Genomic DNA, 71,702 nt, shown 5'->3' with positions numbered 1-71,702 from the left:
TCTGTGACTTCAGAAACTGTTCAGCTTACTAACAGCCATCTAACAATTATGCCTTCAAATCCCATGACAGAAACTTGAACAAAGCCCCCAAAGTCCTCAGGTAGGTGAAACATCTAACTTTATCTCGACCTAGGAGAACTGCCACCTGCATTTATAGCCGTGTACACACACTTAGAGTAAAAGCAGGGAAAAAAAGGCAAGAAAAGTTTAGCCGGAGTAGAAAAATACAACCCATATTTTGTGAGCTCTGAGTTTCTATTGAAACATGAGCCAGTTTGATTCTGGGAAAATTCAACTTCCTGGTTTCAAGACAGGCTTACAAAAGAGCTTTCAAGTTTTACATGTATCAAATGCTTCTGCACTCACCCAACAGGATTTTTTAAAAATGTAATGAATATAAGTGCACCAGAGACATACAGACCAGTAATGCCTTAAAAAAACCAATTAGACTTATAAGGAGAAATAAATATATATGAAAAAATCTCCAAATAAGTTTGCTTTGAAGTCTTTTTCTCAATCCTCCAAAAAAATCTAGGAATTTTCCCCCTTGCTACCATGTGCCTAAATTACTTTTAGGCCTACCAAGTTCCTTATTTACTCCTTCACTATAAAAACTCACATGGTTCAAATATACCTTATTGTATTCTTTAGACAAAAGTCCCACCTAGGTTAACTTCAAGGAACTGTCAAAGATTCTCCACCTGAAAAATAGCTTTCTCACTTGATCTTGGGTATCTGTAAAATTTTAATGGGTGCAAAGCTTTTATTTCTCAAATAGAAATAGGACTTAGTGTGCAAAAATTCTTTGGAGTGGTAGTTCATTGATCCAAGTTCCCTTGAAGGTATAGATGTTTGATCCTTAGAGCAGTCTTTCTAAACCTGAAAGAGCATGAGACATTCCTGCAGAATCTATGGAACAGACACCAGGGAGTCAAGTCTGACCGACTGGAAAAATCATTTCTGGAGATGAGACTTAGGGAGTCTTTCTTTCTGACCTACTCCCCTGTCATTCTGATGCACAGCTGGGGTTGGACACCACTGCCTTCGTGGACTGAAGGTCTAATGAAGATGCCTTACCTTTGTGTGTCCACAGTTTATGGGTTCTGTTCACACAGATGTCTTTTTTAGTCCCAAATAACCTTGCAAGAGCAGGACAGCAATCACTTCCCAAAAGTACAGGTTGGGAAGCCAAGGACTGAAAATGTTAAGGGTTGCATCCAAAGACACCCAGATGCCCAGTGCAAGGAAAAGAGGGGGAAGGAAGGGCTGGGTCTGCCTTTGGATTGTTTTGAAATTTTGTTTAAAGGCAAAATCCTATATATTCATAAATGTCATGAGTGGCATCTGTGAAATCAGGGACTTAAATATGAAATGCAGTTTTTAAAAAAGCTGGCTTTTGCTTACACACGTAGTTGGGAGCCTTCCAGAGGGGTGTCGCGCTGGATATTAAGGGTGTGTTTCTTTTATTTTTCTTGGTGAGAGAAGCTGCCATCTACGTGTCAGCAGAGGAAGGGCTGGTCACTTATCTTGGACTCACCGAAAGACAGGTGCAGGTGGGGTTGCCCTGGATTACTGAGGAAGGGTAGAGTTGGGCTGTTTTTGTTTTGAGGGTAAAGAAGAATTTAGCCCACCCTAGGGGATGTAGAGTGGTGCTGGACTGCACCCTAACCTCAGGCTCTCGGGACCAGCTTGGGCCCCGGGTAGGGGAAGGGAGTGCAACCCGCTTGGGGTGGAACCGAGGGGGCACTTGCCGAGAGCTGTGATGTGGGAACTCCCCTGGGGGGAACTTGGAGTCTAGGAATGGGGTTGTTGACCTGCGAAGCTTTAGCCCCTGGGGCTGTGTGGGGACTGGTATCAGGCGTCCCTGCAGAGGGGAGAAGGGCCCCTGGCTTGAGCACTAGCATTTGGTGAAGGTGGGAAACCAGAAGAGTATCTTGCCCCTTTGGCATGAGGAAACTTCTGGGGTTCTCGGGCAAATCAAATGAGGGAGAGAGGCCCAAGAGGAAGATACCTGACTTCCTTTCAATGAGGCAAGTGAGTCTGTGAAAAGAAAAAAGAGGTGGCTGCATTTCAATGTTGACTTTATAGACAGTTCACATCCACCTGGGCAGGAACTATAGAGTAACATTGCTAGTTAAAACATATTTGATGGCTCACTGACTGACCGAGGAGGACATTTGCTCCCTAAGAAAAAGCACGGCTGTGCAAACAATCTGAAAACATTCGGTGGACTTGGATGGCAAGTCAAGTCAGTTCAGTCAAAATAGCATTCATTCATATAACACACCACTATCAAGAGTCTCCTGTATGCCAGGAGCTGTTCTAGGTGCTGACGAGGCACCAGGAGATGAGAGGTAGGCTCCCTGCCCTCCTGGAGCTTCCTGTCTAGGGGAGAGACAGAAGTCCAACAAATAGAACAGAGCTGAGTAAGAGAATGAGAGAGGGAGGGAAGGGGGGGAAGCTGTTTTGCACAGGACAATCAGGGAAGGTGACCTTGAGGAGGTGACTTCTGCAGGGACCTAAAAGAAGTCAGAGAGTGAGCTATGGAGAGACGGGCGTAGAGAGTTTCAGGCAGGGGGCCTGGTTTAGATCGTGTGGGACAGTGATGGGGCACAGTGAGGCAGGAGACAGAGGTCGTAGGAAGACTGGGAGATGACACCAGTTTACATAGACCTTCAGAGCCTGTAGAAGAGCTTCAGATTTAGTTCTACGAGTAAAGTGAAGCCATTGGAGGGATTTGAGGGGAGTGGTATTATCCAGTTAATATTTTAAAAGGGTGACTCAAATTGCCAAGTTGAGAGCTCACCTGAGAGGCAATCCTGGAATCAGGGAGAAGCGTTAGGAGGCTACTGTAGTGGTCCACGCTAGAGATGGAGGTGGCCCGAACTATCATGTGTTGAATGTGAGCCCAATTCATTCTTTCGTTGACATACAGACAAAAAATTTCCCTGGGGCTCCTACAACTAACAATCTCTGTTAACACCAAAACACTGACTATAAGAATTTACAGGGCTTCCCTGGTGGCGCAGTGGTTGAGAGTCTGCCTGCCAATGCAGGGGACACGGGTTCGAGCCCTGGTCTGGGAAGATCCCACATGCCGTGGAGCAACTGGGCCCGTGAGCCACAAGTACTGAGCCTGTGCGTCGGAGCCTGTGCTCCGCAACAAGAGAGGCCGCGACAGTGAGAGGCCTGCGCACCGCAATGAAGAGTGGCCCCCGCTCGCCGCAACTAGAGAGAGCCCTCGCACAGAAATGAAGACCCAACACAGCCAAAAAAACCCCAAAAAAACAAAACAAAAAAAAAACCAGACCACATTAAATTCCCCCCTGGAAATTTAAAAAAAAAAAAAAGAATTTACAAATAATAATTAATTTTTAATTATTTAAAATGAATTGGCAAATATTAATTTTCGAATAATAATGGTTAAGTGGAGATGTTCCTGAGGCTTTAGTCTGTGTCGGGCATCCTTCTAAGTGCAGTTGATTCTTGTTATTCACGGTAGTTCTATAAAGTTGCTGTGAGCACTGAATTAGCAAATACAGAGCCGTTGATCCTGGAGAAACACAGGGTTAGGTCCCTGCAAGTCTTTGGTCACAGCTCTTTTGTCAACTGATCAATATATAACCTTGTTTACTGTGTGTTTCTTTCTAAAGCACATAATTGTGTCTGAGCAAATCTTATTTAATGCATATATTTTCTCCAGCACGTCTGTAGCCTTCTTGCAAGTAAGGACACTAGACAGCACGTCAGCACTGCGCTGGGGGGGGCCATTTTAAACAGTGAAGTCAGCAAAAAAGTGCAAAAACCTTGGCATTGAATAGACTGTGAAAAAAACGCTTGTTTACAGCATGAGAGCTGAAATAAGAAGGCAGAGTGCAGCCTTACTCAACTTCAGATGGATGTGTATTAGATCATTGTAAGTGTACACCTTAAACTTACACAATGTGATATGTCAGTGATATCTCAGTAAAGCAGGGAAAAGAAGTGGAGCACACAATCTTACGTCATGGCTGTCATGACATGGGAACCTACGCGTTGGGCGACTCTTCTTTTTTTGGTTTTTTTTGCCGCTCAGCACATGTCTGCAGATGCCCACAAAAACCCCTGGAGTATTGATTTTGGGGTTACCAATATTTACAATGTAAATGGGGTTACAAATGCATACCAATAAAAAGATTTTTATCAAATCTTTGAATCTTCAAAGAATGCAGGTTGACTATGCTTTATACCCATTGACTCATAACATCCCTGCTAGGGGGAAAGAGGAGTCCAAGGCACAGAGGGGTGAAGTGACTTGCCCCAGTTACTCAGCAGCTCGTACAAAAGAAGCCAGATTACACTCAGGTGCCCTGTGCTCCCCAAAACTCCACCTGCTCTTTTGACATGTTAAGAGCGCCAGGCACCACGGAGGCCTCCCCATCACTTGTTCTTCAAATTCTCCTGCCAAGAATCTCTCTGGCATTGGCATCTTTCCAGAACATCTTTTTATTGTTTTTAGGGCTGCAGTGCAGGGTCTGGGGAAGGCACCGGGGCCTCTCATCACTGCTTACGGTGGGACAATTGTTAACAAGCTGAAGAACAGGACCTCAGATTCTAGGGCTACCAGTGGAAATAAATAAACAACAATAAAAGGAAAGCCAATTGAAAAGGGAACAAAATTTAGCAGCAGTATTTGGAAGGTTGGCAGTGGCGGGGCTGGGATTTGGGCAGTAGCCGTCATGGTCAACCTGCGTGATGGCTGTGACCCAAAGCCAGCCGTCTGCACAGAGACGGAGGCAGGCTCCCAAGACAGAGTTCGAGGTAAAAGTGGAGCCCAATCTCACTTATATGAGGAATCTAAAAAAGCGAACTCAGAGGAACAGAGAGTAGGTTGGTGGTTGCCAGGGGCTGGGGGTGAGGGAAATGGGGAGGTGTTGGTCAAAGGGTACTTTCAGTTATAAGATGAAAATGTTCTTCAGAGCTAATGTACAGCGTGGTGATTATAATTAACAATACCGTATTGTTATACTTCAAAGTTGCTAAAAGAGTAGATCTTAAATGTTCCCACCATACCAGAAAACAGTAGTTATATGAGAGAATAGCAGGGTTAAGTAACCTCACTGTCATAATCATTTCACAATATGGATGTGTATTAGATCATTGTAAGTGTACACCTTAAAGTTACACAATGTTATATGTCAATGATATCTCAATAAAGCAGGGAAAAGAAGTGGAGCACACAATCTTATGTCATGACTGTCAGGGATTATTATCATGACTGTTATCTTTTTTTTTTTTTTTGGCTGTGCTTGTAGCTTGCGGGATCTAAGTTCTCTGACCAGGGCTCGAACCAGTGCTGCCTGCAGTGGAAGCACGGAGTCCTAACCACTGGACTGCCAGGGAAGTCCCATGACTGTTATTTTTCTACAAGGTCCAAAACTGATCAAGCTGTCCTCATGGGAAATATTTCAGAAAAAAAGCCATATTACAGAGTCAGTTTTTCACAACTCTTAATTTAATTCAGTTCAATTCCATGTTATTTCACTCTGTGGCATCCCCTGTTTCTACTGCAGGACAGTGACCACCTCCCAGGGTTGTTGAGAGTGTTAAATGATTTAAAAAATAATACCTATGTGTTGAGAGCTTTCTTTATAGTGGCAAAATGCAAAACATTCTATTTACAAGAGGGAGCTGGACAGAACAACCTTTAAGGTCCTTTCAATATTTAATATTCTAAGAGAGGGTGAGATCTTTACTGAGCACTTGTTGTGGATATGACATGTGCTTATCCAGCAGAGCACACCTGCCTAGAAAGTGGCAGGTGAAAGTTTAAGTGCTATCCCCAGGGACAGGGGATCTCTCCCCTTCCAGTGCCCTTTTGTCTCAGCGTTGGGATCTACTCATTGCCTTTCTTCTGTTTGACTCCATCGACAAGGAGTCTGCTCCCTGCCATTCCTGAGAAAAAAACTTTAAATGAACAAGAACTTTGATCTTATTTCTGGCAACCACACCAGCAATAGACTTATGGAAGGATTTGAAACCTAATTTAGACTGCAGTAAAGAAAGTATAAAGAGGATAAATTATTGGGCCACGTAAATTTCTAATCTATGCAATTATGCCTTATTTTCAAGATGGGTTATTATAATATATAAGAAATAGTTACGTATAATTTGTTTACGTTAGGTTACTCTACCTGAAATATTTACATTTGGGGTTTTGCCTCAATAATATTGTGCTAATTAGTAAGTAAATATAATAAAATAAAGCCAAATATCTTTATTGTTTTTTCCCCAACATGCATAGTCATCAGTCTGCTTTTAAGATTTTTGTTCCTTGTTGCCAGGCATATAGGGCTCTTTATTTTCTTTCTTTCCTCCCTCCCTCCTTCCCTCCTCCCCTCCTTCCTTCCCTCCCTCCATCTCTCCGTCTTCCTTCCTTCCTTCCTTTTTCCTTTCTTTCAATCAATAAGTCATTTTCTTGGTTCATTTGAGATGAAGAAGTAAACCTTATCAATAACTGACGCTTGACTTCCCTCTTTGCTTTTAATGTAAGCATTTGTTTCTAATGTATTCTGGATTAAGACACCAGAAAATAGGTTAGATTGAATTTAGAATAAAGTCGTGGGCTCTGAATGAGAGTTCTGTTGCTCATCCTTGAGGAAAACACTCACGCTAAATTAAGAGGCCAACTCAGTTATATTGTTTTTGGCTCTGGGAGACCTTCTTTGCTCAATTCCTGCTTCCAAGCTTTGTTCTGCTCTGATTAGTGACTTCCAAATACGTGAGATGTTAGGTCATAGATTATAGAGCTTGAGTGCTGAAGGAACCCCAAGATCATTTCATCCAAGATGATGCCCATCAAATGAAAGGGATCTCCCAAGGTCACTGAACTCGTAACTCACCCATTAAACATATGCATCCCCAGGGAGAATGTGCCAACAGGGCTGAGGCTCTCACCCAGGCAGACCCTCCTTTTCAGCCTTTATCTCCTTCAAGTCCAATCAGATTAAACCCGACTAAATTAAAAAGGAAAATCCAGATGTTAGTAGTATTTTGGAGTGTGAAAATCATGAGCTAGATGATTTTTTTAAACTGTGTTAAATAAACAAATTTCAAGCATTTGACTCCAAGTTTCTAAGAAATGTATTTCAATATATGAGCAGCAAAAATATTTTTACAAAGCATGACCTTGGCATATTTGGGCTTAGAGGGTGTAGTTAAGGATCTTCAGAGTAAACAAATGTATAATCAAAGTTATTGATGAAACATGGCATGGTACACCAGCACGAAGCAGCATGAATGTGAAAAACTCTACAGTTTAGTAAGCTTTTTCCACTCTGCAGAATTACACAGCAGGGAAGGAACCTTGTTTTCTTTACGTTTATTTTTACAACACTAGCTGAGGCTGTGTCACAAGAAATGTCTTCGGAAAAAGTTTGTGTGGTGGTGGATGAATGGATAAATGATGGGTGGGTGGATAGAAGGATGATGGATGGATAGATTCGGTGATGGATAGGAGGATGGATGGGTAGATTTTCTCAGTTCTGTGAGTAAAATAGAGATAGCTTTTCTAGATGACAGTTTTCATGACTACATCACATAGAGATGATAACCCAATTTGAGATGTGGTACATGCTTTCTTTGTGGACCTGTAGTTACAGATAGAAGGAAAAAAACAAAGGATTGGAAAGTCTAACAATGGCCATCTTGTGCTTCTCCTGGCTGCTTAGAACTTACCTAGCTCCTGGCAGGTGACAGGTATTTTCTGGGTATTTAGGAACAAGACATACTCCAGTGCATCCTTTCTCTTTAGCTTCACCTATCATTTTCTTTCTTTTTTTTTTTTTTTTGCGGTACGCGGGCCTCTCACCATTGTGGTCTCTCCTGTTGCAGAGCACAGGCTCCGGACGCGCAGGCTCAGCGGCCACAGCTCACGGGCCCAGCCGCTCCACGGCATGTGGGATCCTCCCGGACCGGGGCACAAACCTGTGTCCCCAGCATCGGCAGGCGGACTCTCAAACACTGCGCCACCAGGGAAGCCCCATTTTCATTTTTTAAAAATTGAAGTATAGATGATTTGCAATGTTGTGTCAGTTTCTGGTGTACAGCAGAGTTGATTCAGTTATATATATATATATACGTATATGTATACATATATATTCTTTTTCATATTCTTTTCCATTATGGTTTGTTACAGAATATTGAATATAGTTCCCTGTGCTATACAGTAGGACCTTGTTGTTCATCTATATCTATTTTATATACAGTAGCTTGTATCTGCTAATCCCAAACTCCTAATTTATCCCTCCCCCCCTTTCCCCCTTGGTAGCCATAAGTTTGTTTTCTATGTCTGTGAGTCTGTTTCTGTTTTGCAAATAAGTTCATTTGTACCATATTTTAGATTCCACATATAAGTGATATCATATAGTATTTGTCTCTTTCTGACTTACTCCACTTAGTATGATAATCTCTAGGTCCATCCATGTTGCTGCAAATGGCATTATTTCCTTCTTTTTTATGGCTGTGTATCTTTCTTGTTCTGATAAATTTTTTCCGTTTCTGGTAAGGAATAGAAGTTTAGAAAATTGAATTTCCTAAATTCAGTCAATGTATCAGTGGATGCCCAGGGCCATGAAAGCTGGCTTCCTGTCAAGTGCCAAGGGATTAATAGTTTAGAAAATTGTCCTGTGTTCTGGAAGAGTGAGGTGGATTCCAATATCTGGGCAGTACAAAACAATAGGACCAGTCATTACCTGAAGGCAAATTAATAATATTAGTTGACTATTGTGCAGAAATTTCATGGCTTACGAAACACTTTACATATTATCCCTTTCAATGCTCAGAAGAATCCAGTGCAGTAAGTGTATCACCAATGGCCAGTAAGCAGCAGAATCATGATTTGAAGCTAGATTTCTAGACACGAATCTTATAACCTCTCCATCATTTCAAAAAGCTTCTCATCAGGACTCAGTAAAATGTAGGAGACGCTTTAAGGGGTGGAAGCCCACCCCAACACAGCATAGACCCCCTCATCCACTGCTCCAAGTTCCTGGTGGAGTCAACATATTGGATTAAGGCATTTTCTATGGCAGATCTTGTAATTAGGGGGCTGGAGGGAGGCTGGATTTCCTCTAACACAACGATTGACATTATGGGCTGGTTAATTCTTTGTTGTGGCGACTGTCCTGCGTGTTGGAGGAGGTTTAGTAGCAGCCCTCACCTCTACCCACTGGACGCCAGTAGCACCCTCCCATCATGACAACAAGAAAATGTGTCCCAGACGTTATCAAATATCCCACGACAAAATTGCCCCTAGCCAAAATCCAGTGTTCAAGATTAAGCTCTGTTCCGTCAGGTCAGCATCCATCACTATAGATTACAGGGTTCAGGAGGACTGGAGAGAAGAGATCACAAACTCAGGGTTTAAAAGACTTAAAAGAAACCCAAGTTTCTAAAACTTGTAGGGAGCAAATACAGGAGATTGGACATTTTTGGAAAAACACCAACATGCTAAGAAAAAACTTTACAGATAGAGGTGAAAGGTTTAAAATTGACTCTCAGTCTTAATTTCTGGTATTGTTTCCATCTCCGCCAGGATTGTTACTGATGCTTGCTGGTGTCAGAAGGAAAGGAAACAGAATAAGAAGCTCAAACTACAGTCTCCAGGACCCAGAAACCAGCTTGGCAGGAGGGTTCCATACCCTTCCTCCCCTGCCCTTCTCCCTGGGCTGAACGTGTTCTATCAACACTCCTTCCAGATTATGGGCTACCTTTCCAGAAAGGCTTTCAGCAGGTGGTTTGTCATAAAAATTTGGGGACTCGTCCCTCTGCCCCTCCTTCTCCTCCTTCACCTCTCCCTCCTCCTCTTTTTCTTGCTTTTTAAAATCCCTTCTAATATCCAAAAAGCATTTGTTCAAAATCTAGTTTGTTTTGAGAACAGTGCAAAATCACATGGAAAGAAAACACGAAACTCTCACTAGCTAGATGAGTTCGTGGTGGAGTGACCATATAATTCACTGTCCAAACTAGGACACTTTCAAGAGCGGCAGGGGATGCTCTTGTGATCATGCTGCCGAGACAGAAGGCATAACCTGGACCATCCCATGCTAAGTGGGACAAAGTGTCACCCTAGTTCTCCATGGCTCTTCCAGCCCTGTAATACACCATTCTGTCAATATGTGACCGCTCTGTCCTCTGGGACAAGTACAACAGGGAGGCTGTAATGTTAACAAGAAGCGGCGCTGTGCTGAGTATGACATATACGTTCTCTGATTTAAAACACACAATTACAATGATCCTATTATAACACTCACTGTTCCAGATGAAAATCTTACTCAAGATCACACAGTTAATACATGATAAAGTGGGATTTAAGTCAGGCAATCTGACCAGAGAACCTCCTCGTTTCACACGACATTATTTGTGTTGGTTTGTGTGATGTTCTTATCGGCTTGCAAGATGCTCTATCCATGCACAATCCCTGCCTCCTAGTTGAGGACTATTCTGTGCCGATATCCTTCTCTTAACTGAACTATACCTTTACAGATAACAGAGCAAAGCCAGGTTTGGGGCCATTCTTAGGTGGGGAGGAAGAGCTTGAAGAGAAATCAGTGGAAGGGGGACTTCTGTTTGGCCATAAGTGCAGCCAGTGATCTGAACGTTCTAGACACATCATCATCCCAAGGGCTCTTCTGAAAGGAGCAGAGATCTGCCAGAGAAAGAGGGGATCTCTGTGGAAATGAGTCCGTTTGTTCTGGGAAAACAGCAAAAACAACAAACCTTTAAAACATTTATTTATAAGCCTTTTAGAGATTTTCTTTGTAATCCTCGAGTTACCCTGCTTCATGCTTCCTCGTAAAATATGGTATCGACTAAATTATCAGCAGTTTTGACTCCCATCCCTGAATTTGTCACCTCTGTTTAACCCTCCTCGGTATTTAAGTAGCTAATCTGGTGCTGGCTGCCGAGTCAACACTGTGCAAATCTCCAAGTGACTTCACAGTGACCTTCGCAACTCGATTTATTTGGTATTTCCTTTGTGTTCCTTTATAGCAATTGACCGGCCTTTGCTAATTATTAAAAGTATTTGCTGAAGTATTCACCACCATCAGTAGATAAGAATTTCTGGGAACAGCCTGTCTTGTGACATTAGCTTGTCCCCCAAAGTATAAAACCAACTGAGAAAAGTCTTTTTGAAAACTGGTTCAGGTTGATATATACATATATGAAAGTACGCATGCATTCATTCATTCAGCATATATTTATTGAGTGCCTACTATGTGCCTGGTCCTGTTCTAGGCAGTAACACACAAAAACTCCTGGCTTCACAGAACTGCCATCCTAGTGGGGTGGGATGAGGGAGACAGATAATGAGTACGTAGAATATATTACATGTCAGATGGAGATACCTGCTATGGAGAAAAGTAAGGCAGAAGACGGTGACTGAGAATAGAAGCTGTGTTTTAAAATAGAGTGCCATCCATGTTCATTGCAGCTTTACTCACATGCGTCCCCTACATTGGAAGGCAGACTCTTAACCACTGAACCACCAGGGAAGCCCCCCCCCCCCTTCTAAGGCTGAATAATATTCCATTGTAAGTACTGGGTTGGCCAAAAAGATTGTTCGGGTTTTTCGTAAGATGTTGGGAAAAACCCAAACGAACTTTTTGGCCAACCCAATACCTACAATGTTTGTTTCATCCACTCCTCCATGGAAGAACATTCAGGTTGTTTCCATGTCTTGAGACATCCTGGTGATTGGCCAAATGTGTGACTCACACACTGTGATTGGCCCTATCACAGATGCTCCCTGATTTTTTAGTGATAATAGAACCCTCTGTGGACATGATAGACAAATGAGTCTCAGGGTAGTATCAAAGCTTTTGAGAGCCTGACAAGTTCAATCAGTCTTGATTTGGGAACCCTGCTCACTCACATTTAGGCTGTGCCATCCTGGACAACCAGCCCCTTACTGTCACCCACATGATCCAGCCTGACACATAAACTGACTACATAATTTTCATCATAACTTCTTCTCCTTCTCGTTTCCCTTCTCCCCCCCCTCCCCTCCCCTCCCCTCCCCTTCTTCTCCTTCTCCTCCTTCTCCTCCTTCTCCTTCTCCTTCTTCTCCTTCTTCTTCTCCTTCTTCTCCTTCTTCTTCTTCTTTCTTCTTCTTCTCCTTCTTCTAAGAGGAAAGGTCTGTGATCCTGGGAGATTTCTAATCCAGTGATTTCCATAGCTCCCTTTCTTCAAATCTTCCATTTTCATCTCCCCACCTTCAGCTCCCCAAGCCCTTAACACACAACTTTAAGGCGAAAGCCTTGAACATGGGTTTAGAAAATCTAGGAGAATCAGAAAGATAAACAGGTTCTTGGCATCTTCAGGGACCAGGGAGATGCAGAATATAACCCCAGTACTTGTCATGGAGAGAGTACAGGACCCATCTCTGGTCCAAGAAGATCAGCTGGCTCCAGTTGCTCCTATACCGGGGCCTCTGGAACTTCTCAGCAGGGCCCTGGAGAAATTGGAAGGAGGCGATGTGGCCTCCCCTTCTTTGTTTCAGGATTTACCCCTCTTGCTCTAGGACACTGAGGCACTACAGGGACATCTGCAGTTGCACAGCTGCTGAGCTTAACGCCTGAGCCCTGGGAAGGTGGGAATTAGGTGTTTGGGTGTCGTGTGTGTTTGGGTTTGGGGGTGATTTTAATGGCTCTGGAACTTGAAGCTGTTCCAGAAAACACCGAAGCGGTCAGTAGAATCAGGATCTTTTCACTGAAACCCACAAAGGTCACAAGAAAGACTGTCATTGGCCAGGCTCTCAGGCCACTCAAACAGGCAGAGAAGAGGGGATGCAAACCCCGCCCAAACCCCAGGGGGGATGGAGTTGGCACCGGGGACTTCTGGTCAACCCCTGGACAGAGGGCCAGGCATTTCAAAGGGTGCAGCAGCTAAGCGCCCTCTCCAGCAGCACACTGCATCTCCGCGAGCGCGTTTCCAGGGAACCAAGGTCGGAATTAGGGTCCAGGTGGGAATCAGGCGCGCAACTAGCGAGAAGCAAGAGCGGTGGAGGAACAGCCCAGAGAGCTTAAGCCCGGGAGAAGGGGCGCAGCGTTTTGGAGCGGGAGGATTTCGCCCCGCGCGCCCAGCGTACCGCCCAGGTGCCTCCAGAGTCCCGGGCAGGGGGTCCTCTCGCAGCTGGCGCAGCGGCCCTGGCACCGCGCCCTTCGCCCAGCGCCACCTGGCTCCTCAGCAGCGTCCAGGAAGGGTCTCTGGTCAAAGACAGGGTTCTGCGGCCATGACCGAGGTCGCGGAGCCGGACGGGGGCTCCCCGGGTCCCCAGAGCCAGCCCGAGGGCTTAGCGCTTCAGGCGGAGAGACGGGGCGAGCCGGGGGCTTCCGGCCCTGAGGCGCAGAGGCAGGAGGCGAGAGAGGGCGCCATGGAGGCGCCGAGGGGCGGGGGGCCGGGCGCAGCCGCGACGGCCGAGGTGACGGAAGGAGAAGGGCCGGGGCCGGACGGAGGGCGCGCGGGCGAGGTGGCGCCTGACGCAGGCGGTGGCCCGGGGGCTGAGACGCGGGGCGCGAGCGGAGAGCAGGGCGAGGCCGAGGCGGAGGAGGGCTCCCGGGAGGGAGAGGAGCGGGCGAGCGGCGCGGAGATGGCGGAGGAGGCGAACCCGGGGTGCGGCGCGCAGGGCGAGGCCCCGGGGGAGGCTCAGGTGGAGCCTGGGGATCCCGCGGCCCCCGGGGCGAAGGAAGAGGCGGAGAGCGGGCCGGAGGAGCCGGGAGGCAGCGCGCCTGGGCCGGCGGGGGCCCGCATGGACGCCGACGGGCTGACGGGGGATAGCACGGCCGCCGAGGCGCCGGCGGGGGATAGCACGGCCGCCGAGGCGCCGGCGGGGGACAGCACGGTCGCCGAGGGGCCGGCGAGGGTCAGCACGGATGTCGGGGGGCCGGCGGGAGAGGCGCACAGGGCCCAGGGTGAGCCCCGGGATGGAGGGGACAGCAGCCCGCAGACCCAGGCCGAGGCGACTGAGGCCGCAGCGTCGGAGATCGCGGAGTGTAGCCCTGGGGAGCTTGCGGGGGAGCCTCCGGGTGCAGCGGCGGGGGCCGCGGAAGAGACAGGGGGCCGGGAGGGAGAGGAGTCGCAGGAAGCGGCCCCCGGGGGCGCGAGGGCAGATGCTGGCGAGGACGAGGACCAGGGTGCGCCCCTGGGGCAGAGAGAGGAGGCAGAGGAGGAGAGGCGAGAGCGGGGTCCAGAGGGGCCAGGCGAGGAGGCCACAGCCGGGGGCGCGGACGAGCCCCTCGACGGCAGCGCGGATGGGGAGGCGGCCCAGCCGACGGAGGCCCGGGAACCCGAGGCCGAGCTGAGCAACCACCTGGCGGAGGGGGGCAGCACCGAGCGCGGCGACGAGACCGCGCCGGTGAACGGTGGCCAGGAGGACGGCGAGGTGCCCGAGGAGGGGGCCCCGGGACAGGAGCACGACATCACCCTCTTCGTGAAGGTAAATCTGGCTTCTTGCAACTCCCAGGACGCCCCCTCCCATCCTTAGTCTTGGTCTGTTGAGATCTGATCCCAGAGGGACGCGCAGGGATGAAGCTCTTGGCGCCCTGATGGTCACCCAGCACTTCTGTCCGCGGGGTGGGGGTGGGGGGTGCGGGTGTGGGGAGAGGCGGGACAGCTTGGGTTTCAGGGAGAAGAGGTAAAGGAGCGTTACAAAGAAGAACTGAGGGTTTGGAAGCAAAAAGGTTGGGGTGAGAGTGGTGGGAGATGGGGATGCGGGTCCAGCGTCCCCTTGTCCTTTGTACTGAAAATCCTAACTAGCCCTTCTAGTCAGGAGGTTATTAAAGAATTCACTTAAAAAACGAAAACAAAACCCCACCCAGCCCTGCTGATGTTCAAGGCAATTCCTGCCAAAGGAAACGTTAATATCTAAAGTGAATAAATGCAAACAGGTAGGTTGTCATGTGAGAAGTATCTCCGGACTCAAACCTCAGAGACCCAGAGTGGGCCCAAATTTTCAGCTCCGAAAAGGTCTTCCATTTCTGTAGAATTGATAAGGTATGTTTGGGAGGAAAGTGGAAGTTTATTTAAATACTGTAATATATATTGAACATTTAACATTTACTTTGGAAGATGCTGACGACTTGAACATCGTCTGCCTTTATGTCCTAGTTTCAGCCTTACTTCAAAGATTCAAAGAGGACAAGGATTCTGTAGAGACACAAGTGAGGAAGTTTTAGGTTTAAATAGACATTCCTACAAGACATCACAAATGAGGAACTAGGTTCCGGGGGCAGCTCACAGGAGGATCTTTGTTGAAAAAGCCCTTCGCGGAGACCTTTGGCCAGATGGGGAAAACAGCAGATAATAAGGTCAAGAATGTGCATTTTATGTTGAATCATAATCTTTCCAAAATACTTTCAGGCTTATAGAGGCCGGTTATGACCTAAACCTCCTTGGGAGAAATATAAGCAAATTCTAATGAGCCAAAAAAACCAAACAGCTCCCGGAGTGATTAAGATCAGAATTTCAGGAATTCTTTGGGTGGCAAGAGAGTTTGGGAAGAACAGCCTTGCGTTTCTTCATTGTGCTGTTCTGAGCAAATCTTAAGATGCTGAGACATTTTAAGATTATGTATTGGGACATAAGCTAGGGCACAGTCCCTAGGAGGGTCACTGGGAGCCAGAAGACTTCAGGGAAGTTAGGGGAGGGGGAGATCCGAGCACAGTGTTGCTGTGTGTGCCCCAAATCTGCTCCTTGGTTTAAGAAATTTCCCCTTCTTCTGGTCGTCTGACTACATAATTCCAGCCTCTTGTTACAGCTTGGAAACACAGCTTCCTAATAGTCTTTCGGCTTCCATCCTCGGCTCCCTCGAATCTAGTCCCTTTGTCATAGCCAGTGAGCTAAGAAAGAAAAGATCTGATCATTTTGTTTCCTAGTATAATCTTCAGTTGTTTATTACAGACTTTCAGATAAATCCACACTCCTTAGCCAGGTCACAAGGCTATCCGCGATGTGATTCCTGTCTCCTTGGCACTGCCTGAGTATCCCTCCCACCCAGCTTTGCTACCCGTGGTACCGCTATGCCGGCCTTGTTAGACTACTTACTGGTCCTAGAGGGAACCACATTCTTTTCTGCCTGGAAATTTTGCATGTGCTGTACCTGAATCGAGTTTCCTTCCCTTCACCCCTCCCAGTCTTCCCTGCCTGGCTATCTGCTATGTGTCCAAGATTCAGCATGGCCATCATCTCCTCTGGGGAGACTTTTCCAACCCCAATTTGGGTTGGGTATCCCTCTGTCTAAGCTCCACTCACACATGGCACTACCTTCTGCGTGCTGTCTCCAACGTGGAGCACAGGTCTGGAACGTGAAGGTGTGTGTGAACGGGTGGCTGCCTGTGTGAGATAGTAGACTGTAGTGATCAACAGCACAGAGTTTAGAGCCAGTGGGTCTGGGGCCAAATCCTGGCTCTGCTCCTTTCTTGCTGTGTGACCTTGGGCAAGTTACTTGATCTTTCTGTGCCTTTGTTGCTTATAGATAAAACAGGAACAATCACAGTTCCTACTCCATGAGTTTGTGGGACATTCAAAATTAGGATTGTATAAAACACTCAGAACAGTACCTGACTTGAAATAAGCCTGCTATAAATGTGACTTCTTATTGTTACATCTGCTCAGCTCTGATAAACTTTCATTGATTTTGCACAGGAATAATCCCTTTCCCATTCCATCCCTGCCATTTTATTTATTTATTTATTTCTGGCAAATATCTCTAGTTTCCTAATTACCTCCATTTTCTGGGGAAAAGAATATTATGAAAGGTAAAAACAAGTTGTTTTCTCAGACTCTGCTCAGTAGTTTGTGAAGGCAGAGGCAAGGGGGCATGTCGTGGACTGCTTAACCAGAATGTTTGATGATTGGCTTGGTGCTCAGTTGTTGTTTTCCTTTCTTCAAGGAAACAAATGGATCTCCAAACAGTGAAATTGGTTTTCAAGCAACTACTGCCTGATACAGCTTCTGAGGGTCACCTAGGATGTGCCCCGTAGGATTGTTAAGGCATATCTCACTTTCTTCTTCTTTTTTTTGTTTTTTGGCCATGCCACACTGCATGCGGGATCTTAGTTCCCTGACCAGGGATCGAACCCCTGCCCCCTGCATTGGAAGCATGGGGTCTTAACCACTGGACTGCCAGGGAAGTCCTTACTTTCTTCTTATCCTTCTAATCATTCTCTTGAAAAACAAAAGCTCCCAAAGCACAAATCAAGCAAAAACCCTTTAGACTATTTTAGCTCTGGAGTTTGTAATACTCAATTTAAAATCCTTAAATTAGTTCAGAATAGGATTTCTTTGCCAGATTTAACCTTCTCTAGGTTCCTTCTTTGGGCTCCACTTTATCTGGACGCTGTATTCCATAATGGACGTCTGACCTCCTGGGTTTTGTAAACATGTCAGGCAAGTGTGTCTTGGTGGGTTTTTGATTCCATGATTGATGTGTAAAACTGTTCTTTAAGGAGAGAACATTCTCCTAGGCTTCATGTGACAGCCTGCTAAACACAATTTTTAAAATTAACTAGCCCTCATTCTATTTGGGAACTTTTACGTTTCTTCCTGCTTAAAAAAATAAATGTATTGGTTACAAATAAATGTATTGGTTACCAGAAAGTAATGACATACGACCCAGTAAAATGTCATAATAAAATCTGCTTCTAATTTTAGCCACCTGGTGGTTTATGTTCCCCATCTTTGTGAGAATTGTCATTTTATTAGTCATTTTGTTTTATTCTATACGTATGCAAGAATGTATTCTTGGATGTAAAAGAGCCAGGAATGTATAGAACAGGCCACAGGAAAGCCTCCTTGAATTATTGTATGGTAAATGAATTGCTGACTATGCTAATTTTTAGTTCTGTTTTCTCAAAGCAGTATTCATTATTTACCATCTAATTATACGGCAACCCTGCAATATATTTAGTAAGAAAGATTCTTTTCTTCTTTGTTCGTGCAAAGGAAGGAGGACAACATAATAACACACCAACACAGTAACAACAAACGACAAACAAATTCTAACACCATAGCGTAAGGTTAGGACTTCAGCAGCTGTGGTGGTTTAGTCGCTAAGGAAGTCTCACTTACAGGTTCGGTTCATCTAATACTTTGAGGCAGTATCTAGGGATGGGATAGTCTGAGATATGGATTTTCTGGCAAATTCACATGACTTAAAAAATCGTAATGTGACCAGTGAATAATCCTGGGCCAGAGTCTAAGAATTTCTTAAATTACGTTTCGGAGATCATTCATATAACCACTAATACACAGCTAACACTGAGCTTGAAAACTTGCATTTGTCATCACATTTGGGTTCTCCAGGGAGGTGAAACTGAGGACGGAACAAAGTAGAACTTGAGAAAGGCATGGCCTTTGAGGATAACCAACAAGGACCTACTGTACAGCACAGGGAACTCTGCTCAATGTTATGTGGCAGCCTGCATGGGAAGGGAGTCTGGGGGAGAATGGATACATGTATATGTATGGCTGAGTCGCTTTGCTGTGCACCTGAAACTGTCACAGCGTTTTTAATCGACTATACTCTAATATAAAATAAAAAGTTAAAAAAAAAAAGACAAGCCTTTGAATGAGCATTGTCACCTGGAGATACCTCCCCTCCCCAAATAAATAAGTAAATAAATCAAGCCTCCCAAGCATTGTCATATCACATGGGGGGATGAGAGTGGGGCGGGGGTCTGTAGGGACCAACTCCTGGTGGGTCAGAAGGCTGTAGCTATCTGTGCATCTTTAGCCATGTGTGAGCAGGCTGAGACCTGCTCTGTGGGGTTTGGTCTCTGAAGAGCTTGAAAGGGAGATGTTATTTTCATAACTAAGTATGAATTATGTGTTTAGAAGGGAAATGATCAAAAATGCACTTCAGGGACTTTAATTTTTCCCCCCAAATGACATTTTTTTGTCATCTGTTTTCTGAGTGTCAACGCCACTTACTTACAAATTACATCTATGAAATCATACAAGGTTAGTTGGGGTGGAAACCAAGGTGGAACATCATGCTTTGCTAACTTCTTATGCACACGTGTGCACACAGTGCATGCGCGTGAGATCCACAGGGTGTCCTTACTGCCTGGCATGGTGATGGGCTCGTGGGAGGTCCTCAATCAGTGATTTTTGGTAATTGTAGGTAAATAACCAGATGGATGGATGATTGGTTCAAGGTGACTTGGCTAGCGAGAAGCTGGACTCAAGCCCCGTTCCCCACTGCCCCAGTCTAGTGTCCCTTGTGGAAGAGCCAGAGACACTCTTCTCCCTGAAGATGTCATAGTCTGGCACAGGGTCTGGTACATAATGGGCACCCTGGTAATGCTGGTAGGAAGAGAAGATGGGATCAAGGATGAGTAGGAAGCTATGAGAGTATATATAGGATGACCTGCACATACAGTGGTGGTCACTAAAGAGTTATTGATTCAGTTGTATTTGGGGAGACACAGAGAGTGGGACCCTTTGATAAACCCTAGCACAAATTCTTCAAGATTTTCTAAAATTGGCTGGCTTTGCGCTAGCCATTCTCTGAGCTCCTTTGATATTCAGCAAAGAAAAGTTTTCTGTGAGAGTTGGGGAGGTGGATGCTTAAATCTCCTAAGCTTCTCCTTTTCCATCATTGATTTTCTCTGCTCTTTTTCTGACAGAGTGATGATTTGTAAACTGGGCTCTGTATCTGGGCAAAGTTGAGGGAGATATCTTCTAAAATATTTCAACTTTTATTTTACTATTTTCTTCTACTTTATTTCAAAAGTTGAGTAAATTAAATTTTTTAAAAATTGAAATAAAATAGAGGTTAAAGATATTTATGCACAGTTTGGTCATTCATGTAATCCATGAGATTCTTTTGTAAAATGTACTTTTTTAAAAGAAAAAACAATATATTAGGATAAGGAAAACTTATAAAACAATACAATGTGATGAAAAATAAATCTTCTTCCATGCCTGAGGCCCATGCTCTCAGTTTTCTCCCTAGAGATATTCTGTGTATATTCAAACATATACGTAAGTATCCTCACTGTTTTAGTTACTTACTGCTGTGTAACAAATTACTCTGAGACTTAGCATCTTAAAACAATAAACGTTTATTATTCACAGTTTCTCTGCATCAGAAATTTGGGAGCAGCTTAGTTGGGTAGTTCTGGCTCCTGAAGTTGTAGCCAAGATGTTTGCAGGGCTGTGGTCTCATCTGAAAGATTGATTGTGGCTGGATCCACTTCCACAGTGGTTGACTCACATGGCTGTTGGCAAGAGGTTCAATTGCTCATCACTTGGACCCTCCCCATAGGGCTGCTTTAGTGTCCTCAAACATGACATCTGGCTTTCCCCAGAGCAGGGGGATCCAAGAGAGAAGAATGCCTTTTATGACCTTGTCTCAGAAGTCACACAGTCATTTCTGTCTTATTCTCTTAACTAAGTCCAGTCTTCAGGGAAATTGGAATTCCATTCCACCTTTTAAAGAGAAAGTCAAAGAATTTGTGGACATATTTTTAAAAAACCACACCTACTTTTTTTTTTCATAAAAGTAGCACACTGGAAATACATTCGGTTATATCGTACATTCTTTACTTAACATCACATCTTAGAAATCATTCCCTATCAGTGCCTGTAGCTCTCTCACATTCTTGTTAAAAATTTTGCATTTTTCTAGTAATGGGTGTATTCTACAATCAGTTTCCTACTGATGGATGTTTAGGTAGTTACCTCTTTTTGATACGTTAAGCAATGCTATAGTGAAAAATCCCTCCACAGATGTACAATCATATATGGAACCTAAATTCTTAGCAATGGTATTGCTAGGAGGAAGGATATGCATATTTAAGATTTTTATAACTTTTATTAAATTTCCTCTTCAAAGAGGTTATACCAAATAATGCTCCCCTGACACCATACGAGTGCTGTGTTTGCTTCCCCACTCAGTGTATTCCCCAACTTTTTTGAATCGGAGAGGTGAAAAATGATGTCCATTGTCATTTAATTCACATCTCTTTTAGTATGTGTGAGATTGAGTTTAATTTTATGTATTTAAAAACCATTAGTATCTTATTTTTCTGTGATCTGGCCACTTATGTCCTTTGCCTATTTTCAAATTGCCTTTGGGTCTTGTTCTTCCCGATTTTTATATTAAGGAAATTAGACCTCTGTCATATGTTGCGTATGTTTTTATGGGACCGTTTTGACTATTTGTACAGGCGTAATTTATCCTTTTAGTCTTAGTAATTTCTTGTAATTGATACTTGGGAAAACAAAGCATAGGCTGTGATAGCACTCTTAGAAACTTCAACTACATTCCCTAGAATCTTTAAATGCCCTCTTTTACTTTTTATCCTATAACTTCTTAAATCCTGAGGGATTAGGTATTTTAAGTCTTGCCTCCCTACCTTTGTTCTTTGTTCTAATTAGCAGGTTACATTTTATCAAGCACACACCCTTCCAGGATCAAACTCTTTCTTACCTTGTATGAATTCCTGTTCAAAACAGAGCTTAAAATGTATAGAGAGCAGCGTCATTTCATACCCAACCCTGCTCCACCTGAAAATGGAAGGTATATCACTTTGATCTTGGCTTGCCATCTTCCGGAATGGATTCGTGATTAGTAATCCGCTGTGATAAAGTGATACCAGTATTGTTTCCAAGGCTGTGTCTCCTAGCCAGATGTTCTTTTTGGATTCCATGCGTTGAAAGAATTGACCAAAATGTGTACAGATTGATCACAAATCCTATCTGTAGAGGACCGGTGAATTGTGGAAGCCTACCCATAGCTTATGTTTGATGAGAGGGAGGATGGAAATATACAAATATCAAAGATTGTTTGGAAAGATAATTTTGAAGCTTCTGGAAGGGTAGCTTTATGGAGAAACACAGACCATGTTGATATATGTTTATTCAGTCTGTGAGGGAAAGTCTGATTTTATATATGCGTGCAAGATCATCAGATTAAAAAATTTCTCCATTTTTACTCGTTTTATGGACTCTACCCCAACTTACTCTTTCTCTTTCCTTCTTTACTTGGTCATCCATCTGAAAGTTGAGTCTTGATATGGGGCAAAGAAAAGCTGCTTCTCAGTCTTTCAAACTACCAAGTGGTATTTTGGACCCAAGTAGGCTATGGAAAGTGAATGTTTATTGAGTACCCACCACGTACCAGGCACTCTGCATGGGGCTGGGGGTACTACAGTGACAAACAGTGATGAGCACAGCTCCTGCTTTTCTGCAGCCTCAGCCTTAGAGAGTGATCCGGAAGGAGATAATTACGATGCTGTGTGAGGGAGGAGAACGTGGCGTGGGGGAGGGGTTGGTGGGACAGGTGGGCAGAGCGGGATGGCAGCCTGGGTGCTGACGGACAGAAAGGAGAGATTTGGCCTCTAGATCTCTGACCGCAAGGGCTCTGCCCTTCTGCTGTACTCCCCTCTATCTGGAAGGTTGTGCTGTGTACAGTGCATGGATCAATGAATGATGGCAGTGAACAAACGTGGCTACTATATCAGGTGGACTGAATTGCGTGGTCAGCTGTGATTTTTATTTTTGATTTACAATGTTGTGTTAGTTTCTGGTGTACAGCAAAGTGATTCCGTTATACACACACACACACACACACACACACACACACACACACATTTTTGCATTCTTTTCCAGTGTGGTTTAGTACAGGATATTGAATATAGCTCCCTGTGCTATACAGTAGGTCCTTGGTCCTTGTTGTTTATCTATTTTATATGTAGTAGCTTGTATCTGTTAATCCCAAACACCTAATTTACCCCTCCTTCCTGCTTTCCCCTTTGTTAACCATAAGTTCGTTTTCTATGCCTGTGAGGGGGTGGTCAGCTTTTAATGGTACATTTTACAGAATGTAAATTTTATGATTTCGTAGATTCTTTCCATCTAAGCCAGCGATGCCTCAACTGTCAGATTGCATTTACAGACGTTGGCTTTTGTCTGAGCACGGTAACTGACCAACTATTAAAGTACTAGGCCTGTTAAAAATCATTTTTACCTTTCTAATTCCATGGCAGGAGACTATGGTAAGGAATACAGTTGACAACCAAAATGGGGGAGTGATGCAGGTCACTCAGCAGTGTTCAGCTGGTGAGTGGGCTGGTCCCAGGGGTTCAAGCCAGCTTCACACACTTGTCTGGTGTCTTGGAAGGTTGGCTGGAAGGCTGTGCAGCTGGGATGGTCAACTGGAGCGCCTACAGGCAGCCACTCCAGTATGCTGGCCTCAGGGAGGGTCAGTGGACAAGGCAGAAGCTACGTGGCCTTTCCCACCATATTCTAGTGGTTACCAAGTAGTCACAGAGGTCAGGCCACATTCAGAGGGAGGAGAATCAGACCACTTCCCAATGCGAGGAGAGTCAAAGGATCTGTAGCCTTTTTTAACCCACCACACTACCTGGTTTCAGGGTGTGCCGAAATGCTCACATCATTTATTTAGATCCAGGTCTTTGCTAACTTGAACTGGTTTAAGAAAATTCTGGCAGTGCCTAAAGCACTGGAGTTATTATTATTTTTTATATTTAGTGATGATCAGAGCAATGTAGCTGTAGCACTTACCACAACATATCTCAATTCCATAACTATAATGCACAAGCAAAGAGGGTCTCGAGCCCCGATATGGGCCACTCCATAAGCCCTTTTTACAGTCATTTCTTTGTCATATCTAAGAGACAGCCACTTATTCTTATTGACATAAAGGAGAAGCAGTATGTGCTGGTTAAGTAGCTACTAGTCTCAGTGCCCCCTTTTTGTTTCGAGTGTGCAAGTTTAGAGCTGTTCTGGAGAAGCGAGAGACTGGGTTCCCTTTTAAACCTGTGAGATTCTGCCTTCCGGCCAGTGAGACTCTTTGCTGGTGAGGGTGGCCAGTAGGAAGACCCTCATTATGCACACCTATCCATCCCCCTATGGTGCCGCTGGCCCACCTCCAGCCACAGTGGGCTGTGGGGATGAGGATCAGGGTAGGGAGGCACCTGTTCTCTTCCCTGGCTGGGGGCACACGAGGGGTTCTGATGGGGCCCTTAGGACAGTGGCCACAAGCATGACCAAGACATGCAGCACATCTCAGCTGTCATGTGCTATGAAGATCACCCAGCATAAAGGTGTTATTGGAGATCTGGAGACATAAGGCTTTCTTCCTAAAGGAGGATGATTGACACTGTTCTTTTTGGTACCTTTGGTGTCAGGGCATTGGACACGGTGAGTTCAAAGAATCTTGGAAAGATTTAATCTCTCCCCAACTTTGTTCCTTTTGCTTGAACTCCATCCAGGCTGGATGCCTTCAACTCTCTTCCCATAAATGGTCAGACGAGATGAAGTGTGGGTTGCACTCAATGGCTTTTTGGTGTCATTTAACTCTCTGAACAGAGAATTCCATGCTTAAGAAAACTCAGAGGTATTGACACATCAGATATGGAGGGAGACTTTTTTTGTTAATGCCATTTTAACCAATATATTATGATTATTCGCATCGTGAACAGCAGCAATAAAGTAAGATTACCCTGTTACTCTCCAGCTAGTGGGATATGCCCTAGTAAGCACTGCAGATACAGTGCTCTGCTCATCACTGGGTAATACAAAACAACACCATTGCTTTTAGGCACTGCTAAAAAATTTTTAAACCAGTTCAAGTTAGTCAAGACCTGGATCTATAAGTAAATGATGTGAGCATTTCAGCACACCCTGAAATCGGATAGTGTGGTGGATTAAAGAAGGCTACAGATCCTTTGACCCTCCTGCCATTGGGAAGTGGGGTCTGATTCTCCTCCCTCTGAATGTGGCCTGACCTCTGTGACCACTTGGTAACCAGTAGCATATGGTGGGAGTGATGCTGTGTGGTTTTCATTACAAAAGGCCGTGCAGCTTCTGCCTTGTTCAGTGAGGCCCCTGAGGCCAGCGTACTGGAGGGGCTGCCTATAGGCGCTCCAGTTGACCATCCCAGCCGCACAGCCTTCCAGCCAACCTGCCAAGATACCAGACAAGTGTGTGAAGCTGGCTTGAACCCCTGGGACCAGCCCATTCACCAGCTGAACACCGCTGAGTGACCTTGTCAACGTCACATGGAATAGTAGGATCATTTAGGCAAGCCTTACCCTACCCAAATTCCTAACTCACAAATCATGATATATAATAAAGCACACAGCTTAGGCTGTTAAATGTGGAGTGATTTGTTACCGGGCGAAAGGTAACTGGGGCATGTGACTTATGACACTTCTAAGCCGGTGAAATCTGAGTGGGCAGAAAGATGGCCAAGGTGAGAGGTGCAGAGCGGGTTAAAGTAGTTCCAAGCGGGGTGGGGGGCAGTGCAGGTAAAAGGAGGGCTCCGTGTGGCCAGTTCTTCTGTTTGGTGCATGCGTTTTCCCCTTTGGAGTCACTCTAAGAAATGGAACACGCTCAGTCATTCAAGAACATAAACCACCAGGGTAGAGAGAAACAGGCTGCGTTATTAAGCTGGTCTTCCAGAACAAGGTGTTCCTTTGTTGTAATAATTCCTTGTGAGAATTTTACAAGGAAATAAGCTTTTCATCTCTGTGTAAAAGCTTCAGTTGGTATCAGGCCATATTATTAAATAAGGATTAAAAATAGACCCAGAGTTTTTAAAGCATAATTCATATAGGAGGATAAATAGCAAGTTTCATTTTGTTCGTCCGTGTACTTCTTATGAGTTGATTCCACCCACTGTGACAATGAACACCGACATAACTAAGCCTTTGGCCAGAATTTAAAGCTAAGAGCAATTGGGTTCAGTGATTAAGTTTGTGGGTCAAGGGTGGTCACCCACCTAATCCACTTAATAAGACATTGTTACGACAGTCGAGAAGAATAAATACTATACATTCTTGGGAATGAATTTAGGTTTCATAGGCTTTTTGAAAAGCTCAGATCTGTTTCAAAGTTTTAAGATCTAAAATATATTCCTTAGGATCCAGGTGTAATGAGGAATGAAATCGTCCCTAAGTTCTAAGGTTATGGAGGAGTGAGAAGCATGTTTCAAGACAGAGCATAATCCCCTTTGTGGCCTGGACCGAGGACTCTAATAAACACATTTTACTGATAAAGTGCAGCAAAGCTTTCCCCTCCTTGGGTGTGCAAAGTCGGTCTAGAAAATGATATCAACTGTGTAGTCATTTATTTCTTTAAGAAGAAAAACACTCAATACTCGTTGCACTTATGATACATTTCTCCTTTATAGGCTTACAAGAAGTGTGATGCGTAATGTTTGTGTCATGGGATGAGCTAGTATGATAACAATAAACAATACCAACAAAGGTATGAAAATGAGGGCCACGATTCTTATCTGCAAGGAGCCTTGTTTCTGGTGCTGGGTTTTATTGGTTGTTGCTGTCCTCGCTGGCTCCACCAGAGGGCAGAAGAGGAACCAGAAGGGGCGCAAGTCCAGGGAGCCAACTGGGCAGTTTCCTCTCCAGTTAGCGTTCCCTCTGCCTTGCAGAAAAGTTAAAGAAACCGAGAAGACCTTCAGATGGTTTGTGCTACACAGTAGTCATGGTGATGGTACAGCTGGAACCGCTGGCCTTTTACGGGCAAGCAGCCTCCTACAGCCCTTCCTGTTGACCGTGGCAGGATAATGGGTGGTGATATGGGAGCCCAGCTGCGTGGTCCAGCTCTCTGCTCACCTGCCCACGGACCCTCGTCCCTCCTAACTGCAGAGTGTTCTGCTCTCTGGCGCCACCCCACATGGCTCCTTCCTGCCCTAACCAAGAGGTGGGGATAAGACCAGTGGGGACTTTGCTGGCACAGACGATAGAGGAAGAACGGAGACGATGATGCTGAGCTGAGAAAAGCCTGGGCAGAGGGTGCCGGAGGAGAGCTTATCGGACCTCAGTAAGTGGTGTGTCTCATGAATGTGGGTGTCCTTCAGTCTCTAAGGGAGACTAGCAAGTAGGAATTCCAGAATTTGAGCTAGGATATCAAATTCCAATGACTGCCATGTCAGAATCTCCCCAAAGAAAGAAGCTTTCCTGCATTCCTTGCCCCTAACAGAAATTGTGAAATTAGTTAAGAATTTAGTACTTTAAGGGACTCTATCACTTTTCTATTGGTTTCTCCTCATGTCATCTCTGTCACCCACTTAAAGGGTTTATATACCCTTTAGAACACTTTGTCTTTCATTGGACACTCCTCCCCCAATTTTGTAGTTTATTGGGCATTTCTACAAAAGTTGTTCCTTTAGTTCTTGGCAAAGAAAATAATCTTCTCTTGTATCATTATTTCCGTGGGAAAATCAGTGAATATATCAGTTCAGCTCCGTCATCTTTCCCAGGGCCACTTATTATGCACGTCTTTCCACCAAAAGGTAGCAGCGGGTGATATCTCAGTAACAGAATTATGTTTTAATCTTCATTCCAGATTTTCAGAACTATACCTTATTCTGGCAAATTAGGTGAATTGGCTTTTCAAGGTTTGTAGAGTATGACTTATTAAGTTCTTACTTCCTGCACCAATAACGTCAGAATAAAAATGGAAAGAGTTAAAAATCCCCTGAAGTTATTAAAGCGATTCACAGAGAATAGTAATGTGAAGTGAGTTTACGGCTTTAAACTGTACCCACTGTAGGTGGGATTTCGGAATGTTCTCAACACAACGGGTTCCCCAAACTGGGTCAGGAATAGAGTGAAGCATGGGAATTCTGGAAGCTGACTCTTCTCTGGGGCGTGGGGTCTCTGCTTCTGCCACACTGTCGCCGTCCTGTCCACCTTGAGGACGTGTTGACGCATCAGACACTGAGTATTTCTGTTCACACTGCGGTGGAGTGCTGACCGTCAGTGTGTTTTGAGGGCGTCATTGATTGATTGATTGACTCATGGATTCATCGATTCAGCAAACATTCTCAAGCATTCTTAAGCATCCCAAATTCCATAAAAGGAAATCTTTTCTTCTATTATTTTTGCACAATTTTGTCTTTCAGAACGAGGTTTTGTTTCCTGCTTTGGGGCACCCAGTGTTTTGTGCCATTTTTACCCTCGTGCCAAACGAGATAGTGCCAAACCAAGCCCCCTCAGCTGCCTCTTCTCCTGGTGTTGTCGGAAGGTCTCTATGACCAGGGTCTTGCAGATCATTATCAGTTAGTGTGGATTTGAACACAGATGGGGTGCAGGGAACCAGAGCAGGTCTGGTTTACATGGTGCCCATGGATGGACAAGCATGGTATGTAGCCCACTTAGGATACATAAGACCTAATAAGTCCTTTCCCTGGCCCAGGAAATCTCCTTGACTCTCTCATTTTCATATCTGTGTGGATGCCTTTATTTTGGCAACATAGATGAGAACCCTCACAAAATCTTCACATTCTATTTTCTTCCTGGAATACAGAGCACATGTCTTTTCTTATTTAGTTAATTACCTACAGGTACCCTAGTATACAGTATTTTCAAGTTATTCTACATAAAAAGTAATATTTTGTTGTTTCATCTCTGAATCCCAGTTTTCCAAGCCTTACAAAACTGAAATAAGACACTCCCGTAAGAAACTGGCCTTGCCCAGATTGGATTTAGGATAATAAATGAACATCTTGAGAAATCCCCAGCCTCTTCTCCTGTGGTGTCGGTGTGTCCTTCTCCACAAGGCAGATGAAGGGATCCATTGCCCTGGAACTGGATTGCTGGGGCCACAGTAAGATTTGCAGCAAATTAGGGACACCAGTTCCTAGCCACTTAGCATAAATGTCGTTTTTGAAAACAGGAGCCCTTGAACTGTTTGCTCATTGGCTGGTTTGTGAACCACTGCGAAGCTGGCCCCAGGGTCACTGTTTTTTTTGACCTAATAGGTCAGGGTTAGGGAATCTTGAAACAGGATAGCACTCCCTCTTTTTTCTTCCTCAGGGGTGAGGGTGGGGAGAGAGTTCACCAAAAAAAGCTTGTGGCACAGAAAAGACTTCTGTATAATAAAGCCAGGGCATTAGCCTTGGCCTTGGTCAGCCAGTTAGGCGTTTCTCCTAATTTGGAACTTGGCTGGTCCCTCTTGGTCTGAGACCACAGACCTTCCCTGTTGCGTGGGTCAAGCCAGGCCAGAGAATATAGTCATATAACTAACAGTGGGAAAGGGGGGAAGGTAAAGCTTCCAGATAATTCTGTAACGTCTGAAGACTTCTAAAATCTCTCCGTTCAAATTGCTAACATCAAGGTTAACATCAAGGTTAGCACCTTGTAGTACCACTACCAGGTGGTACTGTGTGCCTCTGCTCACTGACAAAGACCTTTCAAGTTCAGCAAGTTAATTATCCATGACCTAGGAACCCCTGACCTTGTAAGAATTCTCAGATTACAAGGAAATACAAAATGAAATCTAATTGTTAAAATGGGAGTAGTTACCCTGTCAAGCACAGTTCCAGGACAATTTTGTGGTTTTCCTAAACTCCATATGTTTTTTGGGGGGGTTCTGACTCTGACTTTCCTGGTTTTGAAGCATAAAGCCAACTTTTCCTATTTTATACACAATGTGATTTTATGTACTCCTGGTTGATTCTTTTGTCTCTTTTCACTGATACAAGATGACAGGCTGGTTTGAACCTAAACTTGTGAAACCTGAAGTTTCTGGTTAGTAATGCAGGCTTACCTTCAACTCAGTGGCCAGGAGAAAAGGGAGCAGCGGGGAAAATTAGCAAGTTGATGTAGCTTAGGTTTCTTAAACATGAAGATGTAGGTCTGAACTGAATAAAGTTGCATTTAAATTAAAAAGTGCCTTCCCACTCTACCATTGATCTGGCATCTCCCATTGTGCATTACATAATTGCCCCCCTCCTTTACGAGAAGTTTTGTTTGTGCTGGGAGCTGTTCATTTGTTTGCTCTTCTTGTTGAAGTTGCAAAAACCATTTAGGGATAATTCCATTATTTCATTAAGCAAGACACTGGCAGGAGAAACTGATTACCTGATCGACTAGACATTTCTCTTTGTTCTTTAAAATGAAGCAAAAATTTTCAGTGAATATGTCATCCATGAGATCTACTACGAACTTTAATTTAGAAAACCAAATCTATTTAGTACCTAAGGTTGCTACTTTTCAGTGTACCTGATTTAATTAATTAATTAGTTTTTATTGAGGTGTAATTGACATACACCATTATATTAGTTTCAGATGTACATAATGATTTGATATTTGTATTTATTGCAAAATGATCACCACAGTAAGTGTAGTTAACATCCATCATCACACAGAGTTACAAATATTTTTCTTTCCTGTGATGAGAACTTTTAAGATCTACTTTCTTACCAACTTTCAAGTCTGCAGTATGGTATTATTAATTATAGTCGCCATGCTGTACGTTACATCCTCATGAATTATTTATTTTATAATTGGAAACTTATACCTTTCGGCCCCCTTAACCCATTTCACCCCCATCCCCACCTCTGGCAGCCATCAGTCCATTCTCTGTATCTCTAAGCTTGTTTTGCTTTTCTTTTTTTTAAGATTCCACATATAAATGAGATCATATGGTATTTGTCTTTCTTTGTCTGACTTATTTCACTTAACATAATGCCCTCAAAATCCATACATCTTGTCACTAACGGCAATATTTCGATCTTTTTTAATAGCTGAATAATATTCCTTTGTGTGTGTGTGTATATATATGTATGTATGTGTGTGTGTGTATGTGTATATATATATATACACACATATACATATACCACATTTTCTTTATCCATTCATCTGTTGATGGACACTTAGTTTCCATATCTTGGCTATTGTAAATAGTGCTGCAGTGAACACGGGGGTGCATGTATCTTTTTGAGTTAGTGTTTTCATTTTCTTTGGATAAATACCCAGGAATGGAATTGCTGAATCAAATGGTAGTTCTATTTTTAATTTTTTGAGGAACTTCTATACTGTTTTCCACAGTGGCTGCACCAATTTACAGTCCCACCAACAGTGCGTGAGGGTTCCCTTCTCTCCACACCGTCTGCGACACTTGTTATTTTTTTGTCATCTTGATAATAGCTATTCTAAAACAGGTGTGAGGTGATGTCTCATTGTGGTTTTGATTTGCATTTCCCTGATGATGAGTGATGTTGAGCATCTTTTCATGTGCCTGTTGGCCATCTGCATGTCTTTGGAAAAATGTCTGTTCAGATCCTTTGCTCATTTTAAAATCAGATTGTTTGAGGTTTTTTTGCTGTTGAGTTGTACAAGTTCTTTATATGTTTTGGATATTAGCCCCTTATCGGATATATGATTTGAAAATATTTTCTGCCATTCAGTAAATTGCCTTTTCATTTTGGTGATGGTTTCCTTCGCTGTGCAGAAGCTTTTTAGTTTGATGTAGTCCCACTTGTTTATTTTTTCTTTTGTTGCCTTTTCTTTTGGTGTCAAATACAAAAATTGTCACCAAGACTGATGTCAAGGAGCTTTCTGCGTATGTTTTCTTCTAGGAGTTTTGTGGTTTCAGGTCTTGCATTCAAGTCTTTAATCCATTTTGAATGAATTTTTGTGTATGATGTAACACAGTGGCCCAGTTTCATTCTTTTGTATGTTGCTGTCCAGTTTTCTTAACACCATTTATTGAAGAGACTGTCCTTTCCCCATTGTATATCCTTGCCTCCTCTGTTGTAAGTTAATTGACTATACATGCGTGGGTTTATTTCTGGGCTCTCAGTTCTGTTTCCACTAATCTATGTGTCTGGTTTTATGCCAATACCATATTATTTTGATTACTATAGATTTGTAATGTAGTTTGAAATCAGGAAGCGTGAGCTTCCAGCTTTGGCCTTCGTTCTCAAGATTGCTTTGGTTATTCAAGGTCTTTGGGATTTAATTTTATATTTTGAATACCTTTCATAGCTATCGTGACCAGCTGTAGTAATTAATATGGCTTCTTAAAAGTGCCTTGAACTTTTTGGAATGAGATCTGACAAGCATACCTTTACAAAAGGAACTTTAACAACTTTGCCACTTCATCAAACACCTGTAGGAAGGCGTAGAAAGTGTTGCCAAAATGGACCCTTTCATGCTGTGTATGAGGAAATGGACAAACAGTGCCAGCCTGTGGGAAGGTTAGAAGTTTCTGGGACTGGTGTCCTCCCCTGGGTTGGCCCTGGGGAAGACAAGAGTAACCAGCACCATTTCTTAACAGGCAGTGGCTTTTTTTCTAGACAATTCTCTGAGATTCAGGCTTTTGTGGAAGGATGATGTGGGCGTTTTTAGACAGGTGGATTCTCCCAACACTCACATATCATACCATACAGGTGATCCCTGCCTTCTACCTGGAAAGTTAATCACAAAGCCTCGGATTTCTGCCATCTTTCAACGTTAAAAGGAAAGCATTCTAAAATCCACAATGAGAATTCCCTCAAAAACCTTTAAGATATTTCTGATTAACTGACTAGTTTCAGATTGAACAAAAAATATTATAAAATTCCCAGTCTCCTCCTTCCCTGACCCAGATCTATACAACTTTCATAAGTTGGCCATCGAAACCAACATGAGTGTCTTTAAGGCACTAGACTTTCATCTTTGTAAATAGATAGTTTCAGACCTTTGGCCTCCTTAAAACTTATGAACATTACAAAGAAAAATAGAGAGGGAGTTTGTTTATTTTTCAGGAAACTACATGTTTCTAAAGAATTTTGCGAAAGAGCTAGAGAATTCTGAACAAACTGAATCTGAACACTTTTAGAGAAAGTCAGAATTTCTTTTTCATGGTCTGCTCTGCCCAGAATATGGGGTGACCCTACTCTCCCATCCACCACGATGAGAGTCCAGAAATAATTTGCGGATCTTCAGCTGTTATTTTCCTATCATGAGCAAAGTGTGTTCAAGTCAGCTGCTGTTCTCACAGAGAGTTGCATTAGTAAAGGCATTACCGTTTGGGTCCCAATTGTGTTTGGTACCCGGTTATTGCAGTGCCAAGGACAGGAAAACAATGCCCTCTTTGGGTAGTTTTCCTGTGGGGTCTCAAGCGGGTCATGGGTATGGAGACCAAGGCACTCAAGTCTTTCCAGGTCTTTCCTGGTTTGAAAACTGACAATCCTGGGTAGCAGGAAACCTGAGTCCCAGGCAAATTGGGAAGGTTTAGCCTCCTACCGGGCCTAAAAACTTATTTGTGACATTTTCCACCAGACCCTAATGAGGAATGGGTGTGTTTAAAGGGAAGGTGAGAAGTCGGAAAGTGCATCTCAAGACCACTAGGAGGCGCTAATAACTTCTTGAAGACCTTGCACACCTGACGCCAGAGTCCTTTTGAGAAGGCAGGTTCTAAAAACCATAGTAAGGAGCCAAGATTAAAAAGAGCAAAATGTCATCTTGAGAGGATGATCTGTAACTTTGCCTTGTTAGATTTTTGGCCAGACGTATCCTCAGATCGGTTTTACCAAATTAAAAAATTGGGGGGAATATACAGCCTGCTGAGTCAAGTAGTCAAGCCCCCTGTGTTAGGGGCTTGTCCGCCAGACTCTGTGGCCCCATAGGTGACGTGGAGGAATGAGCAGGCCTCCCCATAATTCAGATCAAAAAGGCTATTGTAATTCACAAGTCCACACAGAGGAGCTGTGGCCTTGGCTTGGCTATTGGTGGGCTCAATACAGAGCTTCTTCAAATGACAACATTGCAAATCCCTGGCAAGTGAGGAGAGGCTCATGCAGGAAGTTTCTAGAAATAGGCTAAGTGCTGCCTACTTCAGGGTTCACCCTTCTGTGTGACTGATGTGTGGTTGATCCACTGAATCGTCTTAGGAAAAGGTTTAGGATTCCCATATGGAATCATTAGCTATATTAGTTTTCTATTGCTGTTGTAACAAATTACCACACACTTGGTGGCTTAAACCAACTCAGATTTATTATTTGACAGCTCCGTTGGTCAGAAGTTTGACACAGGTCTCACTGGGCTAAAACTAAGGCAAGAGTGGTCCTCCATTTCTTTCTGGAGGCTCTAGGGGAGATCCATGTCGTTGCCTTTTCCAGCTTCTACAGGGCACCTACATTCCTTGGCTTGGGGCCCCCTTTTCTCCATCTGCAAAGCCAGCAACATTCATCTCTCTGACCGTTGTTCTCTAGTCAAATCTTCTCTGACCACAGCTGGGAAAGGTCCTCACTTTTGAGGATGCCTGTGACCAGACTGGGCCCACCTGACAACCCAGGGTAGCCTCCCTATCTCAAATCCATAACCTCCATCACATTTGCAAAGTCCTTTTTTGCCATTAAGGTAACATATTCACGGGTTCTGAGTATTAGGATGTGGGCCTCTGAGGGGCCATTATTCTGCCTATTGCACTGGCAAATAGACTTTGAACTTGTTCTTTCACATTCTGTCATTGTCACCCCAGGCCATGGCTAGAATGAGTTGAGGTCAAGCATAGACCTACTTGGAAAGTTAATTGGTGGTTATTTTCCTGGCGGCTTCTGAGATCGCCCACCGGTCCTTAACCAGTGCCTTCTCGGACTCTGAAATGAGAAGGGCAAGTCCTAAAAGTCCTTTTTCTACAGCAGGCAGTGGTCTTGCTTTGTGCTCGACACTCTGCTGTTTTTATTGAAAGCTGTTTATGGCCAAGATTAGGCATTTGGTTCTACCTGCCTTAAAAATCCCAGACCCAAACTCTTTTGGCCACATGACAAGGAACAGGCTATGTGGGCTGTGATGGACTGGATTAGAGTGGTTTGGACAGGATCTTTCAAGGAGTACCTTGCCGCTGCCTGCCCTGCTGGAAGAAGAAGTGGGCTGTCTGCACAGCTTTGCTGGACTCCCCAGTTCTCACAGGGGGATGCCAGCCCTGCATGGCTGTGTGTGTCCGGGAAGGGGATGCTCTGTTATTAACCTGGCAGGAAGACTGTTTGCCCCCAAGTGCGGGGCTAGGGGATGCAAGACAAGCTCACTGTCGTCTTGACCTCTAGCACAGGTTCCCTAGGGAGGGAACAGAATATGTAGCACCCAGCCAGAGGCTCCCTCCACGCCCCCAGCCCACTTGGCTACCAAAGTTGTCCCCCAGGACTGTGAGATGTCCCAAGCACTGTTGGTCCTTTGCACTTTTCACTTGCTTCTGCTGTGTGTTTTATTATCATGGATTCCTGCAAGTCGCCTCCAAGTCACCTTACTGAAAGGAGGTGGGGTAAAACAAACAAGCAGACTACCCAGCCAGTGCCCTTTGTGCTGAGGAGGGGCCCTGCTGGAGCTGGAGCCTCTCCATTTGGACATGGGCCAGGGTCCAGAGTGGGATGAAGAGGACAGCCTCTAGATGATTCCTGGGCTCAAATCCGACTGTGAGACCTTGTCACCTGCATAATGAGATAATAATGGTACCTACATCTAATAGGGTTGCTCTCAGGATTCATTGAGCTAATAGAAGCAGAGTGTTTAGAACTACGGCTTGCAAAGAGCAAAGGCTATGTAAGTGTTAGTTGCTATCATCATCACTTCATAAAATAGCCGTTTTGTTTCTAATGACATTTGTAAGTGACGGATCTGAAATCTGTGAACTTCTTAAGGCCTTAGGTGAGCTATATTGAGAAGATGAATCTACTTATGTGTCTTCTTTTTTAGAATGAGAGGTGGGAGCTGAATTCCAAGCTGATACTTACTAATCACACTGATCTTTCCAGCCCCAAGTTCCCCAGAGGAGGTGTACACTCAAGTCTGCCAGGTTTTCTCCCAGCCGATGACCTAGGGGATACCTGGAAGGTTTTCCTATTTGACTGGGACAGAAGTTCTTGCTGTTCTTTTTGACCCGAAGGGTCACATGGAGGATCAAACAGAAATCGTGGTCTTTGTTGAGATCAAATTAAGGATTTAAGGATGAGCAGGTCATGGTTTCTGGCCCACTAGTGCGGTGCCCTTTGGTCTGGAGTGTCTGTTGCACCCGGAGACGGACTATTCTGGGGTGGGTTTGCCGCCTGAATTGCACCACCAATTTGTAAAAGTTTTTCATTATTTTATTTCTTAGATCTCAGTGATACTCTGCCCTCTTCCCTCTCTTTGTGCACCTCATGGTTATGATTGTTAACCTTAAGAAAGCGCTATGCAAATACACGCATATCCGCATTACAGTTTTTAAAATCTCAGCTCTTTATTGACGATACTCAAATAAGGTAGGTAATCTGATAAGGAAAAAAAAAACCAGAAACAAACCCCAAATCAAGCAAGAATACCGAAAAGAATTCAAGGTTTGCATCCTCTAACTTAAGAGGAAGGGGAAGGCACTTAGTCGGTCTTTCCTTTTGCTGGTGTCCAGTCTCTCAGGGCCCTCTCAGTTTTCTGAATCGAGCGCCACTAGAGGGAAACAGGAAGTTGACACATATTAATACGTGAAAGTGTGGAAAGGTGAGTCTCAGCCTCCCCATGTGGATGTGTTCTGATTTCATTTCAGTTTGCTTATTTTCTTTCTTACCTAGAGCTTCAGAGGCTGAACCTAACAGTGTAGAATCGATCTTGACTGAAATACTAAACGATTCTTCCAGCGGCTATGGTTTAACATGGGCTGGTACTCAGCCTCCAGAGTATCCACAAGGGAGGACAGTTTCTTTATTTATCTGTTAATTTAATTTAAATTAGTTTTTATTTTTATTTATTTTTAAAATGTTTAATTGAGGTATACTTGACATACGTTATATTAGCTTTAGGTATACAACATAAAGATTCAATATTTGTGTATATTTTGAAAAGATCATCCCAAGGAAGTGGAGCTAACATCCCTTACCACACATAGTTACGACATTTTCTTCTTTCTTGTGGTGAGAACTTTTAAGATCTACTCTCTTAGCAACTTTCAAGTATAAAATACACTTTTATTAACTATAGTCACCATGCTGTACCTTACATCCCCAGGACTTATTTATTTATAAATGTAAGTTTGTACATTTTGACCCCCTTCACCCATTTCACCTCCCCCTGCCCCGCTGGCAACCACCAATCTGTTCTCTGTAACTCTGAGCTTTGTTTTGTTTTAGATTCCACATATAAATGAGATCATATGGTATTTGTCTTTTTCTGTCCTCAAATGCCCTCAGAGTCTATCCATCTTGTCACTAATGGCAGGATTTCAAGTTTTTAATAGCTTAACTATATTCCATTGTGTATATATACACCACGTTTTCATTATCTATTCATCCATCCGTAGACACTTGGTTGTTCCCATATCTTGGTTATTATTGATAATGCTGCAGTGAACATGGGGGTGCATATATCTTTTCCAGTTAGTGTTTTTGGGTCTGTCACACCCAGAGCTGGGCAATTCTGGGGTACAGTTGCTACCTGAACTGTACCACCGATTTTAACTGCTTCTCTTTCCTGAAGGTGGCCTGACAGCCGGGAGGGGAAATGCCGTTCCTGTATTAGCTGGCTCTGTGCAATTTGGGGAGTTTGCCAGGCTTGTCTTAAATTCCCGCCTCCTCTCCTCACCCCAGAAGGCCTCAGCCTCTGTTCATCTGTTCTCCCTCCCGGGAAGCTGAGAGTCCCAACTCCTCAGCATTCAAGAGATCAACTACCCAATGTGATCAATTGGTTATGTTCATCTGTGCTGTTGGTCTTCTGATGAAGGAGGAACAAAGCCCCACTTCTAGCTTGCTAGGAGGTCGTTAATAATGTCTTTGACCCTCACAAAAAATAAAGCTCTCATCTGGGTGGACAGTAGGGTGACCAGCCGTCCCACCTTGCCTGAGACTTACAGGGGGGGATGAGGGATTTCCGACTTTAAAAATCACAGTCGCAGGCAAACCGGGTCACCCAGCGATTGTCCTTTTGGGTGGGTGAAGAAAGCAGCCCCAGGACAGGCAGGCTGGGGAGGGGATGGGGCTGATAAGGCTGGGCTTGCTGATATCATCCTCAGGGGTGAGGCGTGGTTTCTCTGTGTTTAAAGGAACTCCCCGTGACAAGGAGCTTCTTAGAACTTTTGAGAACAGTGACCACTGGCTCCACAAGGTGAGTTTTCCTGGAGTGACTTCCGTGGGCCTGACTGTGCTCCGTGACGCTGCCAGGGGAGCTGGAGGAAAATGAATGTGTCATGGGCACTGCCGGGGAAACGACAGTTTAATCACCGGCTCTACAGAGGCTGATGCGGTCCTCCCTGAAGGGATGGAACCAACAGAAAATAATTAGGAGACAGTTTGGTACTAAACCAGGCAGAGCCGACTGTATTGTCAGTGAACTTCAGAAAAAGCAAAAAGAAATGCCGACCAGAGAGTCATAGAAAAGGATACAGAGCTGGAAAAAGTCACTGACCTGACCTGAGCAGGAGTGAGGTGGTAGCAGGTGGATAAGGAGGATTTCAGGAAGGTGACGTGGGATATGTAAGGACAGCACTTAAGGGGAGTGACTAACTGGCTTGACAGGCCAGCATCTATTAGATGGTGGAGAGGAGGGGAGTGGGAGGGGGGTAAGGCAGAGGAGGGAAGGAGGTCAGAAAGGAAGGGAAGGGAGAGGCAGGTGGGGGGAGGGAGGAAGGAGGGAGGGTGTAACAATGCTTCCGCATGTCAGGCATCGGTTCTGTGTGTTTTCTCTTAACGTCTAATTCATTCTCACCCAACAGGGAGGGGCAGGTAAAATTAACCTTGTGGTGTAAATGAGCAAAGAGCTGTGCTGGAAGGTTAGGTACTCTGCCCTGGCCACGCTGCTTGATAGCACTGTAGTTGGAATTTGCACTTGCGCAGCATTCCAGCAGAATGAGCTAAGGACGGTGGCATCCGGGTTAACCTTATCCAGGATACAGGGAAAGATGGGAGGGGCTAGGAAGCCCAGGCAGAGAGAGCCGGCAGGAGGCTGCTGCAGGAATCTGGGTGGGAGGCTCGGAGACCCCGGCAAGAAGGATTTCAAAGGAGGAAGGCTGTGCTGGGGTCTGAGTGAAGTTCAGGAAAAGGGTGAGAGATCTGGTTTTCATCGTGAGGACCTGGAAAGAAGCTGGGACCATTAACTGGATCCAGTTTACAAGAACTCGAGTGACCTTTGTTCACCTACTCCAGTTTGGGTTTTGGGGGCAGGTTATTTATTAGTCTCTCTGTGCCTCAGTGTTCTTATCTGTAAAATGGAAGTTGAAATAGAACGTCTTACTCTCCAATGGAGTTGGAGAGGATTGACTCTGATCCCGTCCATAAATAGTTTGGAAGGGTACTTGAAATCAGAGTTGGTCTTCAAGAGGTGTTAGTTTTTAAAAATCACCTTCAAAATTGCTGATTTGGGAGGACATTTTCTTCAAAAGCATTCTTATTGGACAAGGAAGAGATGGGATGGCTTGTTTCTCCCCCAGTTAGTTAGCATAGCCTTTCTCCACATGGATCTGCAATTCCAGCGTGTTGAACGCCAAGTCCCGATGGAAGAGTGGTTGCTTTCTTCTCTCATTACACGGAACCCACTCTCCCCCAGGTGATCACAGACAAAAGACAGAGGCCTTTGGTGTCACTTCTTGAAAAGTAAGCAGTTTCCCTGGGCTTGTCAACCCTGCCGTCGGTAGGTGCACCCAGTTTTCCTGATGCCCTTTCCTCTGGACTTTTCCCCAAGAGGTCTGTGTAACTCCCAGACACGAATGCCAGGCCAGGGCCCTCCTATTTTGCCTCCTGGCTAAAGATCTGTTTGCTTTCGCAATTAAGAAAAAGACTTCAGTTGTTAATTTTCACTTGGAACAGATATAGGAGGTGTTAGGTTTTTGGGGAAAAAAAAATCAGTGCTCCTTTAAGGCCTATACGGTTTGGCATGAAAATCACACTAATTGAGCCTTGTTTAAAAGTACCCTAAGTCCCATAATTGTCTGTTCTGGGGCTCTCAGATTTGGAAGAGTAATGATGACGATGGAATAGCTGCCTTTATTGGGTGCCCAGGAGACTCAAGCGTATCACACAGAGATCTTGCAAGGCATAGGGATTTTTATCCCTATTTTTTAAATGGAGAAACTGAGGCTCAGGGAGAACAAATGAATTGCCCGAGGCCACTCGATTAGTAAGTAGTGGGGCCCAAGTTCACACTGGCTCTCCCTGGCCCCATACCCATTCCCCTGGACCATGTTGTCTCCAAGAGACCTCATGTTGCTCAAAATGGAAACTTCAATGTGTCTGGCAAATGGAAAGAATTATATGTTTTTTTCAACTTACAGATTATTCAAAATCAGGAAGTCTCTGGGGCTTCCCTGGTGGTGCAGTGGTTGGGAGTCCGCCTGCCGATGCAGGGGACACGGGTTCGTGCCCCGGTCCGGGAAGATCCCACATGCCGCGGAGCGGCTGGGCCCGTGAGCCATGGCCGCTGAGCCTGCGCGTCCGGAGCCTGTGCTCCGCAACGGGAGAGGCCACAACAGTGAGAGGCTCGCGTACCGCAAAAAAAAAAAAAAAAAAAAAAAAAAAAAATCAGGAAGTGTCTGACTGATTTAAATACTGCATTTTAAGGCAAACCGCTAGTCCAGAAGGCTTGGGGGAGACTTTGCTGCCCATGACTTGGGCCCTTTGGGCTCTCTCAACCATGCCCCTCTCCCTCTCTCCTTTCCTCTCCTTCTCCATCTCCATCCCCCTCCCCTCCCCTCCCCTGCCTCTGCCTCTTCCCCTCCGCCTCCCTCCTGCCCACCTTCTGTTGTTTTCCCTCCAGTTGGATGCCACTCTCCTTGGGTGATCTCTTAGTAGTGAGAAGTTGTGAGCTTCTAAAATGGAAAAGTTCATGGACATTGGCCCAGCAAAGAAAGAGGAGAGAGGCCCAGGGAGGCACTTTCTGAAGTGGACCAGGCTCCAGGCGCATGGGAGCAACGGAATTCAGGCCCTTGGTCATGCTTGGAGTGTTTACTGTGTGCCAGGAACTCCGCCAGGGCCGGCAGGAGCCACCCGGATGAAGGAAGATGGGTCCCGGGCTCCAGACCCGTGTCGAGGGTTAGGGACATCCTGGCTCTCCTGCCTGCTTCCACATGGGAGCAAGAAAAGACCCAGGAAGAGTGTCCCCCACCTGTCCCACAGGCCTGGTCGCTGGGTTGGGACAATTTCCCTGGTCCTGACCTGCTCCAAATGGCAGGCGGACATGGTGGGTGCAGGCTGGGGGGTACGTGCGCAGACACTGCACCCACATTTCTCTTTACAAGCACTAGCTACTTCAGTGCCCTGAGCTCATGGTGGTCCACCTCCCGTCCTCCTGGGGTTGAGTTTAGAGCACACACATTCCACGAGAGGTGCTCATGCAACCCTGACGTCATCTGTAAAGAGGTGTGTGCATGGGAAGGACAGCATCTGTGGACCGGGGGGGCTGACTGCCCAGCTTGGAGGCCGGATCTTTGTGGTTGGCCGTGCTGGGCAGGTTCTATCGCCAGGCCCCAAAGCACGCGAGGCTGTCGTGCTTTCTGCAAAGGACCCAGGAGGAATTCAGGGAAATGTGTAGGTGGGGCTCGGAGGGCGGGAGTCGGTCCCACCTGGTTGGCTGCAGCTGTTTCTCTCTGGCTGTGCTGTGTCCCGCCTTCAGCCGGACCAGCTGCCAACAGAGGAGCATTCTGGCCGGCCCTTTGGACCACATTGTTCTTCCTGGGGGAGGACTGATTCTGGTGGCTGCCCGTGGCCTCCCACGTCAAACTGTCTTCTGACTCTGGCCTCCTCAGATCAGCTACTGATTTTATTCAGCCTCAAGTCCCTCCAGATCATTGGAAACACACGGCCCATTATTACTCACCAGTTTTCTCTGGGTCCCTGGGAAGGAGCCAGCCAAATTAGCTGTTTGCCCCCAGATCCCTCCTGCTTTTCTGCAGGGACAGGAACACTCCCCCACACACAGGATGGACATCCTACCTCCTTGGTTGAAAGCCAGTTCTCAGAAAGGGGACAGTTAGAATATTTCCAATTTATTGCCTCTTCCTTTATCTTCCCTCCATCCGCAAATTGCTTTTTCATGACATTTACATAGAGTAGGGACAAATGCTTCCTTCTCAGAATGTGTTTACCATTTAGGCCCTCATGGAATTTTCTACAGAGAAGGTAGGGACCAGAAAGAAGGTGGGGAATCAGGTGGTGGGTGCATGACCTGTTCTGGTGGGAAGGTCAGGGAGGGGTGCTAGGGAGCCACCAGGAATATCTTGAGGGGGTCATCACCCCTTGGTCAGGTCTGGCGGGGGGTGTGGGGTGGGCGGGTCCCTCAAAGGGAGTGGTGAGTGGGAGTCATTTTAGTGGAAGATGTGGTGGGTGGTCTCCTTCCATGTAACTACAGACCAGCCCTGGATAGGTCGTCTGGCGGAAACCAAAAGCACTGAGAGGAAATTTAAAAAAATGCTGCCCACAGATTCTAAATGGAGTGAGCGTGCAAAGAGTAGGTGGGAGAGGCTCTGATCTGAAGAGAATCTGCTGACCTTTGTAGCGACATTTGGACCTTTACACCTCAGGCTGTGAGGGGGGACCCAGCAGAATTACCAACGTTCTTGAACGCCGCTGCTGGGCTCAGTGGCGAACGGAATTTCTCAGAACTTTCTCAGAACGTGTCAGAGGCACCAGTGTTATTCTTTTGAGAATGACCGTCGTCGTAGGCGCTCAACAAAGTTGCATTTGAAAGGCAGACCTCCAAATCCAGGTTATCCAAGTGCCTGGGTCTTCACTGGAAACAAAAGACACTCTGATCTCTTAAACTGCCTAATTTGATTTTAATCAGAAATGTATGCATACAAAATTTCCCCGTAGGTTGAGAGCTCTGCTGAGAAATCTTAGCCCAGAGTGTAATTAGCCTGAGAGAATTATCAGCATCAGAAAATAAAACTGCATACGATAAAACGTCCCGATTATGGCAACGGTGTCGGTTATTCACCCCTAATGTCTATGTGTTTACCCCATCATCTTGTCTGGTGATGACTGTGACCAGAGCGATGCTCTCCCATTGTTGCCCAATAATGGGCAGTGGAGATGGTATATCTTTGTCTTTTGCTGGCACATCCCAGCACTGAAGCACATTAAAGTAATACAATCAGGCAGCAAGGCGTCCTAGTCACTCCCACCATGTTCCCGTAACCCCCACATGTACAACGGGCTGAGACAGAAAAGAAATTTATTTTAGAGCAATTTAAGATGAGGCAACACTGGTTATGTAAATCCTGTTTTATGGGCAGTCGTAGCAGCGGGCTAATTCTAAACTGCCTAACAGCCTTCAGTCCAGCAGCTGCGCTGGCTTGGAACAATTCTGTTTGAAGGCCACACGGGGGGAAATGTACAATCACGGCTTTTATCACGATCTTCTGGGCTGTGGGCGCTATGGCCGTGCAGACCGTTGTCCCACCTTCCTGGCACCCATGTTAAGTGCCAGTTGCAGTTCTGGGAAGGAGCCTGTTAAGAAGGCTAAGTTTTGATGGAGTGGATGACACAGGCCATTGGTATATTTTAAAATATGAATTGCTCCTACCCCCTTTTTATTTCTCCTAAAGAAGTAGCTGCCAGGATTCAGGAAAAGGCGAGAGCAATTTCAAGGGAAAACACTGGCTTGAGTTTGAGACCGTGAAAGAGACAGAGTGAGGCAGAGACCCGTGCAGAGTAATTATTCTCCAGATGCTGCTGTCCCAGGCACAGGGTTCTTGGTCAAGGTGAGTTTCATCAAGAAGCCCGGTGAAGAACGCCTGGGCTCAGCGGGGATCTTGCTGCATTCAGAGTGAGTTATTACAGGATTTCCAAGGTCAGAGACACAAGGCAGAAGGAGAACAGTTGCCCCACTCTGAAGCACTTATCTCAGACTTCGCTGAGCTTAGTGTAACTACTATAAAAATAAGAGGTTTAAAAGCTGCAGAACAAGTCAGGACTGGCCAAAATATGTGCCTTTGTGTCCCAGCGCTTTCATCCCCCCTTGGCCCCCTTCTTTGGCATGACTCTGCCCAAACGTACAGTGGTTAAGAAGGCACCATGATTTAGGAGGGATCCCCAGCAGCAAGCCGCTGGGACTTTTATGTAACTCAGCTCTGCGCTGTTTCTTTTTCCAGGACAGAGCCGAGGACGAGACTGGGTAGCCTTCAAAATGGCCATAAGGCTATGGGACCAGGTGGCCAGGGGGCCACCTGCAGGGCAGTTGTTACGACTACTTGGATGCTTGGGTCCTAGCTATGCACCTCCCCCACCCCTCAAGCTCCAGCAACTTCAGACTCCAGCTGGGGGAATTCTCAGCCCTTCCCTCTACTAGGGGGGAAGGGAGAGCTGGAGGGGTTGGAGGGGGTGAAGCAAGTACCCAGAGCTTAGGGGTCTCTGAAGTCACTTATCTGAATCTGTTGGTGCCTCTTCAGGTGTATTAAGTTCACCCTTTATCTTTACACTTATGCAGCTGTATTTATCAACTAGGAGGTCTTGCAAGTCTTCTTATCAACAGATCATCCAACTGGGGGGTTTGAACCGTTCTGTCCTGTGCATTGATCATAACACTGGGCCAGCCTTCCCTCTTGTCCAAGGTGGGGCTGAGACCACTGACCACAAGCATCACGTCACCTTGGGGGAGCTTGTTAAAAATTCAGATCCCTGGACCCCATGCAAGACCCACTGAATCTGACTCTGTATTTTTAAAATTAATATTTCTGCTTCTTTTTTGTATTAAAATATAACATGCAGTAAAGGAAACAAACCTTAACTAAGACTTAGTCAATTCAGTATACCCACCATGTAGCCACCACACAGCTCAAGCTATAGAATGTTGCCACCACCCAGAAGCCTCCCTCTCAGCCTTTCCAGACAATACCTAGCTTCCAAAGGCAACTGCTCTTCTGATTCCCATCACATAGAGAAGTTTGCCTGTGTTTGAACTTCACCTGCGTTGAATTATGCAGGACTCTTGAGTCTGGTTTCTTTCCCTCCACATTATGTATGTGAGATTCATCCACATTGTGGCTTGTAGTAATAGCTAATTTTTTCCACTGTGGCGTCTTGTCCTACCATATGAATGTACTATCATTTATTTATTCATTCTATTCTTCATGGTGTCTGAGTTGTTTTCAGGTTTTGGTTATTACACTAAAGCTGCTAAGAACATTCATATAAATGCTTTTTGTGCTCCTAAGCACTCATTTCTGTTGGGAATGGAATAGCTGTGTCATAGCATAAATGCATATTTATCTTGGGTTGATAATTGCCAAACAGTTTTCCAGAGTAGTTGTAGCAGTTTGCACTCTCACTGGCAATGGATGGGAATTCAGTTGCTCTGCATTCCTGTCCGCACTTGATATTGTCCGATCTTTTCACTTTAGCCATTCTGGTAGGTGTGTAGTGGAATCTATTTGTGGTTGTAACGTGCATTGCCCTACTGGCTAGTGACGCTAAGAGTGTTTTCATGTGCTTAATGGCCATTTGGATTTTGGCTTTTGTGAAGAGGCTGATCAAGTCTTTTTAACATTGGGTCTGGGGTCTCTTATACTCTTCTTTTATAAGGACATCTCGTTATTAACAACCTCTCTGGGTGACTTCGGAACCTAATGCCAGAGAACCACCTCTGAAGTTCTCTTTAAGTTGTCCAGTTTTCTTAAGGCATCATTTTCCTTTCTTCAATTCCCAAACCACAGCTCACTTTCTGCCTTGTGTCCTTCTGTTATTCAGGTTATAGATTCACTGCTTTCCTCTCAACTTTCCTTGAACTGCATGTGGCAGAAATGGACTTCCTGGATTGAATATGGCTGTGTTTCTGTCATCGCAGAGTCTGGCTGAGTCTCCTGGTCTTTCCGTCAGCATTTTGTTATCACTGTAACCTTGCCAGAGACACATGGGGTGGAGAAAGATGGGAAGAAAAAGAAGCGTGTGGGAACTCCCCCAGGAGGATGAAGCCCCACGGCTCCCCTCTCTTCTCCAATGCCTGCCTTTCTCCTCTCCCAGGAGCCCACAGGAGGGAGGATGTCTGTTCAGTAATTTTCTGTGCCTGTGTCTCAGGGATGTGTGTGTGGATGTGACCTGCTTAGGTCATCAGGGAGGCACTGTTTCCTATCCTTCCACCCTCAATGTCTACTGTGCAACAATCTACCATCTAAGTACAAATGCTCCCCAACGGATGAGGGGACCTAAAAGTTTTTACAGTGTCCGGGGGTCTAAGAACTCGTATAATCCAGCCTTCATTCTAGAGATGAAAATAGTAGAGAATACTGGGGAAGGTGTCTCCGTGGGAGAACCTGCTGGTCTGTTTTTACGCATGATCATCCTGGAAAGAGAGGTGTGTTCCTTCTAAAGAGGATCGAGAGATGGAGGGAGGGAAAGAGCATGTTTTCCTTTTTTGCCTTTAGTAGCAAAGGGGGTTCCCTCTTGCCACTCTTTGCCTCTGTGTACTGCTATTCAGAGGCCCAGCGTGGCAGGAAGTGGTGAGGTGTGGGAAGGAGAACAGAAAATGCTCAGCGAGTGCGTGTGTGTCCTCCCTTCCCCTCCCCAGCTCCCACTTGGAGGCTGGTGGAGGGGGCCTCAGAAGGCTATTTACAGTATCATCACCATTAACGAAAATTCATCATGATTTTGTGTGCATGCATAGCAGAGTCTGGCATTTATAACTGTGAGACTGGCTCTGATAAGGATTTCTTTTTCCATTTGTAGGCTGGTTGTGATGGTGAGAGTATTGGAAATTGCCCATTTTCTCAGCGTATCTTTATGATTCTCTGGCTAAAGGGCGTTATATTTAATGTGACAACGGTGGACTTGAAAAGGTACGACAGGGTTTCTGCAGTATTGAAATAACTGTACCTAATTCCCTATACACACACACACAGATGGAGACACACACACAGAGACAGACACACACACAGAGACAGACACACACACAGACACACACAGGCATACAAACAGACACACATGCAGGCACACAGAGACACAGACACAGAGGCACACACACACTTCTAGGACCCATGGGCGATATTGCAGGCACATCCACCCCAGGTCAGGACCCTGGATTGAAGTGGGAGTAGTGTGGGCCACACAGTAATTACAGAACGGGATCAGACGTAATCCAGGAGGAGTGGGGGTTGAGGGTGCGCCATGAAGAGCCTGCTCTGCCAGTTACCGGTCAGCTGTGAACCTCTCAAAAGCCTGTCCGAGGGCTTCCCTGGTGGCGCAGTGGTTGAGAGTCCGCCTGCCGATGCAGGGGTCACGGGTTCGTGCCCTGGTCCGGGAAGACCCCACGTGCCGCGGAGCGGCTGGGACCGTGAGCCATGGCCGCTGAGCCTGCGCGTCCGGAGCCTGTGCTCCGCAACGGGAGAGGCCACAGCAGTGAGAGGCCCGCGTACCACAAACAAACAAACAAACAAACAAAAAAAAAAAACCAGCCTGTCCGAGCACCACTCCTGGCTGATAACACTGGGGAGAGTTAACGTTTCACCTCCGGCTCCAGATAAAGGGCCACACTTTCCTCACCAGTAGGACAGTTTGTAAACCCACAATCGCCTTTGAAATTCTCAAGGGTGGTTTCTCTTAAACCGGGGAGGACACAGTTCAGCCTTGGAAATGATCCAAACAGTGGCGCTACCAACGCTGCCCTTCCCTCCCACCCAGGAAACCCGCGGACCTGCAGAACCTGGCTCCCGGCACCAACCCGCCTTTCATGACTTTTGATGGTGAGGTCAAGACGGACGTGAATAAGATCGAGGAGTTCCTAGAGGAGAAGTTAGCCCCCCCAAGGTGGGCCTCATCAAAACCCGTGTTCACCACTCGCTTGTCACTTCTCCCCGTTCACAGACAATTCCTTGTGTTGGTTTTCTCTGGCCATGGTATCTACTTCCCGAGTTGTACCTGTGATGTGCCACAGAAAGCACAGCGAGATTAGAAACGCTGAGCTTAGGTGGCTCGGATTTCTTTGCTCCACACCTGCAGTTTGGCAATTAGGGGTTGACGGCAGGAAGTGGGGAGGAAGTAGGCCGATGTCACGTGGGTGGGTCGCTTCTGCTGGAAGGTAAGGAGTGGGTGTTAGCACGCAGCATCACAGCGGGCTGGACCTGGAAGGGAACCTTCTAGTCCATTACCTCTATTTCAGGAGGGAGGGAACTAGACCAGTAAGGCCAGGTGGGGCCCCGCATTCCAGGGTGAGAACAGTCCGTCCAGTGCTTTTCCCCTGGACGGCGTTGCTCTCAACTTTGAAGATGGAAAGATTAGGCAAACATTCAAGGGGCAGTTTTCATGTTTATATCCACTCAGAGAATGTCACTTCCTCCCCCGCCTCACATCGTATTCTCCTAACTCAAACGTGGTTGATCTGTGATACTCTCATTTTGAATTTTTCAAGGTACCCTAAGCTGGGGACCCAACACGCTGAATCTAACTCTGCTGGAAATGATGTGTTTGCCAAGTTCTCAGCATTTATTAAAAACACCAAGAAGGATGCAAACGAGAGTGAGTCCCTCCCATCTTCCTGTTTTCTGCTTTCTACTTGGACCTCCGCTCCACCTCTAGTGTGGCTTCTTATAAGATCTTGGGAATTCTGACTCGTTTCACAGTGGGGAGGGACCTGTACGTAGAAATGAGGAAAAAGTACCTCTGACCTTGACACGTGGGTTTCAAGAGATTGAGTGCTTCTTCTAGAGGTGGGGAGCCCAGAAAACCACATTTTTAGGGGAAAATAATCACCACCAGGGATTCCTTGCTGCACCATGGGACTCAGTATGAATGAAACTTCTACTGCTGCTTACTTCATTATGTGATTTCCATAAAGATTTTTGAAGAAATGAATGAGTTCTAGAAGTAGCAGTGTTGTGTAGATGGCAGAGTTACTTTCCAGGGAGAAGTGAGTCCTTTATTCAGATCTCGTAAATCCACTTCTCTCTTTCCCAAGTCTCCAATGTCACCGGCCATGTCTTGGGAAGGAAGGGACAAACTCCTTCTTCGGTATCTAGAGAGAGGTGACCCTAACTCCCATGGCTCACGTTAGTCATTTTTTGCCCTTCTGTTTTAGTTTACGAAAGGAACCTCTTAAAGGCCCTGAAGAAACTAGATAATTATCTAAATAGTCCTCTGCCTGATGAAATAGATGCTTACAGCACCGAGGAAGTTACTGTTTCTGGAAGGAAGTTCCTGGATGGGGATGAACTCACGCTAGCCGACTGTAACCTCTTACCCAAGCTCCACATTATTAAGGTTTGTCCTTCCTCTTACCTCAGGTGCTGAATACATGAATGGGGCTTTGTTTCATTTTGTTTTCACTTGTGTTTTTGCCAGACATCGAAACGATCTAAAATGCAGACTCCTGAATTTAAAAATCTAGCTTGTTTCTGTTTGAGGCAGGCAAGCCCCAAGTTTCAGATCTGTGGATGACATTCTCAGGTGGTCCTCAGAGGTTCTCAAGAAGCATCTGAGAACGTGGCTCCCATCCTTCCATCCTCACTGCTTCTCTTTTCGAGTCTCACCCCCAGAGCCTAAAGAAAAGCTATGTGAAAGCAACTTGAGGGAATACATTGATTATACCTGGTGTTTCATGCTCCAGGCTTGGAGATGGTGTGTGGAATCTGCTAGTATTAAAATGTGAACTTGGGGAATTCCCTGGCTGTCCAGTGGTTAGAACTTGGTGCCTTCACTGCGGTGGCCCAGGTTCAGTCCCTGGTTGGGGAACTAAGATCCTGCAAGCCAAGTGGCCAAAACAAAAGAAACAAATAAACAAACAAAACAAAACAAAACAAAACAACCCTGAGCCAACCTGGAAAAAAAAAAGTGAATTCAGTCAATTGTTGGTGATGGGCAGGGTAAGTCTAGCCCTGTCTAGGGACAAGAGGGGGTTGGTTCCTATCACCGACCCCTACAGCTGGGGAGCAGCTGACAACTCCTTGGCTGGACCTCTGCCAGGTTTGGCATCCTGTCTTCCCAGGTGGTTGACTTGGACTTGTGACAAGTCCACACTTGGACTCCTTAGTCATGGCTGCTCTCAGAAGTGCCCCAGCCTGTCTATCACTTACAGGTGTTAGTTGTTATTATCATTATCACTGTTGCTACGTCCTTGGTCCTCGGTAGCCTCAGATGCCCCAGGAAGAAACTCAACCCCTGTTCTGGGGCATCTTTATTATTCAAATCCTACCAGCTCCAGAGCTAGGTCCTTGGTATAAGGATAGGGGAGATGGGAGAGAAGACACAGGGAAATACAAGCCAAGGACCCTGTGTTCTAATAACACATTTAATTAGCACTTAGAAATTTACAAATTAGGTTCACACAGTCTGTGGCATTGATGTCCTGGGGATTACTAGCCACCCCTGGTTACTGCAAGTCATTCCCTTGCCTTTCTCTTCCTTCCCTACTCCATCCCAGTCCTTGCTACATTTTTCTTCTTTCTTCTGTCTTCCTTGTTGCACTCAGAGGGTACCAACTTGAAATTCCAGCCTTGAAGACACCGTTGATCCTGTAAGTGAATGTTCGTTTCCGTAGCTGTGCCAGTCCTCTGACACTTAAAATTAGCGAAAGCATCTCAACCCCTCAAACCTGCTACATTGGGGATATTCTAAATTGGACATTTGGGAGCCATTTTCCAACAAGTTATTTATGTAGTTGTGTTTGGTTTAGTCCCTTTACTGAATGTATTCTAATCATTGCTATGACCAGTGCGACATGACAGAAGCACATGGAGGTTAGGGAAGGCAAGAGAAATACACACACACACACACACACACAATTGCCACTTATTTAGCCCCTATAAAAAAAGAGTTTAAAATGTCAGTAGAGGGGGTAAACTTCAGAGTAAAATAAAGCAGTCCATGGCTCCAATATAAGACCTAACTGCAAAATCTTCAAAGCCAGTTAGCACTCAAAATACCAAGCAGCTTAGTAATCTTCCAGGATGGAGCATTTCTGAAAGGAAATGAGAATCAGTGTAAAGGAATTTATGGTAAAAAGATGAGAGAATAGAGGAATTTATCATATATTCCCTTCCTGAAACCCAGCAAAAACATTATGAAGGACTAAAGCATTATCTCCACCTTTTATAAAACTTAGACTTAGAAACTTCAGCCAGTGTGAGGGGTCACAGAGCCTAGGCATGCTTCTCTAGATCTTCAGCAAGGTTCAGATGTCTCTAAAAGTAAATATTACAGCCCTGAAATGCCCAACCCAGACTTCTTTGTTTGAGGACAGGGCATGGGGTGGACCACGAGAGAGGCAGGACCATCCCTACAGAGCTGAGATCTCTGTGGAGGCAGAGTTGAAGGCGGAACTGTTCAGAGGCGCCATCTGTATGCTCACCACCGTCCTCTAATGCAAAGGTACAGGGAGGGGAGGTGAAGGGGAGGAGAGAAGACAAGTGGCATTCTGCTTTGTGACTGCTGAGCGGAGAAAAGAAACAAGCTCTGAACGAGTCAAAAGAGAGACTGTAAATTATTTGAGCTCCACTTTTAGCCATGGTGACCGCTTCCTAATCTGTGAGCCTCAGAGTGGAGGATGCACTAACCTTGACTTTGACCCTGACTCTAGCCCTAACCCTAATGTGTCCCTGGGACAGAGTATAGAGCAGTGTTTGATGAGCGGGTGTTTGAGGGTAAAATCCATATTGGTCTACCTGCTGCCCTGCCCCACTCCCTTTGTCCACCACACTGTTTTTAAACAAATGGTAGGTCTAATAGATCCGCCCATTAAAAGACGGTTAATAACCAGAAAGAATCCAAGTGGGATTTCTATGTGGACAGAGATGATCCAAAAGGAGGGGGGAAAGGTTAAAGAAAGAACAAAAGAGGAAAAGGCAGATGAGAAGCATGTATCTGATAAAGATTGCTCCAGTAAACCAAAGAATTTTTCAGACAGATACTTCTCTGTGGCCTCAAAAAAATGAAGGAGAACCTTTGGTGAAAACGCTCAAAGACAAGTCACAAGATACCAAAAAATATAATGTCACAAGGAAGATGAGAATTAAGATGGTAGAACTAAAAAACATCCTTAAAGAAAATAATTTCAGAAAAAAAGTGATGTTAGGTGTAGCAAGAAGTGGAAAAAGACATTGCAGAAATTCATCAGACATCGGAGGATGGGACTGAGAAAATTATCCCAAATCAGATGGAGAAGAAGCACGAGGTAAAGGGTAATTAGCGAGACCCCATAATCAGAAAAAAGAGAACAGGAAAGAAAAAAGAGAGAAAAAGAAGGCTCAAAGGTAAATTATTTTGAACTAAAAGATGACCTGAACCTTTAGTTTAACATGTCATGATTAGAAAAATATTGCCCAGAACAAATCAACACACTATCACATATTTGGTAAATTACTGAACTTTGAGGATAAAAAAGAACCCTTTGGGTGTCTAGATGATGGTGATGATAATAATGGTGATGATGGTAATAATAATAATAGTAATAACAGTAATAAAAGATAAAGCCACCTACACAAGGAGGGAATTCAGACTAGCCTCATATGTCTCTAGGACCACATTAAAACCCAGGAAACAGTGGTTTAATAGTTAAAGGATTAGAAGAAAGGATGTGTGATGTAAGAATTTTATATCCTTGTAAATTGTTGTTTTTACCTAGACTTCTGGTCTCAATGAAATAAGCACTCCTGAGCCATTTTTAAAAATAAAATTGCTATGTGATGAAATAATAAAAAATGATAATAAAATAAGAATCCAGGAACAGAGAAGGTGTGTGGTATAGAAGGATTGATGCTAAACATAGAACCTATTTAAGTCTAAAACCAGAACTAAGTCTAAACAGCAGTGGGAATTCTAGCTACTGGAAAGAAACAGAATATAGTAAACTTGAATGTTTTACACCATTGGAAGGAGGGTAAGGGAGCAGAAAAGAAAAGAAGTGTAGGTATACTAATTTCCTCATTTGTCATTATCAGGAGTAAGTAGAGACCACCTAAAGTTGATAAATCAAGAAATAAAGAATTCTTATTATTTAAAGTTATATAAGAAACCACTGGAAGAGTTAAAACAGACCATAAACCTTCTAAACCACCAGGAAGGGAAACACATACACACACGTGAACACAAAAATATTCACAGAAAGTTGGAAAACAAAGTATTACATTCATGAGATATAATACAAATACAAGCTTACGTCTACGAAAGGCATATAGATAACAAACTTACTCAGAAATGCTAAAATAAAAGGAGGGGCAAAGCTAAGCCAGGCAAATGCAAACAAAAGGAAAGCAGAATTCTTGACATCAACATCAGTAAGTTTGAATTCAAGCAAAAGATGTTAATTTAGGAGGCTCTCTGAAAGTTCTGTGGTCTTGTTTTACTGCATCAATAACTCCTGGCCTCCGAAATCTGAGAAATAAGTCCCAAAGGTCTTCTAATTGGTGATACATTCCATGCTCACACCATCCAAACGTCCCAGGAGCCAATACAATGGAAAGGAACAAAGCAGAACGGGCCGTTGTAACCCTGGGTCCTTGTTATGGGATGAATCATGTCCCCCCAAATTTATATGTTCAAGTCCTAACTCCCAGTACTTCAGAACGTGACCTTATTTGGAAATAAGGTCTTTGCAGATGTTATTAGTTAGGGTGAGTAGGATGGGCCCCCTAACCCAACATGACTGGTGTCCTTATAAAAGGGAATTTGGACACAGACACACCAGCACAGGGAAAATGCCACGTGAAGATTGGAGCTGTGCTCCCACAAGCCAGAACCTGGGGGAGGGACCTGGAACAGGCCGTACATCCACTATTTCCACAAGAATAAGAATAAGGACTTTTTGCACACGGTAGACCCACAGTGAAATGATCCTGTCAGGGGCAGAATGATAGAAATCCACAGGAGTAACATACACAGGTATTTGGGATTTCAGGAGGTGAGGCTCAGCAAATAGGAAAAAGATAGGGCACTTCACAGTGATCCTGGCACAATCTAAACTGAAGATCCAACATGAACCTCAGGCACCAAATAACACAGCAGCAGAACACAGGGAGAGAAAACTTCCAGCAACACAAAGAGAAATCCACTGGAGTACGGAGCAAATTCATGCCAGTGCATCACAAGGATTGTCTGTGATAAATTGGTGGGCACGGTTGTGTAGAGCCTCTGTTTTGAGTCCCACGTTCAGTATGCCCCGTGCAAACTCAAAATGCAACTCAGAGCAGCCCAAATGGCTATAGGATGACATGGCAACTTGAGAAGCAGAATACATTACACGCATCAAAAGGATGGATTGTCTGATCTAACTGCCTATGGTAGTGGGTTGTCCCTTTCTGACTATTTCCTCTTCATTTTCAGATCGTGGCCAAGAGATACAGAGATTTTGAATTTCCTTCTGAAATGACTGGCATCTGGAGATACTTGAACAATGCGTATGCTAGGGATGAGTTCACAAACACGTGTCCGGCCAACCAGGAGATAGAACATGCATATTCGGATGTTGCAAAAAGAATGAAGTGAAGTCGGGGTGTTTTCTGTCTTATCTCAGTCGTATGAGCTAGACTGTGAAAAGAGTGTGTCCTTTGTGTTTCCCTCCCAATAACCATCCTTTGCAAAACAATGCCCATATTTTAACAGTGCACAGGCCATAGCGTGATCCACTCAACACCAAATGATACATAGTCTTGTAATTTGTCAACTCGTGTATCTGAATAATACCAGTATCTGTTGTTATACACACCGATTATCCAGTTTATATTCATTTATGTCTTTAACATTCTGGGACCTGCAACACATGCCCTAAGTATTTGTAATCCACAATATTTAGGGCATGTGATTTGCAGTTTAAGTTTCAAAGTAAACAAGGTTCGGTTCAATTCCGCCTTTATTTAAAAAATTGTATCTGTCTCTGATAGTTTTTAATCATGCATAGCCTATTTTTTTCTGCTCTAAAATAGTCGTTTGATTTTTTTCAGAACGAAAACTTTGTTTTTGTAATTACAAATTACACGCTTATTTTAATATTTTAAAACAATGTCAGAGGGTATAAAGAAGAAAGAAAAAAATCACCTAAACTTTCACTACACTTAGATAACTACTGATAACTTATTGGTGAACATCTTCCAAATCCTCAGACTCTCTCTTTCTCACACACACATTCACACCGCACATAATTTCATGCCTCCGTGGTATTGTGTTAGTTTATTTTCAAGGACCGGTGAGGGGACCCTTGGTAACGCTTTGATGGTCAGCCATAGAGGACCTAAAACAACAGATTCAGCAATTCAGAGCTCAAGAGGGCGCTTGTGGCCAAGTTTCACAGGGATGGAGAACTGTAGCGTCACAGACCCACAGGGACTTGCAGGGACAAGCAGGGACCGGAAGCCATGGAGGGTCCCCACCTGCCTTGTTCCTGCCTCCGTGATGCCACTGCCCCTGGTTCCAGGGAGGGGATGGAGGAGGGTGCCTGTCGGGGGCCTTCTCTTGCTCCCCCCATCTCATAGAGACCATGCCTTCAGGAGGACTCGACATCAGCTGTGTGTTGCAGAATCTCCGTGCCCTGTGTTGAAATGTGGACAAAGCACACCTTGATCCCTTCTGATGGCCGCTCTCTCCAAGACATAACAACACTGTGGCTCTTCGGCCATGATGCCGTGTAGGGCTAGCCCGGATCTGCTTGCTTCTCTGCTCTCTCTAGTGTCATTTCGAGGTCAAGCAAGGAAAATCCAGAGAGATTAGATTCATGGCGACTCCTCTTGGTCATGCTGGGGAGGAAGTGGAAACTGCTGAGTCAAAAGAGTTTCTGGTTCATCTGTGACTTGCCCTGCCCCATCCGTGAGCCAGCCCCTCAGGCGCAGCTCCCTGTGGGCTGGGGCCCGGCTCCTAATCAGGCCTTGGAGCACAGAATGGGAGACTGTTTCCACACTCATCAAGACTCATTGGGTTTGAGTGTTATCTGCCAGGCTGTGTCCCTTTGACATTTGTACACACCTTCCGGAAGACCTGCTTGTCCAGTAGGTGACAGCATGTGGTTGATGTTAAACGCTCGTTAGAAAAAAAATACATACACCTGCTCACCGCGCGATTCATTTGGAAGAGAGGAAAATGCATTAACAGTAACCATTCTGGGATTTAGTGAAAGATGTCTAGTGAGAGAAACAAAGTCCTTGAGATGGTGGCCACTTTCTCTCCCCTCTTGCTGGGTGCTACGGTTTTACCGGGGGCGGCCGGCCCCAGCCCTCCACTTGCTTTGTTAGCCATGTATTTTTGGAGGTTGTGTCTAGCGTGTGCCACCATGATTCCTGTTTCACATCTGTTTAGGAGTCAGATTTTTAAGGTGAGTTTTACCGTGTTACATTTAAACTTAGTAAATGAATTAACTACCCGATGTTACTAGTGCAAACTTTGTATTTTTAGAGGTTCAAGTAATCTCCATAAACTCCGTGATGCCTTAAAAATTAAATGAATTATAAAAATGTTTACATGGAACCAATATCTTTGATTTTTCTTTTTTTTACTTTGCATTCTCCACTGAGATGTTTTGTGTGTGTGTGTGTGTGTGTGTGTGTGTGTGTGTGTCGTTTCACCTGATCCCCTGCCTGATGGGAAAAGGTGCGGGGTAAGTCCCAGGATAAGATTTGCCCCAGGACACATATCACTAAAATGACCCTGATCCACACCAACCTAGGGATAGTCCTGTACTATAATTCTCTTTTTAAAAGGTAGGATGGGATAGGAGTTAATACTTACAAGAACTTTAGAAGGGGGACCCCACTGAGACTTAAAGAAATAAAATGAACGGGAATGAGCTTCCTTTAAAATGGCAAGAGCAACTTTGAACCAGAGATAATCAGTAGTTGAATTCGAGATTATCTGTATTTGAATTGTGACCCACAAAGACATTCTAATGGAGCCTTAAAGAGGTCTGAAAAAACACGTGTGACCTTTCCCTGTCCAGGTGGCTGAAATAGAAGCCCTGCGGACTGTTCCATTTTTAAGTGTATTTGTAGGAAATCGGCTGGTTCCTGGCAGCCTTCCCCTCCCGGGGGCCCTGCCCTGCACACCCCCTTCAGAGGCCCCTAAAAACCTATTCACATGTGGGAAGGTGGGAAATATTCCAGGGCTGTTCAGCTAGCTTAAAGTCTGTATTAGGTGTGGGTTTTTTCCAAACGACATGCATTTGTGCCTCCAAACACACCACGCAGAATGCAAATACAAGTTGTGAGCGCGGCACTCCTTCGAGGCTGATCGTGGGAAGGTTCTCAGGCTGAGGGGATTCCGTTCTTGCCTTTAGTTGCCCAAGAGGCTGGACAATTCAGAAAAAAATTCGCTTTACTTCTGAACGTAGAATCTCCAAATGTAGGCTGAAAAAGAATATGTGTCACAAAGTTGTACTTTCTGGACACGGTCCAGCAAGTAGGGATGGAACGATAGAATTTAGCTCAGGAAAGAACTTTCAGAGACCAGAGTTCTCAGTAGGTCTCCTGTGATCAACAGGACTATCCCCAGGAATTCAATGTATGCCCAAGCCCTCCTGTCCAGACGGACAGACAGACACTCGTGCACATACTACATACATGAACACTCACATACATACACACAGACATACTCTCATACACTCACAGTCACAGAGACACACATTCACATATACACACAGTGACCACACGGCCACAGCACTTTCACACATGTCCAAACGTGTAGATATACATTCACACACATATACACAAACACATCCACATTCACACACGCAAACATACACATTCATGCAGTACACTCACACACTCACACGTTGGCATACACTCATGTACCTACATATGTACACACACACACGCACATACACACAGCCTGCAAGGCGAGGTCTGGGCTCCCTTCCACCCCTCCTTCAATCACTGACCAGAAACACACTCTTAGCAATATTCCGCCCACGCCTCCACCCCAACTGCCAGTGGTTCATAGTTAGGCTTTGGAAAAAAAAATTAAAGAATAGCTTTTTTTAAATAAGAAAAACCCAATCTTTCTTTTACAGTTTAAAGAACCAAGATGTGTATCATTCTAAGAACATATGATTCACAAAACCCTGGATACATAAAATGGATCAATTAAGGGATGTTTGTTTATGTTACAATTCTGAATTTTTCCATATGACCAGTTTCCCTTCACATGTTTGATTTGAGCTTTAACATGTGAGGGCATTTTGGGGTGTCAGAAGACCAGATGCGTGTGGTGTCTCCCCGTGATTCGCCGGGGCCTCTGCAGGTGGTGGGCCTTCTGGGGGTCCCTGCCCCCTGCCGGTGGGCTCAGGGACCCAGAGGGGCAGCTGCCGGCCATACGGCCTGTGCTTGGGCAAAGTCACCCTCCCACTGCAGAGGGTTCCAGCCATGTCTCCCTTGCCTTGAACAGGCCACTTAGTCAGGGAGAAGGCCTGAGCTGCCATTTTTGTGTCAGGCCACAGTCCAGGGGAGACTGTGTTCAGAAGAGGGAGTTACAGATTTGGGGATGGAGACATCTATTTAGGGAGTGAGGCCTGGTACTGGGTCGCCAGTGGACATTAGAGCATCTACTGTTCATCTCTGCCCTGTCAGGGGCCACTGCGCATGTTGCCCTGCCTCTCTCCCGCGGCCCCTGGGCCTGGCAGCCATCCCAACAACCCTCTTGAAGCAAGGCCAGTTTTCTTGATGACACACCCACTTCCATCTTTTCCTCACTTCCCTTCGGTAAGGGGCTCCCTGTCGTACCCCTGGATGAGTGGACCAAGACAGTGGCCATCCGTGACTGGCCAGGGGATCACCCACGGCTCAGCTGACCTGCCGAGCTCTGTCCCCTGCAAAGCCATCTCTCCAGGTGGCTGCTGTGAATCTGAGTCAGGCCCCTTCCTGAAAGCCAGACCTTCTACTACTGCTACACACTTAACTAACACCTACTAGAACCTGGGGAAGCCGGTCTATCTTTCAGATCCTCTCAGGCTCCAGGAGAATCACTCCAGAAGGAGGGGAACCATCCTTGCTCGGGTGAAAGGGGGTATTGAAATAGCATGAAGGGTTTTTGCTTGCTTGCTTTTCTCTGACATTAAGTGCTAACAAGTTAGACATGTTTCTAGCCTCGTCCCCATAAGGCACTTTGAAGCAGTGGTGATGTTAAAAAAGAAAAAACAAAAAACAAACAAGAGGACACATAGGGTCCTAAACTGGCCCTCAGTACCTCTGACACATCTGAATGATCATTGAATCTCTCTGAGCCTCGCTCTTCTCGACTGTAAAATGGGAACAATATCTCACAGTTGCGTAGAAACTGGTGTGTGTTTAGTTCTCTGTGAAAACTGCCAGGTAGCTGGCTGCATACAAGTGGTATTTGCTCTTATATGGGTTGTGTCAAAAGGGAGAGAGCACGAGATGACAAGTTTACAGGACCTTGAACCTTTCTTACAGAGGAGGAAAACAGTTACACCCTGACTTCCTGGTTCCCTATAGTGAAGCACCACCTGGGGGATGGTGGTGACTGACTGCCCAGCTCTCCCCTTTGGTCAGTCCGGGTGAGCCATCCAGGGCTGGGCCAGTCCTCTCTCAGGCCCCTGTGAACTGGGTGGGCTCCACAGTGGATGGTTGGCTCTACTGGGACCCCTCCCATTTGGCTTGGAGACAGTTTTCAGCCGCATGGCATTTACTCGAGGCCCTGAGAAGTGGAAAGTCAGGTACACCCAGGGGAGCGATCTGCAAGCCAGAGTCCAAAGCCCACCTGGGCAGGATGCCCCTCTCACCACTAGGGGGCGCTTCTTCCCATTTTCCCCCCCAGAATGGGGCTTCCGATGGGAACCTGTTGGGTTAACCACCCAGGCCTGAGGCAGATTCAGCCTCAGATCTTCATCCAAACCCGGTCCAGCCTTCTCGGTGTCAGCCTGGGGTGGCCCACGGGTCAAAGGGGGGCTTTTCCAGACAAGAGAAGCAAAGCATAGAAGGATCCTGCAGGTCTCAGCCAGCTTGCAGGAGGTCCACACCCACGACAGGCTGTGTGCTCTGGTGCATCGAAGGTTGTCATGTAGGGGCTCTGTGGCTTTCTGCCTTGCCTGGGAATGTCCTCAAGGGCCGGAAGCTCCCTGTTACCCTACCTCAGGCACAACTCCCTCTTGATGGCCCCTCACTCATTTCCTGTTGGTGAAAACAGATGCGGGTGGAGGCGTGTCCTGCGTTGTAGACTTCAGGGGCTGAAAAGAGCCCCAGGGTCCCTCCTTGGCCTCCCCACCTCCCAGCGCATGAGCCCAATGCTCCGATGGCTCAGAGACGCACGAAGATCTTAAGGAAAGGCCAAGTCCCAGGATCCTGAGAGGCCTACAGTGGTGGAGGGTCCCACTCCCCACCTCGCAAGCCTGGGCTCCTGGAGCCAGCACACCTGCCTAGCAGACTTGTCCTCATGGCCCCGGGCCTGGAGGAAGGTGTGAGGACACCTGAATGGGTGGTTGCGTGGCTGGTAGGAGGATGAACTCTCCTGCCTCCATCCTGCGTCCGCATCCCCAGACGTCCTCCCGGCCCCTCACCGGCCCCCGAGGGGAGGAGGGGCACCACATTGTGGGATCGGAGGATGGGGAATGAGGTTCCTGCTGCTGGTGGGAGCCCTGGGGTTACCGCTGGACGACAGCCTACTCCATCGCTCCTGAATCAACGGCCAAGCAATGGACAAATCCGTCCATTTGATTTCCCTGTAGGACTGTATTAAAAAGCATCCGGGCAGTCTGGACAGCTGACCTTTCTGCCCGGTCCACAGTCCTCAGGCTGCTGTCCAAACTGGGCCTCAGCTATTTTGCTGCCGGAGAAGAAGAAAAAAGTAATGAATGTCTTGTGGCTCGTTTGTGAGTGTATTATTATGCCACGGAGCTCAGCTTCATTTGTCACCAAAGCCCACCTCTTTGCCGGCTCTTTCTGGCATCCGAGTGGGCTGATGTCTTGAGTGTGTTCCTTAGTGAAGGAACCTGGCCTCCTTTCATCAAACCAGAAGGCGGCTGCTCACAACCCACAAAAAGCAGAAGATGGAGACAGATCTTGGATGTTCCCGGAAAGAGACTCAAGGGAAAAAGGGGCGGGCGAGGGCTATAGCATACACCACAGGTATGTAAGTACTTTCTTGTACCCACGGGCCTTTCGGGGAGCCCATGAAACTGACACAAAAACTGAGTTTAGCTGCAGCTACAAGCTGCCCAGCGTTGAGGTTTGTGACCTGGGGGGAAGCCAGAGGCCCAGAGCTGCCCATGAGCCCTGGGCAGTGTCATCCGACCTGGCCCTTGCTGGTCATATCATGTGCCAAAGTATTTGAAAGGTGTGTAGGAGTGTCTGAAACACTTGCACATGATTTTCCAACAGTGTGGACTGCACTCAAAAAAGTATAAGAAACACACAGGTTATTCTAACAAGGTTCTTTGCCTCTTGGTTTTTAAATCTGGAACAAGGATGAGAGGCTTATTTGCGGGGTTTCCTTTCTTCATGATTTTGGGCTCTCCCAAGATTGGAGCCAAGAGGAAGGAGAAATGGATTAGGGAGGCACCTGGAATTCTAAGGGAGACTGAGTAGCAGGATGCGTCCTGCCTCCATCATAATTGTTCAACTTTTATTTTATTTTAGTTTTTTGCAGCTCACTGGTCCCAAAAGAGAATATTGTTTGAAAGAAAATCTTAGGGTTATTTGGTGGTGGTTCAGGTGTTGGGCAGGCCATTTTGGTGCATATTTTGGTATTTTTTTTCCAGCTCAGGCAAGGGAACGAAGAATTTGTTGTATTGAGTATGATACTAGAATACACAAAAATTAAAAAGAAGTAAAAAAAATGTGTCTTGCTTTTAAAGACTGTGTGGTGATAATGACAAAATAGAACAGCAGTCAGAAAGATGCCCCAGAACATTTGGTATAATGGAAGCCCAATGGGTGAGTGGCCAAAGTGCACACTTTCACCCTGTAGCTGAGGTGATGCTACCCCAAACAACGTAATAGAGTGACCAAGCGCATTTGGGTAGCACTTTACAAAGCCTATACAAGTGTGTGGTTCCATAAGTCATGGGTGCGTGTCGGAAGTTGAGGAGGACATTGTGACAGCAGCGAGGTGGCTGCCATCTTGCCTCATGGTCCTGGAGAGGCCTTACTGGCTTACTGGGTTCTGTCACCTCTGGGGCCTTCTACCATCTAGAGGGGGTGAGACATTCCAGTCAGAGAATCGGCAGCTTACAGGCTTGGAGGTGGCAATAAATGGAGGAGCGGGTGGAATATTGGCTAAAGTTTTGTTTGCCTCGTCTTTCATGTGAAAACTAAGGGGTGGGCTAGACTGGTAGGTTTCAACCTTGACTATGTATCAGAATCGTCTGAGTAGCCTTAATAGCTACCAGTGCCCAAGGCACACCTTAGATCAGCTTGAATCACAGTCTCTGGGTTTGGGCTTGGACATTGGTGTTTTTAAAATCTCCCCAGGAGATTCTCTTGTGCAGCTGGGATTAACAGCCACTGGCTAGATGCTCTCTGAAGTTATTTCCAGCATTAACTCTCTAATTTCTGGGTCCTGGGTTACACAGTCCTGGTGTGGGTGGGAGAGGGGTAAGAGTGATGGAGGGGTTGCCCATACACATTATCTCTACTCTCAGGGCAGTTGGCTGAGCTAGCCATATACAACCAGTATACTAGTCAACCAGTGGTTGAATAGTGACCCCCCCCACCCCCACCAAACTCTGGTCCACTTGGGGCCTCAGAATGTGACCTTACTTGGAAATAGGTTCTTTGCAGATGTAATTGGTTAAATTAAGGTGAGGTCATATTGGATTCGGAAGGGCCCTAAATCCAACGTGACTAATGTTTTTATAAGACGAGGAGAAGATGCAGAGTCGTGCACAGAGGGAAGAGGCCACGTGAACATGGAGGAAGAGACTGCAGCAACAAGCCAAGAGGTGCCAAGGATTGCCGGCAGCCACCAGAAGCTAGAAGAGGCAAGGAGCGATCTCCCCTAGGACCTTCAGAGGAAGCTTGCTTCTGCCGACCCCTTGACTTCCGACTCCTGGCCTCCAGAACATCAGGAGAGTCCATTTCTGTCCGTTCTTTTAAGCCATCCCCTTTGTGACTGCAGCCGCAGGAAACTTATCTACCTGGTGAGCTTTGGATCTCAGAATGGCTGAGTCACTTGGTCATTGCTTATCTATAAGTGACTCGAGCTGATGGCACAGCTAAGGAGAGAGGCAAGTCGGCTCATCAGGAGAGTTGGTGTCACGTTTCCAGCCGAGCAAAGACAGCCGGGTGCAGACTGAGCCGGGCCTGTTTGAGAGAGTTGGCGATTTAACCAACAGGCAACACCGGGGTCATTTTTCACTAGAGGCAGGGTGACAAGATGGGAAATTGTTGAAAGTCCTGAGTTTTGGTCCTGCCCCTGCTGTGTCTGGATGGAGAGCTTTGGGAAAGACATTTAACCTCCCAGGGCCTCCGTTTCCTTGTCTGTCAAGTGCAGGGATTGGATGATATAATCTTCCATGTCCTTCCCAGCTATTAAGTTGTGAACACTGAGCCAGTGAGGCAATGGAGTGCCAGTCTTAATGCTTTGGGAACAGGCTCCCGGGCACACACCAGCATTATGCTGCCTACAACCCTTGAGCCAGGTCTGCGCTTCAAGTTCAGATCTGTTTAGCTATTTGCTTTAGGGATTTTGGGGTGGGTGCTTTGCTTTCTGATGGAACCACTCCCCAAATTTAGGATAGCAATGCAGTCTGACTGAATTAGCAATATCTAGTCATATGCTCCTGTAATAGGAAGGAAAGACTAATCCCTCACTATGGGTCTAAGAAGCTACCTTTTCTCAGAACACGTTCTACATGGTCAACCAGGCCTTCAGTAACCCAAACAGCCAAGAGATCTTAGGAGCTGCTCCAGTCTTCACCCCGCCCCCATCATGCAGCAGTCTGCTTTGCCCTCATATAAAATAAGCCCTGACTTTGAACATTCACCTTGACAGGGAAAAGTGGGAACGGGAAACATGGATATGGAGAAATGATGGAGAGAACGTGGGCACATGTTCTCTCTGCAGTTCCTGGGTTGATGTACAGTCATCCCTTGGTATCGGTGGCGGGGATTGGTTCCAGGACCTCCACAGATACCAAAACCCTGGATGCTCAAGTTCCTTATATAAAATGGCGTTGTAGAGTTGGCCCTCCGTATCTGAAGGTCCTGCATCTGTGGATTCAACCAACCATGGACTGAACCCACAGATGTGGAGGGCCAGCTGTATTACTCTTCTCTGCTGCCTAACAAATTTGCACAATCTTAGGGGCTTAACACAACATACATTTATCATTTCACTGGTTCCATAGGTCAGGGGTCCAGGCATGGCATAGCTGGGTTCTTGGCTCAGGGTCTCACAGGCCGAAATCAAGGTGTCAGCTGGGGCTGTGATTCTCCTCTAAGGCTCAGGGTCCACGTCTAAGCTCACTGGCTGATGGCAGAGCTTGGTTCCTTCCAATTGTAAGATTGAGGCCTCCAGCCACACGGTCCTCTCCTTAAGGCGCCAGTGTGCTTCTTCAAGGCCAACAGAAGAATGTCTCTGCTGCTTCAAATCTCTCCTACATCATCTCCCATCCCTGACCTCTTTTAAGCGGCTCATCTGATTAGGTCAGGCCCACCCAGAATACTCTCCTTTGGAATTAAAGTCAACTGAGGAACTCAGGCCCACATAGGATAAAGTCCCTAGTTGAAGTCAGCTGACCAAGGGCTCTAATGAAATATGTAAGATCCCTTCATCTCTGCCTTATAAAGTAACCCAATCCCAGAGGTCATATTTCATCATATCACGGGTTCGGCCCCACCCTAGAGGGCAGGGGGGTTATAAAGGGGGTGTACACCAAGGTCTGGGGATCTTGGGGGCCGTCTTTGGATTCTCCTGTCCCAGATGAGTTTGACGATCTGTAATGGCCGTTCCAAAGGAAGTCTGCCTCGCTGCACAAAACCCACGGGTTGAGGTCAGCTGAGATGCCTGGTATGATTGCCACACCGTAGCATTAAGTGTCTTCTGCCTGTGTTCTTGGCAAGCTGCCCTGAGACTCTTTTACTTCTAATCGTTAGTCTCCAACACCTGGGGAGCAAGGCGGTATGGCATTTCCGTGAAGTCCTCTGACTTGAGTCCCAGCTTCCTCTGACAAAGCAGGAGCCTGTTGACCTTCAATCCTGGCACCAAATGTACCTATTTACTGAGGCTCTCGCCAAAGGGTGGGGAGACAGGGTGGAGCAGAAGGAAGGATTCTTTTGCAGTTGGTCAATGCAGGGCTTTGTTATGATTTTGTTCCATGGTGTACAGGTGACCAAGTGTCCCACGTACAAGGTAGATGGGTCCCCTCTCCAGCTCCACCCCGGCCTTCCCTGCATTCAGCCCAAAAGCCAGTTGTAAAGATTAAAAATAAGGAGGGAAAAAAGGCCCCTGTTTCTCCTGTGGTAGGAAAAGCTATGTTTAGAAAGAAGTAAAGAGCCTGAGAGGTTACACAGAGTTTGAAAAAACAAAACAAAAGATCCCAGTTCTTCTCTCTTCTCTTTGAGCTTCATTCTGTGTCACTTGTCAATGCCTGCTGGATGGTTTCACGTCTTGGTGCAGGTTTTATTGTCTGTTTGTCTCAGGGATTCTCCTGGTTTACCCCTCCAAGACAGGCAGGCTTTCCAGTGAAAAGAGTTGTCTGGGAAATGGCTTTGCTTTCTCTTACTTGTGTCGTAAGACACTGGGGAGGCATAGGCCCATGGACTTTAAACCACGGGAAAGTGAAATCTCTGTCAAAATAGGAACGCTGAGTTGGGGAGCGGAGGCAAAAGTGTAACCCTACGCTTGAGTGCACACAAGAATCAAAGGAGACCTCCCCGGCCAATGGAAGGTCACGGACCACAGCTCATGTGGCTGGAACCCTGGTCCTCAGGCTTCAGGCTTACTGCCTAGGGAGGAATTTGGCCTCTGTCATCTCCAGGTGCTTTTAGCAGTAAAATGCTCTGATTGTGTACAGCACACAATCTTCATTTAGTCTGTGTAGCTAGGACACGGCTGTCCAACTTTCATAAGAAGCCACCTCCAAATAAATCATGACTATCTCACCCTGGGAAGAGCTGGAAGGTGACAGCTCTCAAGTTTGGGTTAGTTTGTTTGTTTGCCCTGAGGGATCACCTCCTCGTGAGAGATGTCGAATAACATGTCACAATTTTTAAAAATAAATAAAAAATAATTTTTTTTAACTATTCTTATTCTTGCATTTTCATGTTCTGGGAACAAAGTGATTTTTTTTCTCTTTTGAGAAAGATTAAGTACAAACAATCAAAGCATGCTGACTTTGTTCTCAGCAGCTCTCTGATTCAGTCAGGTTGAATGAGATAAAAGCAGTTTCTCTGGTAAGAAATGAATATACAGTTTCAACCACAGACAAAATGATTTCTATCTTTATTAATAAGCACATTGTCTGAGGGCTCTGGGCTTCCCTGACAATGTGGTCTTTAGGGAGAAGCATGTTCCCGCCGTGTCCTCAGGACCAGATCCCAGAAATGCTCTCCATAAGCACAGGAGGGATTTGCCTTCAGTCTGTAAATTGATTCCAGGGAGGAATCATCTCTAGAAATGGAAGTGGCTGTGATGGAGCGGGTGTGACAGCTCCCCCAGGAGATCTTGACAAAGGAAACATCTCATCTCTCAGAGACATCTTAGGTGGCCCTGTCTGACAGCAGAGAATGGTTAGATCTCCTATCAAAGTTACCCCAAATGTCAATGATATTACTGCTCTATAAAAGAGGTTCTACTTAGTGTTTCTGAGAAGTCTGAAGATCCATTTCCATTTTTAAAGAGGAAACGTTTTTAAAATATGATAACACTTACACGTAAAATTTGAAGTGCTACCTTGCAGGGACCACTACCTTAACAACACCAGCGTAGGGGTTTTTAGCACCTGGAAGACTGCCATGAGAACCCTGTGGTGTTTGCCTGTTGGTTTGGAGTTAGGTGGCACTGTATCGATTTGACACCCCAGGAAATTCAATCTTTACCTACCATGATCACAGGAAACCCTCCCAGTTTGCTCCATGGAGGCTGGCTGGTCCTGGCCTTCCTGCATACTGTGTGACCTCCTAATAAAGGAAGTTTGGATCTAGAACCCAAAGCCTGGTTAAGGGTTAATGCCTGAAGCTCATTTTTGTGGAACCAAGTAGTATCAGGAGAAAGGCAACTCTTAACTACCCTGCATTCTCCTCCCCCCTCTTCCGTCTAAGGACTTCTGGGCTACCATTGTTATAGATACATGTGTGCATGGCAAGATCACGCAGACGTGGATTTCAGACCCACATCTTCATAAGGGGCATGGAGGGGGAAGCTGGAGTGGATGAGAATCAAGGACCAGGGAGAGGGTTTAGAATGGGTGGGAGCCGCAAGATTACCCAACACTTGGATTTTTAATCAAGGGATTTTAGGAAAGAACAACATGTCCTTTGTTGGGCAGAAAATACAAATGCAAAACAGAAGCCAGTAGAGATTTAGTAAACAGACCGATCAGTGGGGCCCTTTCAAGGGAACCTTGTCTCGTCTCGGTGACGGCTTTAACCTTGCGGAGGTGAATTTGGGTGTCATGGTCAATGTCGGTCTCCTCTGGCGTGGTCTTAAGTTGCCCCAGTGGTGAATGCAAGAAGCTTCGCGTTAATTTGGACACTGATTTTCACAAGCAGTAGGCCCCGGTATTTAATGATTTTGATGAACTTTTAAGATAATAGAAAGATTGTGCAGGGACATAGCGTTCTCCCTTTTTAAAATGCTTTCAGAAGGGACTCAGTTTACTTGGGTGAGGACCATAAATGTGTCCAGTTTGGGTACTGAGACTGCCAACCACTGGTAGATGTTTCTTGAAGACCAGTCTCACACCTACCTTTTTCATCCCCCACCAGCATACCTTCAGTCTGTAGTTTCTTTCTATGCTGGCCCCTCCACCTTCTTTAACTGGTCTTAAGATAACTGGGCAAAGAGCTATGTGGCTTTAGGCAAGTCATTTAATTTTGTTGAATCACAGTTTGCTCATCTGGGAAAGACTTTTCCTACCCAGCTCCTGGAACTGTTATGAGAAAGTATAGGAAAAGGCATGAAAGGTTAGGTAAAAGCAAAGATTAATATGCTTTTTTCCTGGTTAAATGGACTAGGCCTCACAAGGCAGGGCAGCCTCATAGGCAGGGAGCTGGGATGGGGATCAAATCACTCCACTGGTTGGGAGGCCCTGAACAAGCCACTTGTTCTCCCCAAGACCAATAAGGATCATACTTGTCCTTTTGAGATTACAGGAAAAAATGAAAATGAAATCATTCTGATTTTGTCTAAAAGACAGTGTTAAGGGGAGCTATATCACTTCAAAACATTTTTAATGTGAACTTTTTAGCTCTGTTCCAGCTGCCCTTTGTCCCTGAAGAAACTCCTCCAAAAGACTTCTTGACCTGGGATCCTTCAAGGAAGTCCCCTCTGGGTCCAGGTCACCTGTGAAGCTATAACCAAGCCCAGGGCCTCCACATCAAGTCTGATCACTTCCTGTAGTCAAAGAGGCATGTGAAGGGCCGTGCAAAGTATCAATCACATTTCCGCCTTCCCAATTTTAGATGCTCCCATTTTGTCATCTAGATTGTGAGCCACCATTCAGCATGACCCCAGATCTTTAGAGAAATCAATCACCACAGAGAAGCTAGGATTCCATGAGATAACTGATAGAAAAGCATTTGAAAACTGCAAGGTACAACGCAACTGTTCATTACGTTGATAGTTTTCTGGTTAGCCACTGATTCTTAAATCACTTTAACTGAGAACAATTTTAAAGAACCAGAGGTGAGATGAACAGTGTCTAAGAGAAAATGCTGAAGACCAAAGACCAAGCATCCTACTTTTAACTTGCTCACTGATGTTTGAGAGCCACAACACAGTCACCTCCCAGGGATGGTTTTTTGCAAAGACATGCTTTTCAAAAAGCGTGCGTCAGGAGCTCCAGGCCTGAAGGATGTTGACTTTTACTTATGAAGCAAGAGTAGGCAGCTCCTCAATGGTCAATGTCCCAAGAACAGCAGAGATTCAGTGTCGGAGGCTGGCAGGGCCGGAAGGCAGGAAGTGGCTGAAACGCTGGAAATTCTGACTCAACACAAAAGTGAAGTGAATATTTTTCTTTTTAACATCATTATTGGAGTATAATTGCTTTACAATGGTGTGTTAGTTTCTGCTTTATAACAAAGTTAGTCAGCTATACGTATTCATATGTCCCCATATGTCCTCCCTCTTGCGTCCCCCTCCCACCCTCCCTATCCCACCCCTCCAGGTGGTCACAAAGCACTGAGCTGATCTCCCTGTGCTATGCAGCTGCTTCCCACTAGCTATCTATTTTACATTTGGTAGTGTATATACGTCCATGCCACTCTCTCATCAAGTGAATATTTTATACTTGCCCTTCCCTTTGAGGATATGAAACCAGGCTTGGTAATTCTCTCCCCTTGAAGACACTCAAGGACTGATACCTTTTCACATACTCAGTCACAGGTAGAAATCCCATTTTTGAGAGAGACCCCCAAATTAGTGATGCCAAAAACTGAAATAGATACCACCTATCTGGGAAAGTTTTGATCCATCCTAAAAGCAGGGAAGAACCAGTTGACTATGACAGCTGGTCATCCTCTCTCAGGGCACTGGCCATTGAGCCAACGTTGGGCTCTGTGGAGCCTGCCACTCCAGATTCCTAAGAAAAGCCAGCATCCTTTGGGGCCTGGAGCCCATGGAGAGCAACCAAACTCAGATCAGGCTCTAATTCCTTAAGAGAATCTGGTCTGGCTTCCTTGGGGCTTTCTCCGCCCCTGTCAAATTCATAAGTCTACATGATGCCTGGTCTTAGTTTCCACCTCTTTTAGCTTTTCACTGGAACGCAGCATCATTTGGGGTTGAACTCTCATAGGTCCAAGTTTTGATAAGCAATTGTTGTTTTGACTAGTGCTTTTATTGCCTAAAATTTCGTGAAGATTATAGCATTGTAGATGACATGAAGAAGGGTAATTTATACCTTTTGTACTCAGATAACATTAGAGCTAGAAGTAACATTAGCTATCATACAGGGAAAATTTCCTTTGAGGAATCCCAGAGAACTTAAATTATTGCCCCAGGTCCCTCAGCCACCTATGGTAGAGCTGGGGCTAGTATCTAAATCTTTTGATTCATAGCTGAGGACCGTAAACCAAGAAGATGCTTCTCAAGTGTGGTCCTCAGACCAGCAACAGCAGCATCACTGTGAACTTGTCAGGAACACGCACTCTTGGGTCCTACCCTGAACCTACTAAACCAGAAGCTCTAGAGTCCGTATTTTAAGAAGCCCTGTGACTTCCGTGGTGGCCCAGCAGTTAAGATTCCATGCTCCCAATTCAGGCGGTCTGGGTTCAATCCCTGGTCAGGGAACTAGATCCCGTATGCCGCAACTAAAGATCCTGCATGCAGCAACGAAGATCCCGCATGCCGCAACTAAGACCCGGCACAGCCAAATAAATAAATATTAAAAAAAAAAAAAAAAGAAGCCCTGTAGGGGATTCTGATGCTTGCTGCTAAAGTTGGAGAAGCACTATTCTATGGTATGCATGTCAAACCTTTTGGGGGTCAATTCAATATTTTTCATTATTTGTACACAGGTTGAGTGATGAGCAGCGATTTCTCTCACACTTTCTTTTATTCATTTGTACAATCATTCTTGAGCACCCATTCCCATATTAGGTACCACGTGGATTGGAAAGACATTGGACAAAGGTTCTTTCTTTGATTAAGTCCTTGAATGATACAGACATCAAGGGCAGTACAAGTTTGGGAACACTTTGGGCTGCAGAGGTAAGGTTGGGAATGTCGATGGGGAGACAGAATTAGCAGTCAGATGGTGGAATTGGGCCTGGAGAGTTCTAGAAACAGCAACAGTAACCTGAGACCAGTCAGGCTAGGGGAGACTGCTTGTTCTGGGAAGTTTCAAGATTGAATTGCTCCACTCCTTTGAGGACCCTAGAGATGATGACCTCCACAACAGAGGGCAGTGGGTGGCTGGCCTTAGGTCCATGGCTCAGTGACGGACTCTGCAACCTTCTGTCTGGGAGGATAAGAAGAAATATTTTCAACTTCACTACAGTACAAGCCTTAAGCAATTTGGCATCACTCAGGTGATTGGGAAACAACTGTGTAGCCTCACATGTCTCTTGAGCAGCCTCCTTGGGCTGAGCTGCTTTTTTTTTTTTTATTTTTTAAAGAAAGAGCCTTTGGCTGAATCTGAACTTGGAAGAGAGTCCAGCAAACAGCAAGTGGACACAAAAGGTTGAGTCATGAGTTCATGCTTCATCAAGGCCCGTCTTTTCTTCTGAGCATGAAGTGGGATTGAAGTGGGATTGGCTTCTTCCATCATTTGCATTTTCAAATTGTAAATGTAAATTCACTGTGAGCGATTTCTCTTACCTGGATCACTCTATATACCTGTATATCTGCATATCTGCATGAAAAGAAAATTGGTATTCATAATGAGGTGCCACTAGATTCCCAAGACCTGCTAGATTGTCCAAGAAAAATATCTAGTTGAGTATCCAGCTTCAAGGAATTTTATTGTGCTTTAATTTAAAAATTTTTTTTGGCCGCACCGTGCAGCATGTGGAAACTTAGCTCCCCAACCAGGGATTGAACCTGTGCCCCCGGCAGTGGAAGTGCAGAGTCCAAACCACTGGACTGCCAGGGAATTCTCTGTGCTTTAATTTTTGAAACCTAATCACCCATTTGCCATCTAAATGATAAACCTAGTTATCAGAATTTATTAATCAGAAAACATCGTTATCAACCAAATTTATTTATTGCTGTTAAAACTACTGATATTTTTGAAAATAACACTAGCTAGCATTAATTTAGTAGACTCAGGCATTGGACTGCTGCTTTAAATTCATTATTTTGTCTCATACAATTATCCTATGAAGGAAGCATCATTATCGTCTCCATCTTACAAGTGGGCAAACTGAGTCACAGAGAGGATATGATATCTTTAGCATCCTGCGTGAAATCTGCATCACACACACCCCTGCCCCACACC

The 71,702-nt window shown here is 45.5% G+C and overlaps 1 protein-coding gene across 2 annotated transcripts; it reads left to right on the top strand.

Moving 5' to 3' along the window:
* The first annotated feature begins 13,273 nt into the window (after positions 1–13,273).
* CLIC6 (chloride intracellular channel 6) lies at positions 13,274–56,118 on the top strand. Of its 2 annotated transcripts, XM_029215554.1 has the most exons (6): positions 13,274–14,476; positions 46,415–46,524; positions 47,366–47,491; positions 48,093–48,199; positions 48,759–48,940; positions 53,996–56,118. In XM_029215554.1, the coding sequence occupies exons 1-6, from the start codon at positions 13,274–13,276 to the stop codon at positions 54,155–54,157; spliced, it is 1,890 nt and encodes a 629-aa protein (XP_029071387.1). In that variant the 3' UTR covers positions 54,158–56,118. The 2 variants fall into 2 exon arrangements, with proteins under 2 accessions (XP_029071387.1, XP_029071388.1); XM_029215555.1 differs by lacking the exon at positions 48,759–48,940 and having other exon boundaries at positions 53,996–54,158.
* The last annotated feature ends 15,584 nt before the right edge of the window (positions 56,119–71,702 follow it).

The sequence above is a fragment of the Monodon monoceros genome, unplaced genomic scaffold (genome assembly GCF_005190385.1).
Source record: "Monodon monoceros isolate NGI ecotype Baffin Bay Population unplaced genomic scaffold, NGI_Narwhal_1 Super_Scaffold_11, whole genome shotgun sequence".
In the NCBI taxonomy this organism is placed as follows: Eukaryota; Metazoa; Chordata; class Mammalia; order Artiodactyla; family Monodontidae; genus Monodon; species Monodon monoceros.
Note: the sequence above shows the minus strand (reverse complement) of the source record. Positions and strands in the feature narration are given on the sequence as shown.

Coding starts and splice junctions, on each gene's coding strand:
- CLIC6 (XM_029215554.1), top strand. CDS start 13,274: ATGACCGAGGTCGCGGAGCCGGACGGGGGCTCCCCGGGTCCCCAGAGC. Junction 14,477..46,414: donor ACATCACCCTCTTCGTGAAG/GTAAATCTGGCT, acceptor TTCCATTTGTAG/GCTGGTTGTGATGGTGAGAG. Junction 48,200..48,758: donor CAAGAAGGATGCAAACGAGA/GTGAGTCCCTCC, acceptor CTTCTGTTTTAG/TTTACGAAAGGAACCTCTTA.